At 38.9% G+C, this 58678-nt stretch overlaps 3 protein-coding genes and 1 pseudogene across 3 annotated transcripts; 1 reads left to right on the plus strand and 3 right to left on the minus strand.

The window, feature by feature from the left end:
• LOC129374265 (E3 ubiquitin-protein ligase NEDD4-like) overlaps positions 1-13739 on the plus strand; it is a 16718-nt pseudogene extending 2979 nt beyond the window's left edge.
• A 5299-nt stretch (positions 13740-19038) lies between these two features.
• alpk2 (alpha-kinase 2) lies at positions 19039-23732 on the minus strand. The gene is made up of 9 exons (XM_055052294.1): positions 23285-23732; positions 23173-23203; positions 21840-21967; positions 21702-21746; positions 21291-21589; positions 20302-20390; positions 19995-20212; positions 19866-19914; positions 19039-19789 (listed from the first exon to the last, which is right to left on the minus strand). Exons 1-9 carry the CDS (start codon positions 23730-23732, stop codon positions 19582-19584), a joined length of 1515 nt encoding a protein of 504 aa, XP_054908269.1. The 3' UTR covers positions 19039-19581.
• A 9594-nt stretch (positions 23733-33326) lies between these two features.
• oacyl (O-acyltransferase like) lies at positions 33327-37451 on the minus strand. Its single transcript, XM_055052288.1, is given in 21 exon segments — positions 33327-33397; positions 33400-33430; positions 33528-33586; positions 33589-33669; positions 33904-33993; positions 33996-34089; positions 34305-34377; positions 34379-34426; positions 34515-34572; positions 34575-34624; positions 34708-34787; positions 34863-35028; positions 35237-35338; positions 35415-35517; positions 35581-35793; positions 35858-35890; positions 35893-36032; positions 36136-36265; positions 36363-36441; positions 36524-36657; positions 37385-37451. Coding segments are annotated over 21 exon segments (1902 nt in total).
• A 4270-nt stretch (positions 37452-41721) lies between these two features.
• On the minus strand, positions 41722-51586 carry znf532 (zinc finger protein 532). The gene is given in 22 exon segments (XM_055052293.1): positions 41722-41973; positions 41976-42049; positions 42051-42203; positions 42205-42284; positions 42733-42868; positions 43191-43209; positions 43212-43302; positions 43389-43401; positions 43403-43634; positions 43637-43700; positions 43924-44020; positions 44022-44084; positions 45183-45359; positions 46419-46430; positions 46432-46598; positions 47181-47258; positions 47261-47520; positions 47523-47564; positions 47567-47835; positions 47837-47992; positions 47994-49483; positions 51488-51586. Coding segments are annotated over 21 exon segments (3831 nt in total). The 5' UTR covers positions 49454-49483; positions 51488-51586; the 3' UTR covers positions 41722-41785.
• Between the last annotated feature and the right edge of the window lie 7092 nt (positions 51587-58678).

Here is a 58678-nt window from a genome sequence, read left to right on the forward strand (position 1 = left end):
TTCCCCTATTGCGTTTTAGATAACAATTCTCTATTGTGTAAAGTGACATCAGTGTGTGTTATGGAATCAGAATGAAGGGAAAAATGTGCAACATGTTTCAGCTTTTTTTCTTTTCATGATTGGGTGCTTCTTTTGTTGACTTGTAACATAAAATCCCTAAAGGTTTCATTAAAGTTTGTGATTAAACGGAATCAAATGCCAAACATAATCAATGCATAGGATTTTTTTTTTCAGGAAAAGCAATACTTTTATTCTTTTAACACAACAGATTTGATCTTTGTTTGTGTTGATTCATCAGTTATTCCTTTTTCAAGTTTCTTACTTATTCAGGACAGGAATATCAAATGTGTTATGACAAATTAAAAAAAACTAACACATTTTGACTATTCAAAACATCACTCTCTATCAACTTTTTTTAACAATGAATTAATTAGCATTCCCTGCACATGCTTTTGGGTTTTTGGAGCCTCAGCTGATGAGCTGTTTTTGGTTTGCTCTGTCTCTCCACACTCGATCAGTCCCCCTCGGCAGCTTCCTACACCTTGACCACACCCGGCCTGCCCCCCGGATGGGAGGAGAGGAAGGACGCCAAGGGAAGAACTTATTACGTCAATCATAACAACCGCACCACTACTTGGACTAGGCCAATTGTGCAGGTACAGCAGGTCTGAGGGCTGGCTTTCGGGCCGGCTGTATGCATGGGACTGGATCGACTTGGTTCATGTTGTGGCGTTTGTCCCTTTGTCGTTCTCTGTACTTCTCTGTCGGCTGTCAAACACATGGGTGTAAACCTCAAGTCTCCTTTCCTGTCGTTCCTTTTGTCTGACTTCCTGTTTTGTTCCAATCTAATGTTTGTCTTCCTTCTCATGTCCAGCATTTTGCTGGACTGAAGTGCATCTCTGCATTGGTCGGTCCTAGCATGGATGTATAACTACTCTTTCCTCCCTTTCACCACCTCTGCTCTGTTTTTCTGTCTGAACACAGAGTGAAAACTATTACTAAGGGACTTTTGCTGCTCATGTCTTTCTTTTTAATGTCAACTTTTAATACAAACTTTTTCCACAAAAAAAAAAACAAAGAAAAAACCCACAAAAAAAACCCAAAAGTGATCACCTGTCCCATATATGTTCATCACTGCATTGACTCTTCTTTTTGTGAAACTCATTTGTTTGCTGTTTTTATTCTGACAGAAGATGAAGCATTGTCTCCATTTTCTCAGTGGAAGTTTTGCTGTGTGTCTTTTTTTAGCAAGTCATAACTCATTCTTTCCTCTTGGCAAATGACTCTTGCTTTTTGAGATTTTCAGGAACTAATTTCCTGAGTGTAAAGTTGGCACCCCAGACTATCCCAGTGCAGACAGGCGTGTTTAACAAGATGCTCATGATTCATTCGGTCAGCAACATCCCTTGCTTTAATCCCAACCCCACTTAACCTCAGAAGTGCTGTTTTCACCAACAGCTGACTGAAGACGGAGCCAGCACCTCAGCAGCAGCAGTAGCATCAGGGCCTGCCTCAGCCCTGGTACCCGCTTCCACCCCTTCCTCCTCCTCTTCCAATGCTTCCAACCACCACCTCCATGAGCCCCAAGTCCGACGACCTCGTAGCCTCAGCTCTCCCACTGTCACCCTTTCCACCCCTTTGGAGGTGAGAATTAGAAACCTCTACTAACTTCTATCCTTGTTGTTCCCTCTTATCCTCTGTTTTTTTTTATATTTCTCCACCACATATGGAGTCAAATATGTCAAATTTTAGAACCTCTGCTGTTTGTAGTTTGTACTACGTCCTTTGTTTGATTTGACAGGGCATAGTATTCTCCTGTAAGATGTTAACAGGTTGTTGCAGCCTTTTTGCTATTTTGCTGTCATCTCTCTGATTTAAAATCCTGACAATTGAGTCGTTTTGGTCTGTTCAGAAGAAAATCTGAGCCCAGTTATTGCAATATGAGTAGTGCTGTCATAAAGATAAATTGTCCCAGAAATTATTGTGAAAAATGATCAAGTTGTTTAAAGTCCATTTTTAAGTAATATAATGATATTGGCATAATAACACAACTTTGCCATTTCAAAGATTAATACACTGTAATTTTTTAAAGAACACAGCAGCAGCACTGGCAGACATTTTAAAAATAAAACTATATAAATAAATAACCAAAACAATAAAATAAAATAGTAATAAAAACCACACACAACCAAAGTCATAAATTAAATAGATGTTGATGTTTCTTTAAGCACAGTGGGCCTTTAAAAACATTTATAATCAGAATTGAAATTATCAAGCTCATTTTAATTTACCATTTAAAATTAAAATTACATGATGATTTATTGCAACAGGCAGAAATATTTATCTGCATGTATTGGCAAACATAGCTTATATTTCAGGATTAGAAAAGCTCACCTCTTGGCATAAACTCAGAAGTGACCATAGTTATATTATTGACATGACGGAAGTGGAGGGGCACATTCCTGAATGTGATAAAAGGACTATGTGATCACACCACGAGAAAGTGATAGATCCCAACCATGAAGTTAACTATAAGTTAACTACAATCCGTTTTAAGCTGGTAGCTAGAACTAAACCTCTACTAAATAGACCAAGCAATTCCTCACACATCTACACATTCTTGGTACTACGAATTAATACGTGAATTTATAAATGTAGAGATCTAGTTGTGGAAAAGTAACTCTGACATCTAGAAATAAGACGTAAGACATCTGTAATAAAATACCAAATGCATTCATTTTTCAGAATGGCTGTTCTGAAAAAAACTCTTTGATTTTTTGATTAGTATTCACTGACATTATGCTGAAAGAGGAATTATTTTGTTGGGGTTTTATAGAGATGTTCCCAATAAACATGTGTTTTTATAAATTATGTTGCTGCTGATTCTTCACAAACTTGAGACAGGGATTATTGTTCATTGTTTTATTTTTTGTTTTTGGACATTTGAAATGGTTGATTGACCTTTTAATGTTTTACATGGTAATAAAAACCGTGAATGTTTAAAGTTATTTTGTCCTGGTAACCATAAATTCACAACATGCTCCTATGAGCATATTTTTTTAACTAGTTAAGTTTGTTAATAATCAGTCGGCTCTGATGGTTAACGTATGAACCACCAGATTCTTCAAGTAAACTATTTAAATTTCACCTTCACATTTTGACCTTTTTTAAGCAAATTTGGCGAGATTACTTTTTATTTTTAGATATACTGTTTCTTATTAGTGCAGCTGAAGGAAAGAAATGTTCCTGTAAGGAAGTTACTTTGAATATTATAAACTCATTATGCTTTGAGACCAGAAATGTTCGAGGAAACATGCATCGCTAATTAACATCAGCACACCTTTTTGCCCTCCACCACTGATAACAGTTTCACTCATTGCTGAAAATCATCTGCTGCCAACCAGGGAGCAGACCTGGAAAAAGTTTAATTAAACGTGTGGCTAATAATAAACTAGAGGAAATTTAAGGACATACAACACACTCTGAGATTGGTGTAATTACAACTTAAAGTACAGGTGATTTAATTCTTTTAACTTTCTGTTCCTATTCTGCCAAAAAAGAGATCAGTGACTCTGACTGCAGACACACAAGTAATTACTAATATTCAATAGCTATAACATGGATAGATATAATCTTAAGTGGTTTAAGGTGCTATATGTCATGTTTTTAATGTGTTCTCTGCTTTTTTTGTTTTTGTCTTTTAAATGTTAAGTCCACCTCTGTATTTTCTATAGAAATAACATATGATGGACTTCTATAAGTTTGCAGCATTGGTGACAACTGGACTTCTTTATGTATGATAGGACTAAAAAACACTGATATATTTATATGATGGAAAAAGTTCTCATTCACTTTTCAGGGCGTAAATGTGGTTATTTGAAAGTGTGTTTGCTTTTTAAGCAAAAGACAGTCTCTGTTCAAAATGTCCTCTTTGCTGCCTTAACACATTCCTTTGTTGTTGTCGTGTCAAAGTATTAGTCATCTAAATCCATTGTCAGCTTTATGTCTCCGTTTCTGCTTTTATCAGTTGAGTGACTGATTTACGTAACTTCCCCCCCCCCGTTTTTTTCCTTTTCTTTTTCTTTCCCCCAGGGCGCCAACAATATCCAGGTGCGGAGGGCGGTGAAAGACCCTCTCCAATCCACAGTCTCCTCAGCTGTCTCCGTACAGCTCCCCAAAATCACAACACAAGACCCAGCAGAGCTTCTTGCCCCCGGGCTGGGAGATGAGGATAGCCCCTAATGGACGGCCTTTTTTCATCGACCACAACAGCAGGACCACCACCTGGGTGAGCCAACATGCTGCTGCTTTTGTATCTGGACATTTCTCTTCACATCTAAACTTTCAACAAAGATTAGCTTTGTTCACAGTGACATCTAGTGGTGTAAAAGGCAATTAAAATGTCTACTGCATGAGAATTAAGCTTTTCTTATTTATTTATTTCTGATTTTAGGTGTTTTGAATGTTTAATATTTTATTTGAAAAAAATTGATAGTGAGATATTAGTTTTATCAAAAATGTTTTGCTCTTCTCCTCAGGAGGACCCCAGGTTGAAATATCCCGTCCATATGAGGAATAAGAACTCAATGGAACCTGGTGAACTTGGTCCTCTTCCTGTAAGTCCTGCCACAGACTGATATGTTTTTGGTCTTTCTAAGTTACAGCATCCACTGCTTTCACTACCACCCTTGTTAAGTTGTGTAAAGTCTTGACTTAAAGTCTTTTTTTTTTAGAAGCATAATGCCAGACTGAACTTTTTATAGAAAAATCCAAATTTGAAACAGATTCTTTTTGTGTATGGAGATAAAACCAGTCCCATAGAAAGGCATAGTTTTCACAGACAAAATGTATACCATCCCCCATGCATTTACAGTTGTACAACTTCTTTTTGTCACTCAGTTATTTCCTAAAAGATTAGGGAAGAATTCAAACTCTTTAGGTTGTCCAGAGTCAACTCTCATACAGTCCTCTGTACAGCTTCTGCGCTATGTAAGAGATGCATACTAATGGTGCTTTGTGCCTCAACAAGGTTTCTAACAACATTGTAAGAGAATGAGTCCTGCAGAATAACAGAACCTACACTTCTCTTATACTGGACGAATATTAGTTTTTCACATATTCATCCTTTATTTTATGCCAAAGCTCAACATTAGTATCACTGACTGAAGCATATTTCCAGTGACATTCCCATTAGTCTTGCAAAAACCATGTTTCCGATTTTGATGGTTCTTCTGGCATTTCCTCTGAACAACTGCTTTGTTATGAAAGATAACTAATTCATTCAATCACACTCACAATGTGGCACTTGGATTAAGACTTTGAGTGGCTAATATTTCAACAAAATTGCTATCTGTATTTGGTTCATTTTTCATTTATTATGAAGACTTGGTGAAAGCAATTTCTATGAAAAGCTGTGGAAAAGTTAAGATGGGCCCTGGTTCTAATTTGTCACAGTTCCAGTTGTTTTAAAGGTTTTAGTAATGGCACGGACTGTAGAGGACAATGAAATAAATTCTTTTCATTGCGTCTCTTAGAGGTGCTGCTTACTTTGAAAATGGTGATTTTTTTTATAACAATAATAATTAGGAAAAATGTATTTCTCCAAATATAATACATTTAATTTCTTTTTGAGTGATATGAATGTATCTTAAGTACAATCTTAATGTACATCAGTACAAGTCTTTATAACTGTATAGGGTGTTGTATAAAACTTTTGTTACACTACATTTTTTTAAAAGTTGATTGAAAATCAATAACTTGGAATTTTCTAGAGATTTTTACTGTTTTATTTAGCCCATTGCCATGGTCTATGGATATCTACCTTGTCAGAAACTTTGCAGTGCATACATGTATTGAATTGCTCTTTGTAAAACCTTAAAACCAGCTTGCCACCGTTCATTTGGGTTGATGGGTAAAGATTACTTACGGCTACTGATGTTAAGAAATGAAGAGTTGATAAGTTTGTATATCTCACAGGCTTTTTATGGTGTGTGTGTGTGTGTGTGTGTTTTCTTTCTATTTCCTTATTTTCTTCTTTCCATTCTGATGGATCTAATGTTTCTTCTGCACCTGGCCATATGTGTTTGGCAGAACCTACCAGAGGAGGTTGGTTGATGCCTTCCTTCCCTCTGCCTGCCTCCTACCTGTCTGATCAATCGCCTGCAGACAGCCTTGCTGGATTTTTCTTTGTTTTTCCCTGGTTCTTTCTCTTCTTTTCTCTCTCATGGCTGGCATGGGTGGATTGTGCCTCTCCTATCCTTTCAGTATTTTTACCCCTACTTTGTCTTTTTCTGTCAGCGCCATCCCTGCACCACACACTCCACCTTTTTTTTTTTCTTTCTTTCTTTTTCTTCTTTTAAACAATAAGTTTAGAGCTCCAAATTTAATCACTATCCTGGGATTTGCTCCATGTTTGTAACCCTGTATTGGCATCGGGGGCACAATTACACACGTCTTTAAAGAGGAAAAAGGCAAGATCCTTGAGGGGAAATACAAACAGAGGAGGAGCTGATTAGAGAAGGAAGGAAAGTGAAAAAAGGCAAGAACTTTTGAGAGCAGAAATAAAAATGTGTTTTTAAGAAACAGGCTGGTGTGCTGCATGTGTTAACGGCTTTTGTTTGGCCCACTCTTGTAGCAGCAGCATTATTAGGAAAAAGAAAAACATGCATCCCGTAGCAATACGCTAATCACTGTGTTCCTTTCTCCTGTCATTGCTTTAAATCTACTCCAACTGTTTGACTGCCTGACCGCTGGTTGTCTTACGAGTGTGTCTGGGCCAGGACTCCGTACACCGAATGTTCACCGTGTCAGTGGTGCTACGCTGGCTTGTACCAGTTTTGATGAGTTACATTTATGTTGTGGTCAAACCCCTGCCCTGCCTTGCTGATGCGTCTGACTCAAATAGGGCAGGAAATCCTTTTATTTATCTTGTGTGTGTCTGATTGAGCTTGCCTCACCTGTAGTGCTGTGACCTCAATGTTATGACCTTTTTGACCGTCTGGCCAGCTCAATTTGAACAACAATCAAGAAGGAAAAATAAATGGATGGATTAAAAGGACTATTTGAGCTTGTGTAATGATGTCGTCTAATAATCGCGTCACTCATCTTCCACCTCTCGTTTCTTTTCCAGCCCGGATGGGAGGAAAGAGTTCACACAGACGGACGTACTTTCTACATCGACCACAGTAAGATTATTATTTCTATTTTGTATTCTTATTTTTTTATTCTTTTCCAAAATTGTTTTGTCTTTAGGTCATCAAATATACCCCAAGGTACATTTTGAACAAAATCTGAAAGAACTTATACTTAAATATCTAAAAAACACAATTCTCTTCCACTTTTGCCTCTGCAAAAATAAAGTCCATCTTTGTATAATTTCAGTTTAAATACAGTTGTTCTTTGAAGGTCTCAGGTATTTGTTAGAGAACATTATTAAGCAAACGGCATCATAAAAATCAAGGAGAAAGTTGATGCAGAAATGAGATAGAAACATCCATTGGCAGGAATCTGGTATGAGCGGCAAGAAGAAATCAGTCGTTGAGAAAAAGCCACAAACAGCAAATATTTGGGACATGAGAGCCAATTTGAGTTCCATTTCTAACTTCTTTCAGTTTTTCACTGAGAGAATTGCCTCACCGTGATCATAGTTGGGTCATGCTGAGTCGGTTCTCATAGCGAAACACTTCACTCTGTTATGAAAGGACCAGGGATTACGCTAAGTAACACAACATTTTTTGTCCTAAGTACGAAATGCTTTCTGAACACCTCTCCCTGAACACACCAAACCCCTGATGGGCGGTGGTGCATCATGTTGTGGGAATACCTTTTAACTAAGGAGGTATAAATACTCCTGCAAGACATGGGAGGAAGTCATGTGGGAGTTTTATTTGCTCTGTCTTAAGTCTGATCCAATATTTAAAAAAATATATATTTCTACCTATTTCACCCAGATACAAAGACCACTCAGTGGGAGGACCCCCGTTTACAGAGTCCGGCTATCACGGGACCTGTGAGTTACTTTGCGTCTTTCAAATCTTCTTGCTCATAGATCACAACAGTGTCCACTTATGATGGATTGCAGATTTGTCTGACACGTTATTTTCAGCCTCATCAGAGATGAATCGTTTTATCTGTAAGTCAGTTCTTAGACTTTTTTTGTTTTGGTTTTCTTTGCAGGCTGTTCCCTACTCCAGAGAGTTCAAGCAGAAATATGACTACTTCAGGAAGAAATTAAAGAAACCGGTAATAAGAGAGTCCTATCCTTGTGTCTTTGGTGTCTTGCAGAAGTTGAGTAGGATGGATATAAATTTAGTCCAAACCCAATAAACTTCTATTTGCTTAAGAAGCTCCTTTTATAGGAATAGACTGGCTTCCATTTCTAAGTTCTACCAAAGTTTTTAAAAGTTATGGTTCCTAATGACATAGGAACCATAACTGACGGCTATTTCAAAAAGCCGTCATTCTTTCTGTTGACAGCAGAGACATTGGCTCTTTTATGCTTTTCCAGGCGGATATTCCCAACCGCTTTGAGATGAAGCTGCACAGGAAACAACATCTTTGAGGAGTCCTACCGTCGAATCATGTCCCTGAAGAGACCAGATGTTCTAAAAGCCCGATTATGGATCGAGTTTGAATCGGAGAAAGGATTGGACTACGGCGGCGTGGCCAGAGAATGGTTCTTCCTCCTGTCTAAGGAGATGTTCAATCCCTACTACGGCCTGTTCGAGTACTCTGCCACGTAAGCCTCTTCTTGTTTGTGTTGACCAGTTCTATTACAGTGTAACAGTGTTGTGTAAAGCTGCAATAGCACCATATTGGGATTAAAAATAACCTCCTTTTCTTATGCGTTTGGGAGACGAGGTGTACTAATACACCCTGCTGTTCTTTCTTTCCCCCCCATGAGACCTGTGAAGGCTTCCTTAGACTATGATTAACCTTTCCTCGTATTCAAAAAGCCATCCTGAAGCAAATGTTTCCCACAAACAAGATCATAAAAGTGCCATATGTTCTGTTCCTTTTCTTGGCACTATCACCATGCAATGACGCAGCTCAGCCGTTTTGTTCGCAAATGCTGTTGAATAACAAAGAGGCTGTAAAAACCAAACTCTTCTTGGAAAACAAAAGTGTAATCAACATTGAGACTTTAAATTTAGTGTTTAGTTGCTTATCAAATCTTCTTTCATGCCTGAGTTTTAATATGAACTGAGAGCAAACAGAAATGAGTTTTCTGTGAGCAATTGTTAGATAAACCCAATGCTTTGTCTCTTCTCCAGCCAATGAGAAGTTGATATAAAAATGTAGTTATGTCATCCTGTTTGCTTTTATTGATGTGATTTTAAGAACTTGTCTAAATATGTACTTTTTCCCTCTTGTCTTTGTCCAGTGACAATTACACGCTCCAAATCAATCCTAACTCTGGCCTCTGCAATGAGGATCATCTTTCCTATTTCAAGTTCATCGGGCGTGTGGCAGGAATGGCTGTGTTTCATGGAAAACTCCTGGATGGTAGTTATTTGATAACCTCTTCATGATCTAATTTTCCTATTCAGTTGTTTTTACTACTGACACAGAAGCAAGTTAAAATTAGAAAATGGCTACACTATGTGCCAAATTGAAACCTTTCTAAAATGGTCACATTCAACAAAATAAAAATCACTGAAAAGTTTATAAGTTGCTGTAATTTAGTTCTCACATTTTATGAAACATATACAATCTGATGTCTTAAAGTCTTTTTTCTGTTAATTATAAGGACTTTCCACTTACACCTAATGAAATGAGGCATTTAAGGTTAGAATATTACATCAGAACATTTTTAAAAACACATTTTTGAAAAAGCAATATGGGCTCATTCAAAGGTAGACCTTTTTGTCTATACTGATTAACATACTTCTGGAAGAATCCTTCCACAAAAGTTTATGCTGTTATATCTGCTAAGGGGAGTGAGCTAACATGATGTCACACCCTTTAGGTCCGTTTCATGTTGCGGGTGATTGATTGCTTTACTGTGTTTCAAATGTGGCTACAGAACATTATGTGGTGACAAGCTTGTCTCATAAACTTATAAAAGGGCTTGCAAAAATGAAAAACCTTTGCTCTGAACATCATAAACTTTCATGAGTAGTGTTTCAGCTACTTTCTGAAAAATAATGTGCATGACCTATGGTGAAAATTATCTTTTGTCTTTGCAGGTTTTTTCATACGCCATTTTACAAGATGATGCTGGGAAACAAATATCACTTAAGGACATGGAGTCTGTGGTAAGACGTTTTCTAAAATCTGGATAATTAAGCAACTCTTCAATTCTGAGTAAAACTACTTAATTATGACACTGTAATTAAGTACAGAAATTAAGTGCTAAAGAAAAACTTCAATACTTTTTGTACACTTGAACACGGTAAAACCCAGATGATCAATATGTTTAAAAACTGACAGGGGCGTACTTTGTTCTTATCATTACTATAAATTTGGCACAACTGATTTATTGCATTCAAAGAAAATATCATTTGTTATTTGAGCTAATAAATGAAATTCAGTTAAAAGCCCAACACGTATGTCTGTTTCCCCACAGGACAGTGAATACTATAACTCCCTAAAGTGGATTCTGGAAAATGATCCCACAGAACTTGACCTACGGTTTTGTATTGATGAGGACAACTTCGGACAGGTGAGCTGATTGATACCTGATTCCATTTTTATGTATTATTGTTCTGAATGCCATCCTGGTAGATGGAGCCATCTAGAGCAATCAGGGTTATTTTAGCTTTCATCTAGTTTTGTGTTATTCCTCAGACATACCAGGTTGACCTGAAGCCCAGCGGTTCAGACATGGTGGTCACCAATGAGAACAAGAAAGAATACATTGAGTGAGTTCTTCTTGTTTTCTTTAAGTCTAGCTTTTAAAGCTAGTATCTCTATTGTTTCTTTTTTTTTTTTTTTTTTTTTTTTTTTTTTTTCTAACACGTTTTAATTATCTTCCCTCTGTCAGCTTGGTCATCCAGTGGAGGTTTGTCAACCGGGTCCAGAAGCAGATGAACGCTTTCCTGGAGGTATTTTTGTGTAGTGATTATTCAGTTCCACATGGAGGCAGTGTAGCTCTCTTTTTTTTTTTTGCATAGGACTTGGATATAAACTGTATTACTCATTTTGATTTGATTTTCTTACCTTTTTAAAATTAAAAGGTGTTTTGTTGTAACTGGTCTTGTTTAATTTTCAGGGATTCACTGAGCTCATTCCAATAGATTTGATCAAGATCTTTGACGAAAATGAACTAGAGGTACGGACATCTTAAAAACTTAACATTCGTGTTTTTTTATTTTGTTTTATTTTATGTTTGAGCAACACCCTGGTCATTGTCAGGAAGCTTTAGATGTAGTGTTTTATTGCCTTTAAATCTCTTTTCTCATTCTGTTCCTGTGAAGCTGCTCATGTGCGGCTTGGGCGACGTCGACGTTAACGACTGGAGACAACACACAGTTTACAAGAACGGCTACTGTCCCAACCATCCGGTGATCCAGTGGTTCTGGAAGGTTTGTTAGATTCACAGAGGTGGACAGAACATCCCATACTAAAAACAAAAAATATATATATTTCCATAAAAAAATAGTTACTCATTTAAAAAAAAAATTTATTTTAATAATTTTATTTGAAATTCTAGATTTATTGAAAGATACAAGAACACAAAGATATTGATGGAAACATTTTTTTAGTCATTTCCAGAAAACAAATCTGTTGATTCTGACTGGATTTAACTGAGCTATATCTTTATTGGAATATTTTTGGAGGTAGTTAGGCTACATTTACTATGCTTTGATTAGATTTTTAGCATTATACTCTGAGATGTGTGAGTTATACACTACCGGAATGCCACTGACCCAACAGCTATACTGAAAGCACAAAGGGCTTTTTATTTTCATATATCTTGCTAACATAACCAAGAGTTGCCGTGAAATATATATTTTCTTCAAATTTTGCTATTTTTTTGCATTTCTAATGCAAAAACAGAGAAGAGAATGAATTTCCCCTTAGAGAAATGGGTCCTTTGAGCTTTTATTTTACTTTCCTTTCAGGTGACTTGGAAAAAAAAAAGATTTTCTGTTTGGGAGTTTAGTCATTGCTTTCCTGCTCAATTCTGACCTATGACTCTTTTAGTCATAAAAAGTTACTGAACATAAATGCTGAAAAGTCCTGTTTTGCCAAAAGAGTTATGATCACTTAGACCATCAGAAAAAAAGACTAACTGGGATGATGGTCGCTAGTTTTTCGAACCCACAGTGAATTGGCTCTATCTATGTCATTTTACTCTATTCCTGTTCATATAAACATTTATCTGGCTTCCCTTGAACACTCTTTCACGCAGTCTCCCATTGTTTTTTGCAAAAAGTCAGTACTGAGGATGAGTATGAAAATGAATCTGGTTCCACTCGTGTTCCTCTGTGTTCGACCTGCCAGATCAAAGTCTGTTTGGTAGAGCAGGCTTGTTTGCTCTGATGAAACATCCTGAAGTATTACATACCCCAGATATAATCTTAACAAAGTCGCACACATCAAACACTCTTCTCTTTGAATTTGTTCTGTTGCTTTTTGGTTTTTGTAAGGACACTTTGACATCATTTAATATCCTAGGCCTTGTGCATCAAAAACACTCCCTAGTCTTGACTTGAACTTCTGACTTTCAGTCACAAATAACAATCCGGAAAATTGTGAATTTAGTGAGTAAATTTACATACATCAATAAAAAGTACGTGGTAAACAAAAAAATAAATAAATCTGTAAAATGTCTGTCATTCAGAGAGTTTTTGTCTCCTCTCTCATTAGGTTGTCCTGTTGATGGACGCTGAGAAGAGAATTCGACTCCTCCAGTTTGTTACGGGAACATCGCGAGTGCCGATGAATGGCTTTGCTGAACTTTATGGTAATGTGTTCTCATAAGATAATTTCGTTTTTCATTTATTTGTTTCATTCAAAGGCTGTTTTGAAACTCCAGTAGCCATTTTGGACGTCTGAAATGACTGTCAGACGTTCCATTTGTAGCCTAACAATCCGACTTCTGTCACTGCAAAAGACATAAGTCATTTACTTACCAGTGCAAAATTCAGAAAATTTATTTTTGAAAAATATGAAAGTTTTATAATGATAAATATTTGCCTAAAACTTTGTGGTCGAAAAAAATCTTAATGTCAAGTTTGGTTTACTTATTTTAATAAGGTTGTTCATTTTCTTTTGCTTTAGGCTCTAATGGCCCTCAGCTGTTTACAATTGAGCAGTGGGGAACACCAGATAAGCTACCAAGAGCTCATACTTGGTACGCCACCTCCGCAAATAACAAGTTGAAGAATTTTATTTTATTTATTTCTATTTTTACCGTAAATCTATCTCCCCCCCATTTCTTCTTCTCAGTTTTAACCGCTTGGATCTGCCCAGCTACGAATCCTTCGAGGACCTGCGAGAGAAGCTCCTCATGGCGGTGGAGAACGCTCAAGGCTTCGAGGGAGTTGACTAAAGCGCCCCCTTCTGACTCTATCCAGCAAACAACCAATAGCAAAGAAACGAAACCGAATCCCCAGGGATGTGAAGCCAGCTGCTTGTAGCAGTTTTTGTGCTAGCATGTTGTACTGTAACGCCTGACTGTGAGCCGCCTCCACTGCATTGTGGTTCAAAGACTGTACAGCAACTTGTCAAGCCAATATGCCTACGTGTTTCTATCTTTACAATGTAGGATGGGTCACTCCCTTTTTTTTTTTTTTTTTAGATACTGAGAGAGAAAAGGAAGCATTGCACTGCCTCAGTTCTGATATGTTTTATCTGCGAGCATGATCGGTGGGGGAAAAAAAAATCCAAAACGCAGCAGGATTCCCAGAGTCCAGCATTTCTTTCCTTCTTCCCCCATCCTGTGAATATCTTCAGTGCCGGAAAAGATGCATTTCAATAGCTCTACTATAGCTCTACTATTGTGTTTGAGCCCCTTTCGGTGGAGAGCTCTTTGCATGGCCTTAATCTGGCTCCCACATGCACTACTTCTCCTAAGAAGCTGCAAAGGCACTACGATCGTAGATCTTATTCAAATATTTAACCCAACACCAGGTTACCTTAGGAATGCTAGCCAGTCACATTTCAGGAAATCAGAGACACCCCTCCGTAGAGCCTTGTCTGGGACGTGATCAGATAGTGCTGCTGCAGCCTTTATAAACTAAACATTTCTTTTTTTAAAAGTCATTAATGAAGCTTGAATAAGAGTACATGACATAAGCCCCACTATGATTTCCCTTGTTTTTGTTTTTTAATATATATGCATAATTTTGTGATCACACAACATAATTTCTTTAATTAATCCTTTGTAAACTGACAGGAAAATATGGTATGTATTTGTACTAATGAACAATGTTCCTTGCTATTTCAGAAACCGTTTTTGACATGACGTTTGAAGTTCAGGTCTGGTTCGTTCCGGGGGCGAAAAGAGTCCATATCATTTGTTATGGTGATAGCAAATGTGTTTGAAAAAAAAACAAAAAAACAAAAACATTTTTACTGTAGTGCTTTAAAAGCAGCATGGAACTGTGCGTTGTGTTTGCTTTTGACTACGTAGTAACTTTGGAAATGTAACTCTCGAGGTCATGAAGGGAAATGTCAAACTGTGGCAAGTTTCTGTGATTAACTTAATGCTCCTCATGTCTGTTGCTATTCATGATGCTGTAAAATTGTTTTCTCTTTTTTTTCCTTTGTTTCTTTTGTTTTGTTGTTGTTTTTTTTTTTTTGACCAGGGGAAGGAGTGCATTTTAAGTAATTCATGATATATAAATATGTATGTATTACATTTAACAGAAGTATTACTGATCAACACTAAAATGAAGCCGCGTGTGAGTGAATGTTGGTGTGAAAAGCTGATTATCGCTGAATACAAAGCAGCACGTTTCTTACAAAGACAAATGTTTCTCGTTTCTTTTTTTTCTTTTCTCTTCCTTGTTTCTGTTTTTTCTAACACAATTGAACCTAAAGGGCACTTTATAGATCACTCTGAGGTCATGTCGCCTGAATTATGTTTTTTTTTCTTCATTTACTTGAATGTGGTTCTTTCCTTTTCAGAGCACTTCCTAGTGCAATATAAATACTCTGTAAATTTGGACTGCTGCTACGGTAGAAACAGAAGTGAACAAGACACTTCATTTTCTTAAGTTCATATCCTGTTTCGAGCTGTTTCTTGATATTTTTCTCTTGTACGTTTCTTACCCCAGTGATTTCAATTCTGACTTGTTTTTTTTTTTTTTAATCAGGATTTCTTTTTTTAATGGATGCTGAGAAATATAATTTTTGTTGATGATTCCACTACTTTCTGCAACCCTGTGGTTCATTTAACTTTAAATAAAATGACACTTTTATACAGTCTCATTTCATTAATTAATTGCAGTATCCTTTTTCTCGGACAAGAACTTTTAATTATTTCTGGATTTTTTTTTTTTATCACTCTTCATGCTTCTTTTTGTCTACTCCCAAACCAGGTTTAATGTGTTTGGGATCACTGTTCGGCTGCTAAAAAAAAAAAAAAAAAAATCTCTGCTCCAAAACCTTCAAGATCGCTGCTGCCTTCTGGGAATGGTTTAGTAACTGTTTAAACTTTAGTGGCCAGGCAAATAGAATTACTCCAAGAGTGCGTAAGACACTTCCAGAGCCTTTTGTCCCCGCCACCTGTGGACAGTGCTACCTGCAGGCCTTGCGGTCGCTCTTTGCAATCTGCATGCACGTGCACCTGGTTCGGTGTGGTGAAGGGACCTCAGTTCATTCACACAGGCAATCTGAGAGTTATCAGCTCCAAGGACGAGCAAATAAAAGCCACCGGCCTCTCTGGGGACATTTTATCAAGCACTCCTATACCCCAGCTGGTCACAAACAAATCAAGCGCCAACTTCTTCTTAGACCTGAATTATTTCAGCTTCTTAAAACAAAGCTAAAATACTTTTTGTGAAATGATAGCTTTCTTATAAATGGGCGAATGCTGTTTAATAGGCTGTGTCAAACACTGAAGCTCTTATTAGCTAATAATCTTAAAAATGATGTTTTTAATTTGCAACATAAGGTCAATTAAGCCATTTCTGAATAAGGATTTATGGCCAGACAATCATTATGTCTGGAAGTAAGTTTGGGAGAGTCAAACCTAAGATTACTGCCAACTGTGAAGCATGGTGGTGGCAGCATCATGGTTTGGGCCTGTTTAGTTACCAGAGGTCACATGTATTTCATAGAGTATCAAAGTTACTTACTTAGAAATGATAAAAGTTACTTTTATTGTCACAGGATTTTAAATCAGCTTAATGTTTAGTGAAAAGGCTGAATTGACAGTGCGGCTAAAATGTTTGTTGAAGTGGTTTGAGTTAGAAAAGGGTTTGTGAAACACTGACAGCTGGATATCTTATGGAGTTTCTATTTCTCCTCCTCCATTTTAGTCAGATTTATGGATTGCATCTAATAGTCGCCTGGTAAACAGATTCAGACCTTTGGATCTCTACAGCTCCGACACAGTTAGCTTGCAGCTCCGATTAACGCCGTCGTTGCTCAGCCAGGCAGTTTAGGTGGACCACAATGTTTTAATAGATTTAGAGTTTCTCCATTTTCAGATGATGGATTGAACAGTGCTTTGTTTTTTATATTGTAAACCTACTTTACCAAAACGTTCTCCCGTACCTGTCTGTTTTGCTCCTTGGCCTTCACCAGGCTTTTGCTCACCAATATTCTGTGAATCCAGAGGATCTGGATTCATAATGTCGCTAAATTACACGTCACAGCACCTGGTTCCAATATGTTTCATGTAAGGGGCCCAGAGAAAAGGGAGCTCAATACAAATTCACCCCATACCTTTCAGATTGCCATGAGGATAAAATATGATAAATTTTACAGCTGTTTATCTGTTTCCTTTCACTTTACAGTGCTGTTTTGTGTTTGTTGCTCACATGTACATTTACAATAAACTACCTTAAAGTTTGTGGTTGTGACATGACAAAATGTGAATTAAACTGCAAAGCGCTGTCAGTAAAGCTTCTTGGGTTTCACTTCCTGTTATCAGGATTTAAACACCGACACATTCTGGCTTTAACATTTTCCCCTCATCCAGCAAACATATGTCTAATCCGATGCTCTGCCTGTTCGCCGCTTCATGGCTGCATGTTTCACAATGCATTTTCTCTTCTGTAAGAATCTTTACCAACACATTGCTTGTGTCAGTTTGTTCATTTCAGCGCATGGTGGAAACAGAGGCCCTGACCAGCGTAGCTTTTTGGTCAGGGCAAAATTCCCGTCTCCCTCCTCCACCTTTCACCCCCTGCCTTTGGTCAGGGTCGATCAATACTTCCCCCGTAGCTTATCACTAATGTGCAACTGGCTGTTTGTCCAAACTCTGCTCTGTCTACATAAAGACTTGGATGGGACGGCTTAACCCAAATGCACGACGTAGTCACCCTTGTGAACTCAGCAGCACTACTGGGCTTAAATTTACAAAGATACAAGGAGCTCAGAGCAGAGGGCAGCTGGACGCCCAATGCAGCACATCAATGAATGTATCTATAGAAAGCATCGAAACAGAAGGTAGGTTCTTGCTTTAATAATGTGTTAAACTTACATATTTATTTGGATGTTAATTAAAAAAATTTAACAGGAGAATGTCACAAAAGATGAACGTTGGCAAATTTGTTTGGATGTTATACTGGGTAAATTTTCGTGCCTGTGTGACATCTTTCTGGACCAACTCTTATTTAAAGTTTATATTTTCGGAAACCTTTTCCTCTTTGATCAGTCACATTCTCACACAGCTGCAGTCATCCCCACAATCAGTAACAAGACACTCGGTTGGACTTGGACACTTTGGATAAGCCTGCTAAAAGTAGAAACGTGTTTCCTGTGTCACTCTGTGTTTTTTTTTTTTTTTGGTTTGTTTTTTTTTATCCCCGTTTCTTACAATTAGGACTGATGCCTTTCTGCTTCTTTCATTCACTCCACAAACTAAACTCCAGATTATCCTTTTGTTCTTCCAGGTCGCCCCTTCCTCCCCTCCAACAATCTCCATCTGCACACCTGCGGCAAAGTTTGTCCTCCAGAGCTGTGGAGTGTGACAATGGTGTTGTTTTCTCTATCAAACGCCATTATCACACTAAATAGCTACAGTGCGGAAAGGACCTCAGTGCACCCGCTTCAAGTCGGGGTTTTTGCAGTTGATTTATTTTCTCCCTATATGTTTTGCGCTCTTCAGCGTCTGTACTTTCCATTCTTAATGTCGTGGCAGAGGATGAACATGTGTGGCCGTGTGTCAGAGGTGGTGACAGCAGGGGACATGTTGCACCGCCGCAGCAAAAGCAGGGATGGAAAAAGACATAAAATCTGTTGAAAAACATGATGTTGAGACCTTTGAAGCGACCCTAGTTCATTCCTATTTCTTTATGTATTTATTTTTATGTCATTATTATTATTGTTACTATTATCATCATCATCCTCATCATCATCATCATCATCATTATTATTATTATTATTATTATATTATTATTATTATTATTATTATTATTATTATTATTATTTTGCATGTGAAACCACAGTTTGATGTTTTCTGTTCTTGATTAATTCCAAAATTTTTGACATGTAAGCAGTACTTATGTATGTATAAGTTTTACTTGCTATTCTATTTGGCATTTTGTGATTCTGGATAAAATAATAAAGTGGATGCTCCAAGCTGTTCCTGAGAAATAAGAAATTTGAAAAATGTAAACAGATTGCACATGTACACAACCAGGTTGGTTTTTCAGAGAAACAACTAATGGCACATATGTTACTGAAAACAGGAAAAAATTTTTAAAATAGTTTACTATGCACTATTATTTGCATTAGAAAAATATGTGTGCACTTTTTATGTCCATTATGAACTGTAAAGATACTCAACACATTATGGTGACTTTATATCATCATGTCATTATCATCTTTTGTATCCCAAGCACTAATCATCTCCTAAAGCCAAATTGGACATTTTAAATTACTGAAATAATTGAAACACACATAAATCTTACTAAATCTATATATCCCATGAACTTTAATATGTACACAGAGGAAAAGTCCCAAGCTTTTCATCCAAGTAAGAAATCAATTTCAGCTTTACCACCAGACAATCCAAAGAAATTCAAAGCAACCACACATACTGTCTATTGGCATACATTTTTTGTTTTTTTAAAATGATTAAATCAAAGTTTGAGATCATAATTAAAAAAATAGAATAAACTATTTGTGAAGAAAATTATCCAACCAAGCACTCTAAGACATGACAGTTTATAGCTGATTAAGTATTACCTAAATATATCACAAGTTTTCACAGACTTGAACAATAAAAACTCTAGGATACAGGTAGAAATTGTCACAGAAATAAATACAACGCTTTTTCTCAATTGTTCAGATCAGACACCAGGTTCTGGCTGCATGAGGGTCTCTTATTTCAGAGTAAAATGTCTCCTTAGTGCTGCAGCATTCTGCAACAACCAACAAATTGATTTATATGCCGGAAACTCTGAAGTACAAAGTCCAAGTAGGAACAAAGATCGTTTGCTCAATGTTCTCCTGATGCTATGACTTGTTCTTCACTGTTGGCCCAAATGTCTTCTTTTTAGGGGCGGCAGAAGATGGGGGTTTGGGTTTTGGAGCAGCCGAGACCTTTTTGGCCTTAGGCTGGAGAGATTTGAGTCCCAGGATCTCACAATACTTGTTGCATTGATGCAGAGCTTTAAACTGGTCAATAAAGGAGGTTGCACAATTTCCTTTGAATCCCTTATACCTGTAAAGACATATCTTGTTGAGTCACCGGCATAGACTATTTTTAATGCTTATTTTAAGGGAAGGGAAAAACTCACCCTTTCTTACAAGTTGCTATCCCCACATCAGTAAGCTTCATGCCCACTCCTGAGAAAAAATCACATGGATTTTAGCACTCACACATTATGATTTATTGCACAGTTTGTTGCAGTACTTGCTCCCCTGACCTTGCATGTCAGTAACCAGCAGATTGCCCTCTGTGTTATGGTAGACCCAGTGTTGGAAAGCGCAGCATTTCTGCCCTGCCTCCGAGTCCCGTCTCATCACGTTGATCTCTTTACCGTCCTTCACAGAATACTTGACAAAGTCTCCGATGAGCTCCTCTTCCAGTGTTGCGTAGGGGATATCATTGGATGGACGGTGGATAAGGTAGATGGGAATGATCCTGGTGGAGGAAATTCAGCAGGGCAATGCTAGTCTGTACAGATAATGGATGCCGTGGAGAAGCTGCAGACTGGTAAACATGTCACTCACTCTGGGACGTCTCCGAAGGCTTCGACAGACTGAGCTGCTGATGTGTAAGCCTTAATGTACTCCCTCGCTGTGTTCTGGACCTGACACTCCTGCAGAATAAGCAACACTTTCTATAACATCTCCACCCACAAAGGCAGTCAAAGGTTTACAGAAAATATTACCTTTTGCCAAAAATGACATAATAAAAGAGAAAAAAAGCCATAAATAAATAAAGCAAATATACAATATATGAGTATAAAAATAACTGTTGATAGCAGAAAATACAAGTCAAAATAACAAAGATCTAATTTAATCAAGTAAGTTATTAATATTACGAAAATAACATCTACAAAATAAAATTAAAATGTTTTCTTGCACAAGTTTTTTCAGAAAATTATCTTATATTTTATTTAGCTGCCGACCTTGCACACTTTAAAAAAAAAAAATTAAATACTTGTTTATTTCCATGTGTTGAAAATGTTGGTAATAATTTATTTTTTACATAACTAGATATGCATTTGCTAATTTTTAATTTTAAGATTTTTCTTCAATTTGCTGAAAATATTATTATTCAAGATATTACAATAAAATAAGCCAAATTTATTTTATTTGTCACACAGGGAGGAATGGCAACCTGAAAAAACTGTTTCAACTGTGACATGCAAAGTAGGAAGCATCGTGTTGTTTGAGGTTTTTGCTGCTGCAGAGGCTGATGCACTTTACAAAACAGATGATCATGAATAAAGAACTTGATGTAAAAATATTCAAGCAACATCTCAAGACATCATTCAGAAAGTTAAAAAAAAAAGGGTTTTCTAAATGGAAAATGACTTAAATCATTTACAGACTGGCTTAACAACAACAAAAATGAGAAAGGACAATATTTTTAATTTAGGAATATGAATCCTGTAATGTTTATAACTGCATAAAATTACCTGCTTCTCTTCCTGAAGTAATATCACAATGATGTATTTTACATTCACAATAAAACCATTTGTCTTTTTCTTTACCTCTACAGCCAAATGGAAATTCTTCTGAAGCAGGTCGTCGTTGTTATTGGTCCCGTAGCTGATAGCGTTGTGCACCTTGAGCACGCAGGAGAGTCCCGGTACCAGCAGGGGGATCTGACCCGCCTTCAGCTTCGTCCGGAAAGCCCGCCGATGCATGCCCTCGCCAAAGTGAACTTTTTCTGTGAGTATGCTGATGGGTTGGTTCTCTCCAAAGTACTGATCCGACAGGAAATCCTCTTTGAACAAGAGCCTCGAGCAGTGAGCATCCTCCTCTTCACTGCACAACTCTTCAGGCATAGCTGAGAGAAGAACATGCATACTTTGTACTGTCTTCCTTCTTCTCATTCTTTATTTATTGCAAAAAATCAAATTGAACTGAATTATTCAAAGTAGCCTTTAATAAGTACTCACATGAAATTATCTTTGGGGATGCAGGTATCACAATCTCACTTAAAACTAAAACACAGCGAGAATAGAAAAAAGATGATCTTAATGTGCTTATTTTTCTTGGATCGCGCATTTTACAATCGTTTTTTTTTTTTTTTTTACCTTCATATGTGAGCACGTAGTCTAGGCAGACAGAGCCATGGGAGCAGCTGAGCTGGCACTCGTACTTGCCCAGATCTTTGTGGGAAGCATTGGTGATGATCACTGACACTCTGCTCTCATCTCCTGCACTTCAGAGACACACGCAATTTAGTAATGAAAATGAAAAAAAGATTTCTAAACGTCACTGTGTTTGGATTTCATTGCCAGCTTAAAAACATCCTATTCAGATGTTTTTTTATTTCCTTCCAGCAGTCTTTCTACTATCCTATGAGCATGCTAATCCTTGCTTAGAGATCAGTTACTGTTTCTGAACCTGAGCCATTTGCACCACACTATCAAAGGGGTCAAAGAACATTTAAAGGAAATGTAACTCTATGCACTGGAATGGGGAGTGGCAAAGAAGCTGGAATAGATACAGTGCAGTGCATAAATATTTATTACCTTTTGAACTTATTTTTTTCATACATTTTGTCCCATTACAACCGCAAACGTTGACATGTTTTATTGGGACACTGAGTGACAGACCAGAACAAAATTGCACATAATCGTGTAATGGAGTGACACATGGCTCAGACATGAATCTGAACCAAAAGGTTGTGCTAATTGTATTCACTCTACTCTGAGGGCCCCAAATAAAGTCCAGAGTGCTGTCAGAAGTCACCTAACTGGTGAAGAGAGTCTGTCTGTCTGAGAGTAATTTAATATCAAATAAAAACACAGTTGTTCTATAAAAGGCCTCAGAGCATTATTGAAGAAACATCATCAAGAAAACCAAGAAACACAGCAGACAGAGAAGTCTGTCTAAAGATGTGCAAATTAAAAGCAGACTTAGGTTCTAAAACAACATTCCAAGTTTTGAACATCTTACAAAGCGAAGTCTAATAATCTCAAATGTAAAAGAATACGGTAGGAATGCAGCAGTGTAAAGATAATTGGCCATCTTAAAATGGCAGGCTTGGGAAGTAGTCATAGAAAACTATGGTAACTCTAGAGGAAAAACCATTTCCAGCTTGCAGAAAAGTCATTCATAAGACACAGGGTGCTATAGTGAAACATGGTGTTGGTAAAGTCATGCTATGGGAATGGTTTTCTTTAGAATGGACAGGGAAGCTGGTCTAAGTTTAGGTGAAGATGGATGAAGCTGTAGCCACAATTATGATTTATGTTATTGCACTGTCAACAATTTGAATGGTCCAGAGACCTGAATCCAAAGAGACGCTCTGACAAAACCTTAAAGGGGCTGAGACTGACTGATATATAGTATCTTAAATTGTGTTATGCGGCAGTGTCTGCATGGTTTGGTAATTTAGCCATGTAAAATGACAGTAAATACCTTCTGTTAATCTGAGCCAGGGTGCGCGTCTCTGCTCCAGGTCACAGTGTAGTCTGAGTGCACTCCAGCAAACTGACACCAAAGACACATACTCTGAGGGGTCTCCGCTCACCGACACTACCTGGATGGCCTCTACCACTTTCGGATCTGTACACATCACAACAAAATAAGGACGAATATAGAAGAGCCTGTCCCAGAATAAACAGCTCCTGTTGGCAGTGCTTGATGAGGGCCCTCACCTTCCTTGGAGGGATCTTCTGTTTGACCACTTCGCCGTGTGCTTTCTTCTGAACAGCTGTGGTTTTTGGCTGAGTCTCTTCCCCTTTTGCTTTTAACGGAGTATCAGTCTTTGATAGCTTGGACTCCAAAGCACTGAGAATTTTGCCAAACGTATCCCCTGACACGCGTCTTTTAATAACATCGTCATTCGTGATCTCTTGAAGATCAGAGAGATGGGGAGCTTCCAGGAGACACAATATCTTCTGGCTGCTGGTTTTTGCTTCGACAACAGACTGATTTTCATCCCACTGAACTTTTTCAGCTTTGATCCCCTCCAACATATCCACCTTTTCTTTTGCAGATTTTGGTTTTGCTCCATGCTCTACATCAACTGATGCCTCTGTTTCATGATTAGCCGATGCTTTGTGACCATGTTTCTTTTTCTTCTTGCCATGAGGCTGCCCGTGCCCTTCTCAGTTCCCACACTGGTCTCCTTTACAAGTTTAGCCTCCTTGGCTTCGAGCCCACCCTCAATGTTCTCAATAAACATGATTTTCCCCAGTTGCTAGGTGGCTTTCTTGCTGCTTCCAGGTCTGCTGCTGCGATGTACTCTCTGTTTTTTGGCAGCCTGTGCTCCATGATGATGACCAGATGATTTGTCCTTTTTGGAGTGCTTTTTGCTGTCTGAGGGATTCTTTGAAGTTTTGTGAGGCATTTTCAGCTGAGTTTGCTCAAATTCAGCAGCTGTGAAGACAGGTTCTGAGACCCAGGGGATGAATGGATCGTTTAAGTTTAAAGTGATGCATGCAACACAATCCTTCTCTGATATGAACAGATGATCTCCAGGAAAAACTGTGAACCTCGCTAGATCTGTGCTGAAATCCTTGATCTCTCAGCTGCAGAAAGGAAAGGCCACACGGTGTCTTCAATTTGTAGCTCCTGTCGTTCATCGGGAGAGAGTTTCTCATCATTTATTGTGTCTGCTTTTTATGAATCGGCTCTGGTGACCTTCCAGAAATTGTTTGTTGGTAATTCCACCCAGGGCCCGAGATGGTGTGCAGTCTCGCACATGACCGCAACAGATGCTGTCACTCAGGTAGGTTTTTGTGCAACTTTGGTCTCCTTCCGAGCTGCTGCTTGTCCAACAGTCGAGGGGCAGAGTTACCACTGGAGGGGAGCTAAGCACATAAATAAGCTCAGGACCACCTGACTCACCTGGCTTGCTCCAAACGGGGCTAGAAAAGTGTTAAACGAGACATTTGTGGGTGTGTCCACCTCTGGTTCATGAGCGGAGAAGATACTGAGCTCTGTTCGACGCTTGTCTCCTTTTATCTGCTCCTCAGTCACAGACCCCTTGAACAGATCATCTTCAAAAACTGATGATAAAATAGAAAAGAACAAGGACAAGACAATCATTCAGTTTAAAAAAAATCAACAAATCAATTTATTGTCCATACAGTGCCTTGCTAAATGATTAAAGTCTATTGAAATATTTTGTCATGTCACAAACTTCTTTATTGCTGTCTTGGTTTTATATAGGTCTTTTAGTAATAGGAATGGTATTGAAGAAAACATGCAGAAATGAAAAATCATTCATGCTCTTTACAAATAAAAAAATCTGAAAAGTGTGACAAGTATAAATATTCAGCCCTCTTCACTCCAGTGCGTCCAATTCCCTTCAGAAGTAACACAACTTTAATAATGTTAATCTGTGAATGGACTTAAATGTGTCAAGAGCTTAAAGGTTTGCACAGAAACTTTAGCAGCATCATGAAGGCCAAGGAACAGAGCAAACAGGTCAGGGATATGTTTTGGAGAGGTTTAAAGGGAGGTACAAACAACGAGTGGAAGTGTCAAGACATGGCTGTCCTCTTAAACTAACAGGCCACAGGAAGCAGATGATAACTCTGGAGGAGCTGCAGATATCTAAAGCTCAGTTGAGGGAATTGTTTTACAAAACGAGTTTTGGTAGTAGAGTTTACAGTCTTGTATGTTTTTTACGGCTCTGCAGCCATCCACGTATAGTCAGGCATTTTTGTAGCCTATCTGCAAAACAATGGCAGAAGACTAATGCTGATTATGACCCTCAATATACCAGTGAACTGAGGTCATGATAATAATTTGCAGTGGGATGTTTTTCTGTAGATCGATGCATAGTACAGAGTAAATCTGGAAAATCTGTTAGAGGCTGGAAAAAAAAAACTTTGTACGAAGGGAGAGGTTCATTTTTCAGCAGGACAACAACTAAATATACAGTCAAAGCTACAGTGGAATGGTTCAGTCAAAGACCTAAATCCTATTGAGGATTCCAGACAAGACTTGGCTCAAGACAGCTAGACACAAATTCACCTACACTTTTCAGACATTTGTTTGTAAAATATATATATAAAAAAACATATATAACATCAGTTTTGTAATTATGCAATGCTTTGTGTTGGTTTGCACATAAAATACCAGAAGGATACAATAAAGTTGTGGAAAAAATATTCCAAAGTTCAAGGGGTATCAGTACTTTGCATGCAGCAAAGTACTGATTATGAGCCATTCGCCTCATAATATTTCAAAAAAGTTCAGGTAAATAAAAACAAAACACAGCGACGGCTTCTTAAGTTGCCTGTTTCCAGAATGAGTTTCCTGGTAAACACTCACCTTTCTATAGAGCCACAAAGTGAAACTTTACAAAACCTCGTTTCTTCCAAGTGCCACCCGACACACAACTCATGCCCTCTGCTGTACTGCCATCACTCAGACTTGCTGTTTGCTCCGAGTGGATGAAAACCAGTCTTCTGCTCCCAAAGACCCCTGAGCCTCCTGATCTTGTGTTTTTAACTGAGACGTGGTTCGAATGAGTGCGTTTAAGGGTGTAGGAGACAGCTGGAACTGGGCAGAGTCGTGTTTCAGTTCTCAGCTGTGCTCTCCTCTCACCCCTCTACCCTGACACACCGCAGATGCAGGCTATTATCAATGAACTGTCAGCTATTATTAGATGCCATTTCTATCTGTCTGAGGTCTTCTTTTCAGGCTCCTCTGATCCTGCAGTGCTCCTCGACTGTCGGGTTTTCAGATGGAAGCCAAAAGGGTTAATCCAAATAATGCAGGATAAAAGTCCAAATCCCAGGTGGCTTCAGCCTCGTGTGTGGAGGGTGTATGCGTGACAGACTGGCTGAAGGTATGGCAGCAATCACAAGGACATGAGCAGGAATGTCTCTTAACATTCTTGCTTTGTTTCCAAAATGTGCAACTAGTTTATTCATTGGCCAACAATGTAAAGCCATTCGCTGTTTGCTGTGGTGTAAAGGTTGAATCTTTCCAGCATCTCCAACACATTTTCACACAGGTCATTAATGCTCTGAATGTATGTAAGTGTGATCAACAGATACAGATCAAGCCGTACAGTTTTTCTTACCAAACTGAGCATAAATCTGTCTCAAATAATGCCACAAATTAAAAATATATCTTACCTCCTGGAGCACCAGGTCTCTGTTGGTGTTCAAATCCACATCTTCTGTTATTTTCAGCTCGATTGGATGGTTATCTTCACTAGAAAATAAATCTTGTTCAAAGGTCTTGAATATCTGTCAAGCCAAGGGAGGTCCAAAACCCAGAGACACAGTTCCAGCATTGAGTGTGACTTCAGTCATTCCAGCATCTGAATCTGCTCCCACAGAGAATGATCCAGCCGGAATGTTTTGCAGAGCGGAGCGCGGGGAGGACTCTGCCTCTAGTTCTCCTCTACATGTACACAGAGGTGCAACATGCTGGGAGACTCCTCTGTCATGAAGTTCAGGTCTTGAAGCGTCAAGGCACAAAGAAAGGTAGCTTTGTTCAGAAGGGATGAGACTCTCTGGGATATCTGGGGTTTTTAGTGGCTGATCTTGCACACCCATAGTTTTGCTGCCTTTCCTCCGCCTCTGTAGCCCGTAAATCGTCTTGCAGCGTCTCTGGCTCGAAGTGAGTGCTCACCTCCTGCAGTGCTTGTGTCAAAGCATCAATCTCAGCCCCTATTTCTGCAAAGGCGGCCGTGATTTCTTCTGCCGGATCCTCAATAACCCCGGTCCAGTCTGAGAGCGCGCTGGCCCAGCTGTCCACTGATGACCACCTCTCCACTGGTGACCAGCCAACCCTCCTGTTGTCACCAGGACTGTAATCTGACTCTTGTAAGGAGTCACTTAAAGCTTGATGATCCACGTCCTTGTCTCCCGCATCCTCACCTGTCAGATACTGGCACGCGTCCATCCAGAGCTCGGCGGGGCTGACACTGTGCTGCCTTTGCAGGGTCAAAGCTGTGACCTCTGCTTTCACAAATCTCACATCACTTTCCGACATCCAGTCCACCTCCCAGGCATCCACAGCAGGTGCTCGTAACTCATCAGATTGGCTTGCCTCTGACACATTGGTCTCTGAGACTTGTTCCTCTGTAAAGCTACTTTGACACTGTGTCTTAATGCCTTCTAATAACACATCGGGACATGTGCATCACTGTCTTGGTCTGCCTTTCCGACACCCGACTGCAATGTTAACTGGTATTCAAGATGTGTGGTCTTATGACGATCTTTTGTGTTGGTAAGGATGAAATCCCGCGTGTCGCTTTCAAAAATATAAAGATCTGACAGAGGTGCTGGAACCTCAACAATGTCTAAATTCTGGGATTCAGGCAAACTAATTTTGTTCTTCAGGCAGTACACCAGAGATGTTTCTGGTTCTACATGCAGCTCTGTTGTACTGGATAGAGCTGGAATAGAGTCACTGCAAAGATCAGGCAAGGAGATACAGCTTCACTTTCTGGTTCCAACGGATCCGTACAATAAGGTGCAACGAAGGCAGACTTTTGTGAAGACTCTAAGCAAAGAGACATGCTGCAAGATGAATAGTTTAAACTATCACTGTCAGATCGTTTCTCATTGGTGGAAATGTTTATTGTGTCATTTTCATCTGGGATGGACAGCCCAGATAGCGTCTCTGGTTCATGCACCTGTACAATAGTTTGATTGTCTGTGAATGGTTCTGCAGACCACTCAGGGTCGTTTGGCAAAGTTGTGAGGGGTCCATCAGGACTTGAGGATATTCACGTTCACTGACCCAAGCAGTCAAACTGGAACTAGGACCAGGCTCTGTGTCCAGGGATGAATCACTGATGTATCTTTCTGTTGGGACTATTTCCTATTTTGATTCTGGGATTCAGTGCCTGAAAAGAAACAAATACAATCATCGTTGGAACTCGTTGCCCAACTGTGAATAAACCACCTGAAAATGCCTTACAAATACATTCCATCTCCCTTTATCCGCTACTCAAAGGGTTGTGTTAATCTAATCTAAAGGCAATGCATTTATTCACATTTTAACTAATATCTATAGACATTTGAAACATTTGAATAAAATGGAAAAAAAGTGCCTTTCACAATAAAATATTTAAATACAAGTGGTGGTGTGATGGGTGGTGGTTGGGCTTCTTCACAGCTGTCACAGGGTGAGAGGCTGTGTGAACCCTGTGCAGCACTAAACAAGCAGAGGAGGGTGTGGGGTCCGGGCAAGGGGCCACGGGTGCCCACCATCAGCAGCTTTAGAGATGATGGATTGTGATGATTGGTTTGAAATAAATGCCATGATTTATTTCTGTAGAGGAGTTAACCTACACAGAGTTGTTGGGAGATGAATGGAGATAAGATACAAAGCAAAGGTGAAGGAAAACTTATGAGAGGCTGCTATTGGTACTGTTCCAAATTATCAAACCATGCAGACAGAACAAGTTTTCTGTCTGCATGGCTGTTCATTTGTTAAAAGTCCAGTCAAAGTTCAGAACGTGGTTTTTTTTTTCACAGACTGCGCTTGATCCAACTACAAAGAAGATGGAGCAGTTTCAAGTCCCCTCAATCTATTATTATTATTATTATTTTTAATTATGCTATGCTTTGTGTTGGTGTCTCACCAAATTTAAAATGTAAAATGACTAATAAAACTTTTCAAATTTGTGAAAATCCTAAAAATGATCCTAAATAGGTCAAATATTCCTCCTTACTGTCATACATCGTGATGAACCCATTGGGATTTTTCATCTGACTTACTCTCTCCCTCTCTGGCATGCTGATGTCAGTGGTCCCACTGACTTGTTGCCAAACTAATTATGAAATGTCCCCGAGGCTTTTAACGCACCGAAAACTATTTCCCCTGTTTTCTTGGTGGTCAATGTAAAAATGAACAAGCACACAAAGAGTCTTTGAAGCTACAGGGGGTTTAAATGACTTGTCAATCTCATCATTTTGCTTTTAAATTACATTTTATGATGTGTGAAACTGTTTTTTTTTTTTTCGGAAAGTGGGTCACATGTGAAACATCGGTGGGGGCAGTGGTTTCAAAACTTTCACTCTGACATATAAGATGGAAGCTGGCGGCAGAGTTACTGGAAAAATACCAGCTCATCTTCACTCCTGGCCTGCATTTGTCACATTTCAGCCTCATAAAGGACACCTGACTGAGTGCTGCAGCTTCAGATGTTTATATTGTGAAACACACACCTCAACAGCTGAGTACACACTGCAGATAAAAGAGCATTTCAGACTAAAATTAGAAAACATTTGGCCATCCTAATATTTGCAAACTTGTCCAAAATGCAAGACGCATCTCAAAAAATTAATGTTATTCACCACTTGTCATACTGACTCATAAAAAGGGATGAAAAATCTTCATGCTTAAGAATTTATACTTGCATAACAACAAGAATTTCTGTTGGATTTTTTTATATATATTTCGTTTAGATTAGACTGTCTGGAATGGTTGATTTTTTTTTTACTTCAGGAAGAGCTTGATATATGCTGGCGAATTATAAAACTGTGAACTACTGAAAGCAGTTTAAAATTGTTCTTCTCTGTCTGATTCAGAACAGATCTCCCATTAAAGTGTGCGCTGGTTTCAGGATAAAAAAAAAAGTGAAAACCAAACAAGTTGATGCTATGAACTTCAAACAGTCTAAATTTGACAAATTACAAAACAGGAAAGACCGGTGGCATTATAATTCCAGTTTAATTGAGGAGATGAAAACTGATGCTCAATAAAATGTGAATCATGCAGCAGCAAGAGTGTTTGTTTCAGCCACAAAGCCACAATCAAACGATGAGCCACCCCATAGCTGAATCATAGCTGATAAAATTATTACAATTAAAACTCTTGTCTCAACTGCTGGGGGGATTTCCAGCCAAACAAATAGTACGTACCTTTTCATGGCCGTGCCGTAGAGGATATAGACCTATGATGTAGGACTTCAGCGAGCGCTCAGGCAGAGCCGGTGATCTTGGGGTGTGGGGTTATTTTTAGATGTTGTCCCCCGCAAGTACACAGTCAGTTATCTGATATTGTGAACATGTGCTGATCCTGATAAGTACACTTCCAGACAGCTTCAGGGATGGCCTACTTTGGCTGATGAATTTTCTGATCAATTATAAACAGAGCCAGATGCAGTAATGGCTGCAGAGAGAGAGAGAGAGATCACGATTAATGTTTATCGTTGCTCATGTAGAGCCTTGCATGTACATGAATAATTATTGAGCCTATAATTTGTCATGTTTCAACAATAAATTGTGATGTATTTTAAGCTATAAAATGTGAAGTAGAAATAAAGTGGTTATTCATTTTTAAGTTTTTTTTGCAAATAAAAGGAGGAATAGTGTGATGTGTACTTGCCTCTGTAAGTCAATACTTCTTTCATTGAAATTACAGCTACAAGTGTTTTTGCCTGTCATGCCCAGGTTTGCAGATGTAGACTGTAATTTTCTGCTGCCCCTTCTGATTAGATAAGACAGTGACCAGATACAACTAGAGATCTGTTCATGAGCCTTTAAAAAACTCTTCTGAAGGATCATTTGATCTTCATTAACAATCCCATTAAGATTGATGATTGTTCCTTCATTATTTAAGTCCTTCATTCTTATAATCAGAAGTAGTTCGTTTTCTGTCCTTATATTTATGTCAGTTCAGTTTATTGTTCATATTTCTACTCAGGAAATGCATGTTAATGAATGTGTCCGTTTGAATGACTCTGGATTTATACTTTGATTCAATTAGGAGCTCATTGTAATGTTACCCAAGCTTCAGGATAATAAATATTAAATCATTTATCCTTTATTAGAAAAGGTCAGACTATTAATAACGTCCTTTAATGAATGGTGAGCTATGCAAGGCTGATTAATTCATTACTTAAGCTGTTGTATAATTTAATATAGTACAGGATGAACCAGCCTTTCTGTTGTGAAACAATACTTTTATTGAAACGTCTTGTTTCTGAGCAGGAGGAGAAGAAGGGTGACACAAACTGCTAAAACTGTGTTGTGCTGTGTAACACTGTGTAACACTGATTTCCACACACCTGTTCTTGTTTTGCCCTGTAAATCTACCAGGCAACTATTGACATATTATTAGACTAAATTCACTTGTGAGGTAGTTGTGACTTTTTATTGACTCATAAGGGCGACGAATGTGACCTTTTTCCAAACAAAAATAGAACATTTGAATGGGAGCCTCGTATGATTTCACGCATCTTGAGCATGGACGTCGCGAGCTTCTGGAGTTGATGTGTCCTCGTGGTCTCATGTCGTCATTAAATGGAAAGGATCGTCTTACCACAGCAAGCTATATTTTCACACACACTGGCTTCATGCTGGCTTTTGAGCTGCTCTCCAACCCTCAGCCTGGAGTGAAGGAAACCACATTTTCTTTCGATGAAAATCAACTGAATGGAGAACCAATTGACAGAAGGTTTAACAGACAAAAGGCATTTGCTGAATTTTCTTTTGTCATCATTCTTGTTCCAATAACATGGGGCCTCTATAAACTCATCAGTATTTTATTTCAGGATGCTTGGTTCTTTATGATGGGAAAAAAAACAAACAAACTGATGATAAAAAAAATCCAAGCAGCAATAGCAGCCTCAGCTTTTCTTTGAGGTTGCTGACTGAGATTGTGTCAGCGCAATGCAATGCACAACAAAGCTCCTGCTCCACATACACTGTAACTGAGAAGGCTGTAAACGTGGCCATGTGTTTGATGTCACTGGCAACTAAAACTCTTTGTGATTCTCTCTTCAGCTGAGTCCTGGTCTGGTAAATGGTCGTGAACTACTTATAGAAGAAATGCAGTGAAGTCATTTGTATACTTGGACACTTGAGGGACGTAAAAGAAATGGCCGACATGAGAAGTGAGTCAGACAGAAAAAGCAACCAAGTTAGTTAGGTGGTAGCGAAAGTACGGTCATTGTGACGCATTTATTTTAAAATGAATTCTACAAAACTGCAACAGGAAATCCTGTGAGGTTTGGGGAGAAAAAAAGTGTAATCATTGCTGTTGGATAAACATTTTTGCGAGTTTATGAGCTTTTACAAATTTCCGTCAATCTTGATTTCCCAGAGTAAAAGCTCATGGAAAGACAAGGAGAAAACTCTGACAGACAACTATTATCATTATCTTGATATGCTAACAGCTCAAGTTGCAGGCAGTGGAGACGATATTTCACAGCAACATGTCCTGGATGACACCATTGGGTGTTGACAACTACAGCTAATCCACTTAATTTTTAACTCCTCTGGGATTTTTGGTTGGTGTTCAGGTATTATTTGAGCTTCTGAGATGCTAATCAGTTCCTCTCGGCCTTATTGCCGCGGTTACGCTTTACAGCAGCTGTCTCAAAGTAGAAAAAAAGGGACATTCAGTGAAGTTTTGTTTGGCTGCTGTGTAAATACAAGGATGAGCGCTTCTCTTAGACACACTTCAAAATGTGGAAAAACAAGGTAGATGCTTTGATCTCCATAAGAAATTAAGTAACAACAATAAAACATCTACTAATTACAACTTTTGCGTAATGATTTTACTATGGCGGCAATTTGCCAACTCCTGACAAGGGATACTAATATATGTATATGAGCGTCGCTGCGTGATATGAGGCAGATTCTCTAGATGCATTTGGGTTTCAGGAAGCGGTAGGGTTTCTCAACCAACACAGTGAGAGCGCATCCGACTGCCAGGTCAGGACCAGATGGCCGAGGAACAGGTACATCTGTAGAGGACAGACACCCATTAGCATGGAAATATGAGGAGAATAGAAAGACAAGAATGTTTATTTGTTAAAAAAATGATGACGATGAAATGCTCACAAAGTTGATGTCTGTGTAGTGGATCGGCGTCTCTTGCATGCCATTGTAGAGGACGATGAGACGGGATGTATCAGATAACAGGCAAAGCTAATGTTGGAAAGTGGAACCCAGAAAGCAAAGGACAAGAATGTCTGGATAAAACCTGGAGAAACAAATACACACAAAAACTGAGACGCCAGTTCTTCCCTTCCCTCTACACTGTGCACTTTAGACTGCAATGTCTGGAGTTCAAAGATAAACATAACCTAATACTTGTGGCGAAGGTTTTGGTAAAAGCAACCAAAGAACAAAGAAGAAGAATGAAACGCGCATGCTTTTTTTCAAAATGAAATTAAGTGTTCTGCCAAACTGAAGATGTAATTGGATTTATTCAAACCTCCACAGCCCTCCTCACAGGCTAGTATGATCCAACTCACTGTCAGGGCCCAGACTGGTCTGTGCAACCCCTGATATAGAGCATGAGCGCAGATGGATAAGGTGGGGTTTCTTTCAGGAAGTAGGCCAGTCCGATCAGCAAAACCATCAGAGAAAAACAGCAGAACCAACCAAGCGCTACTTGCCACTGAATAAAGAAATCAAGCACAAATATGCAAAGCTGGGTTTCAGTTTAAAGTTACATCAGCTGACGTGCAAAAACCCCCAAAAATAAGTCAAAATGAGTCAAATTTACTTCCACCAGTAAACAAGTAAACATGCAAAATACTTAAGCCGGTTCTACTTTATAAACGAAGTAAGAGTTCTGAAATTCTTCAAGAATGGAAAATCTAAATAACTCACCCTTCCCTTTAATAGTTGATCTTTCTTTCTTGTCAGGTATATTCCTGTTAGGATCCCTATGAGAAACGGTCCATCTTGTGTACGGTTTCACATAATAATGCAAAACATAGCTGTCTGATGTTCTGCAAAGATAAAACTCTTCAACGTAAACATGTGGACGCTAAAAGAATTTATATTATTTACTGAACCTCTTTAGGTTAGCAGGTTTACATTGTGGATGGCTGAAAGACTGGAAGGTGGAGGTGTGCGGTTATAGCAGCACTGGCCCAGTAGTGCTCACCAAAAGGCCTCCTACCACAATAGCAAACACACTTCTTTTACTGAAACAGAAGGAACAGAATGGAAAAGGTTATTACTCTAGTTTATATGGTGTTTGAGAAGATGTTAAAGGATGTGGACATACAGTCTATAAATATAGACCAGCAGGGGGGTTGTGGCGAAACACTGGAAGTCCAGAGACAGGTACCAAGTCCAGGGAATACACTGAGGAGACATTGGGAGAGAGGCAAAAATGAGCTGAAATTCCTCCTGAAGACATAAGAAGCTGATGAAACTTACAATCTCATGGACTGGTAGGAGATTGCTAACCAGCAGTAAGTTAGTCCACCAGTAAGCCTTGCAGTCCATCAACATTTCAACAAATGGGAACCAGTAGGGTCCCTGCCGCACCAAAGAGATGATGCTGATGGTGAGACACACTGTAAACAGATGTAAAGGCTGAACCCTGGAGTGGGAAGATGAAGAGAGAAATGTTACCTTTCAGTCCTCAGATTTACTGTACAAAAACATTATACTTCCTTTCACCCATTAAATTTGCTGACATTTTCTTACAACTCCAAATTTATCGGCAGAATAAATATTGAACAATGCCTACAGGGTATGAATTATTTTGTAAAGCACTGCACTACAGGCATCCAGTCATGATATCATGCCTTTTAATCCTCTTGAAGAGATAGTTTGCGACCAGACCGAGACTTAAATTGCCTTCTGCCTTGTCGATTGAGCTCAGCAAAGACCTGGCACTGAGTAAACCTCTGAAAAGTAAAGTTAGAAGTTAGAAATCACATTATGTACCACAATAAGGTTAGCAGTATTTCAATGAAGTCTCACCCCAGCAGTAAGAAGGTGTCAACAGCGAGAAAAACAGGCCCGCTTATGGTGAGCACATATACTGGGCTGCTTTCAACTGCTTTCCTCCATGTTTTGTAATTATCTACAATAGAGACACAACAATGTGAATCCAATATTTGGAAGATGTTACAACCTTTCTTCTTACCTAGGTTGTTAATAACTGGGAACTGTGCAGAATGGCCACATATAATCCACAGCAAACTGAGGACACGGATGCCGTTCAGAGAGGTGTAATTTTCACATCGGGAAGAGGAGGCGGTGCTGAGGACTTCCTTGCTTGTTGTCTGCAAGGAGAGTGCTTGAAAGCAGCTGGAAACGCAGCTTCGAGAAAGACACTGTCCAGCAGGTCCAATTCTGCCTGTAAAATTAAACATCTGAGTACTTGTCTATTAGGAGGAGGGCAAATAAAACATTCTCCTTACCATTTTCCTCTAATGTGGCCCCATTCATTCTTTGTCATTGGTTTTCAGGGTGCCATAAAAGTTTAAATGGGAAAACTCTATTGTGGGATTGACCATGCTGCTCTGCTCTAATCTTCTTAAGGCTGTGAACAGGGTGGCCACAAGAGGAATGGCTAACATTACGCAACACACACACCTGTGGAGGGAAAAATAACCAAGTTTAACTCAACCATCGGCATCGAAGAACCAGCATGCAGAGTGATGGGAGTAATATCAGGGGGACTAATACACTGACATGCAGGCAATGTGATGCATCAAGAGCAACTGCGTCAGCCATACAGTGAGTCATAATCAGCTCCCAAGAAGACTGATTGGTCAGGATTGGAGGTAATGGACTAAGGAGGGACTTCTGGTTAAGCTGAAGTCTGTCTATTGGAAAAATAGGCACCAAGTGAGGAAAATGTGAAAATAACCCTAAAGCAGAGAAAGACAAATATGCAGAGAATCTGTCTTATTAAACACTCACCACACTGCACCAGTTGCTTCACATCGTCTTCCCCACATGAGTCAGGAACACAAATACCCACAAAATACTGTGTTGCTCCCTGCAATAGCAGGGAAAAATATTTACAGTTTTTCTCTATAACTTTCCATCCATCCATCATAAAGGTTTTTATTGGGAATCACCTGCTTCAGGAACACCTGGCAGTACTGAGCAGAGAAGCTGGGGCCGATGGCCGAGCGACACTGCTGCGGCGAACCAGGCTGGTTCACGTTACCTTCTTTAACACTGCTGCCCATCTTTCCAAAGGAGTCATACACTTTTGAAAATAGGAGAAAAACATTGCCCCTTACGTTTTCCATAGGAATGACAATTCCTTTTTAATGAGACATTCATCTGCTTTGATATGGAAGTAGGTCAGCATTTAGCCCAAGAGGATGTCATTCTTATAAAATTAAAAAAAAACAACAAAAGAAATTCAAGAACATTACATTACATACATTAGATTGTGTGGTCCAGTCAGGCCTGTTTGCCAGATTAAAAGTGTATTTCTATGACAGCAACTTTAAAGAATATAATACATATTTTTCATTAAACCCACTTTTCTGTCTTAAAAGTAATGTTTTATAGCTTTGAGCAGAAAATCATAATTAACAGAAATAAAGGCAAAAAAGATTAATTTGATGTCTTCGGCAAACATTTTTCCTTAAGCTTTTCAGTCATGAATTTATTTACACTCACTGCCATTTAAATATTAGGAAGAGTGAAATATTTATTGCACTTGTCTTTTATCGTTATATTTTTTTAACCCTCTCCAGGCAGATGTTGCAGATTTGCAACAGCTCAGTGCTACTTAGCTAATCTTTGCAAGTAATTTGAGCCTAAGAGGGTTAAATGACCACAAACACAACATTGCATTTGTAAGAATTAAATCTAAATATGTGCCAGCTCATTTTCAAACAAACCTGGGGCTCTGTTGATAAAGAAAAAAATATATCCAGTCTGCCAAACTACAAGAAAAATATTCAAAAGGTGTGAGCACTTACTGAGAGCAGCATATTCCTCTGGCTTGTCCTGGTTTAATTCCCAAAGGAACGTGTTGATATCCTTCATACATCTTTGCAGTATACTGTAGTTGAGTGAGTTTCCAAGTGTAAAACTGTCGCTCACTAACAGAAGAAACACAAGCCAGCCAAGGGCCATTTCAGTGCCAACTCGACCTCTTCCGTCCATGAGGTGCTTAAATAACAGAAAGGGTCACCTCATCAAACAGAGAGGAGCATGAAATTGATCTTCTTGTGGAGAAATGGAAAACTGCTTTGGAAACTGGTGCAGGGGGGATTTTCTGCATCAGGTGTGAAGAGCATTTAGTTACTTGAAAAACAGAAGAATCAGAGCTGAACACGTCACTGCACAGCACGACAGTAATTAATGTGGAATCGCACGCATGGTCTGCTTCCTGAACAAGCATCAGGCAAATTTAATTCCATCAACCAAACCAAATTGGATTTCAGTAGAGCACATTTTGAATTTGCTGTTGAAGGTTCAGGTGTTTTGCTGTGTTGTACCTGAGAGCATCACTGACACAAAGCAAACTACATTATCCCTGATAGAACTTCAGAGACACTAGAAAGATGCCTGCATTTATTTCAAACAGTACCTTAATGACAATAAATATTCTACACCCATAATAAAATCTGTGCAAACTGCCCACTAGAGGGAGACATTGTCTCACCAAGCAACCGAAAGAGAGCAAGAGCTTTATCTGGAAACAGTGCAGCAGAGGCAAGAAGAAACGTTATAACACAGACTTTCATTAAAGCTAGACATTATTAACATTTACTGAATTTAGTTAATTACAAATTTACAAATACTGAAAGACAAATTATGTGTAGTGTTGCATGAAAAAAGTCAGTCAAGAATGAAATGCATACAAAAATATATTGACCAATGAAAATGTGAAAGCGACAGTGACGTAAAGGATTACTGGCAAAGAAAAAGAATCAATTTTATTCCACTTTAAATGTGTACAGTGGCATCAATACTTTTCAGTACCCTTTTGTAAAAATGTTTTAAAAAGTTTGCTTGTATGTATTTCTTTTTGTCTTAATATCACACTCCACAATTTAGAAAAATCTGACTAAGTCTGACCACATCTTGAGAGGGGAAATTATTGTGGCCAAAGGTTAGGTAAATGGCAAAACACACTGTAAACAGGTGCTATGACAAGCCATTAGCATCAATAAGACATTTTAACGCCTTGCTGTAAACTGTAAATCACAGAATTTTTTTGTGCCATAGTGTTGTAAACTTTAATGAACAAATGATAGTGCTCTGCATTAGATTTTAGGGCATTTTCACCCAATAAGTACATTGCAAGGGCAGACACAACCAGAAAGATCACTGACCTTTTGGAAAAGACTGAAAATTGTTGAAAGTACCTGCCATTCTGCTGCTGTTTTAATCATATCCAGTTTCACAGGAAAGTTTGGTATGGTATTTAATTCGCTATGTTATTTTCTTATAGTAAAACATCAGCAAACAATGCGCTTCCGTAGAAAAAAAAAGGACAGACATTACGTTATTTACAGATCGCGAAGAGGCATGTTGATCTCCTGAGGCCGCACTGCCACTCATGCAAAAACACAAACATTACAAGGTAAAATCAGCACTTGCATAAAAAAGAGATGTTTCTTTGGCAAAAGAAATTATATAAATAATAGCAAAGCTTGTTTTTAAGTGTGAAGTCCTAATAATGCAACAAAAAATAGCTTGCTTATTTTTAGACTTTCTACACATCTTCACTGCATCGTGGTGTGGAAGGCATTGTTGGTTTTAATGCAAATAATGACGAGTGAATTCCTAATATGTTTTTCACGGAACAGCTGATGTTTAATATGCGTGTAGGATTGGGTCAGTTCTGGCATTTTTCTCTGTTTATTGACGAAACAATAATTTGCACACCAGCATCAGAACTTTTTTAAAAAATGGCAGAAGCAGCAGTAAGACACATAATTATTACACAATTCACAGACTGCTTCTCATGCAGCTACAGTGCAAAATATTAAGATCCTTATCAAACTGTGGATGAAGTTATGTATGTCAAAAACTAAGAAAGACACTTCAAGATTTTATTTTATTCTTGTTAAAAGGGACTAGTTTTCATTTGAAGCCAATTTTCATGGTTGCTTTTGAACGGCCAGCATGTTAATTGAAGTAAATGGCAATTACAGTGTAATCAATTTGGTGAATCAGAGAGGCTCTCATGAAGTGGGGGCTATTTCATCATCTTATGTATGAAACATGGACTGGTCTAAACATGGTGCCTAGAGATTCAGTGGTGGTGTAACAGTCTGGGTCAGCTTTGTTGCTTCTAAACATAGCCGTCCTGCCACAAAGAAACACACCATCATTTCATTTGAAGAAAATTTTAACAAAATTGGCTTCAAATGAAAACTAGTCCCTTTTAACAAGAATAAAATAAAATTGACGTGTCTTCTTAGTTTTTGACATACATAACTTCAACTCTAAGTGGTTCATTAAGTTAGTTGTTCATTCGATAATAAAATGTGGTTGACAATATAAAACGTCTGTGATTAAAAAAACAAACACAAGAAAAACTGAAGAAACTTAGAGGTGAACATTTTTTTTCCACAGTGTTGTAACTGTCTCAGGCTAAAGTGACAAAACCTTGACAGAATTGTGAAATTATTTGGGAGTTTCTAAAGCTGGTCCTGTTTTGTATATGTAGCTTGATCAATTTGAAACTGTATTCCTCGTTTTTCAAACTTAGCAAGCCCTGACTGCTGACTCCTACTGATGACATTCGTTCAAAAAACACTTGACTGGTGATTTAGACGGCAGGTCAACCCACAGCTAGTCAACCCTGGCTGCTCCTCTTCTTAGCCATGAAGTGAGACAATGACAGTGCTTTGACTTGTGTAAAGGTTAGCCAGTTGTGCACTCTATTAGACCAGGCAGTGCCATTGATGCTTATCAGTTTGGGTCAATTTTACACATTGCACTGGTTGTGTTACAGTGAATTATAGCCAAACAGAAACCTGGAAGCTGTGGTATTTGACATTTACACTTAAGATGAACCAGGAACCAGGATGCCTGGAAGTTTTTTTTTTACTCTTGAGAATGGAAGATGTCTGAAACATCTTTTATGTCCAATGATCATTGTTGACCCGTTTAACTATTAACCTGGATTTAATTATGTAAGCTTATGATATTGTTTTGATAAGCCATTACAACCAGAGGCAGTTTAAAGACAGGCTCGACTTTGTGACCTGTTCCATGAAAGAGGCTGCTGACAAAAAAAAGAGCCTCACTGTTCCTTTTAAAAAGTAATTAAAACACTATTGAGATCATATTTTATTAACTAGTCATGTTCTATGAATATTTCAGCTTCACTGCCAAGGTTACATTCATTTTCAGCAAGATTCAAGGCAGAGCACATTCATCATAATTCCAACATCGACCTACAATCTAAAATATAGAAAAGTTATAATGGAAAAAAAATCTATCTAAGAACCAGATAAACATTGCTATGGATATGTCAGTCTTATTTCCACTGTGCTCTAAGACAAATTAACACTAACAATCTGGAAAGACTGAAAGTCTTAATATCTTATGTTTTAAGTATTTTGGAAAAAATATATTTATCTCAGAGAGCTGCCATGACAAGAACACATTTCACAATTGTTCTTGAATTTGGGTGAGGACTATTAGGCAAAAACATATTATTATGTGAGACACTCAGTAACTTTTATTTGACCTTTATTCATTTAAGTTTTGAAATCATTGTTCATTTTCTATTCATCAGACTTTTTTTTTTTACATTGGTTGGATGCAGTTAGTTTTTAATAGGCCAGAAATCTTCTGAAAGCTCAAAGTGCCTCTGGATTAAATTGTTTTGGCATCTAGCATTTTTAGGCAAATTATAGATGCACGGCTGCATTTTTCTTATCACGACAATAAGAAAAAAGTAGTTAATTTGTTGTAATTGCAGTTTCAGAGTATATTCTGAAATTTAGGTCCTCAACAAAGAAAATACCTGTACCTGTAGTTATATATTTTTTCTGCCAGACTTTCGTTGAATATCAGAGGCACAAAAAAACTCGACTGCTGATCAAGTGCAGTTTATAATAGTGGTTTTATACATTGTCTTGCCGTAGTGAAAAGAATACTTTGGAAATAATCAGGTCATCTTAGAAAATTTACTCAAAGTCTACTGAAAATTCTCTGTCTGTACAAAAACGTTCCTGATATTTTTGCTGAAAGACACAAATGGAGACTTTGATGTGTATTAAATTTCTTGCGTGTATATTCTACTGTTTACATTAAGTTGTACACTACAACATCATGTATTACAGGATAACCACATCTATAGGAGGTACCACAAGTTTAAGAAACTCATGGAATGGTTATAATTCATCTTTCTCTCACTTTTGAGCAGCGCTCAGGGTCTTTGACCTTATGAATGCCATCCCATGTGTCCTCATGTGAGTTTTCAAATGTCCTTCAGTCTCAAACGTATTCCCACACACCTTACATTTGGTATTCGGCGTCCCGTCATTGTTCTCATCTACAACATCCAGTTGGTTTTCCCGTTGACTCTCTTCATCTTCCGGTCTCTCCCATTATATCTACCGAGACTCTTGAGCTCCTTAAGCCGATGGACGATGAAGAGGTGTCGGGCCAGCGAGGGGGGAGGTGTAGCAGAGTCCGCACTCCTGACACTGGTGGGACGAGCCATCAGACTTGTGCTGGGGAATGTGCGTGTGGAAAGCAGCAATATCCTCAGTGGCGAAGCCACAGACGGCACATTTGTGATTTTTGGGGACGTTCACTTTTAGTCTTCAATGGTTGTGAGTCGGAACCCCTGGAGTTCAAGCCTGGAGACCCCTCATCTTCATCTGGATTTCTTTTGGGGCTTCGGTTCTGAAAAGAAAGCAAAAGATGAGCTCAGGAAATAGCTTTGCTATGAAGTGCAAAACTCATTGGCATCAATCTAACAAAGAGTTCAGTACTTTAGGAAGTGCAACAGAAGAGCAGTTTAGCCAACACTAGGTCCAACATTTCAGCTCAAAGGTCTGTGATGACAGAAAACGAATGATTCATAACAATCTATGATTGCACCAAATCAGAAAAATAATGGAAAAAATTAGAAAAACTCAACAAAATATTTATAAAACTAAAATATGAACCAAATAAGTTTTTTTTTCATTTATAAATATCAAACATAAAAATACTAAGGCAAAAACACTTAATATAAAAAAGCAACAAAGCACAAAAAACCTTTACGGAGCTGTTGAAAACAAAATAGCAAATAAATGCAAAGACAGACGTTTTGGCAAAACATTTAGTTGTTGAATTCATGCAGCTGTACCGTTTGGTTGTCCGGTGGGGTCTCAACATTTTCAGTCCTTCCTGCTGGGTTCACGGATTTACCTCCATGAATCATCTGAATGTGCTGGTCCAGCAGCACTCTTTTTGTGAAGGGCTGACTTAGAGCAGGGCAGTGTCTGAAAATTAAAATCAATAATAAGACAAATAGAGTTGCTGGACGGTGCACATTATGTAGTAATTTTCATTTCTTAAATTAAACTGTGTTAATCGGATGAATAATGGGAGAAACCATTGTGATCTTTTTCATATTTCAGCTGTTTTTGTTTAATGGATTAGTAGAAAAATATTAAATGTGCTCAAATTTTACTTTCATAGCTGAACTGAAAGGTTGTGTGTGGAAAATTTAGCTCAGTACTACTGAGGACGCATTTATGGATTTGTGTTAGAACAGAATTACAGCTATTAATTAATCACTCTAAGTGGGGTGGTGGGACTCACGGGCAGGTGTAGACCTTCGTAGTCCTTTATGTTTTAGACGGTTGTGTCGGCAAAGACTGTGGGAGGAGCTGAAAGACTTGTCACACTGTTGACATGGATGCTTCTTCAGTATCTGCAGTTTGAAAGTTATATTGGAAGTGTCACACACAAAGCAGAAGAAACTGTCTTTTTTTTATAACAAAACTGCAGAACATTCACCTTGCCATGTTCGCCTCATGTGTGTGACGAACAGCTCCCTGGACCTGAGGGGGGCGTTGCATTCTCCACATGTGTATCCTGAGCTGACAGGGCTCTTCAGGTCTGCTGCGCAGTTGCTATTGGTTGTCTTCAGCGGCGATGACGATGGCTTCTTTTCTCCCTTATCTTGACAAAAGACATTTTCTCCGTCTTTGTTGTTATTTTTGGGGATGTTGCTGTTGGTGCTGTTGGAGTTGGTGGGCTTGCGCTAAGTGGAAGGTTGATCCCCAGGTTTGGTGGACCCTCTATGGTCTTCAGGGTTCCATGGATGGCCTGAGGAGATCCACAACATCACCTTTTCACACGTTGATAATAATAATGTGCCATGAACCCCTTCATTAAATTAATATGACTGAAGTGATTGGCATTAGGTGTTAGAAGAGGAGGTTTAATTTAGCTTGGTTTGAAGTTATAAATAGAATAATTGTAAGGCTAAATCCTGATATTTTTTTTTTTTTAAATTATCAGGAAACTAAGAGAAAATAGAAAAACGTACCTTAATGTGGTCCAGCATCAACTGCTTCTGGGCATAGTGCACGGAACAGTCGGGACATTTAAAGATGGAAACTTTAAAATTGGAAATGTGCTGCTCAATGTGAGCTGAGCAAGGACTGGAGAGTGAACACTGTGTCACACATGGAGCATTTATATATCACCCTGGAAGACAGAAAATGTCATAATTATTAGGAAACTTCAAACATAGCAAAAAGTAACAGACTCGAAGCATCCTCTACAATCTGAGCTACAGTTGTATTTACAAAAGCCAAGGATTTGTTCAAGAAATAAGAAAATTTGTGTTTGCTAATTAAATCCAATAGTACCTTTCAAAATACTCTGTAATTGTGAGTAAAAATAAATTGATCTTTTGAAACAGTTGCATAATGTGAGAAGTTGCTCTTGTGCACAGCTATAACTGTGTGGTTTGGCTCAGCTGCAAAACAAGACAGGAATAAATTGCAACAAACATTCTGGGCCGAAGAGAAGATCATCAGGGCTGACATTTAGGACTTGTAACAGTCTAAGATCAGGAAAAGGGAAGCTAGCATCTCTACAAACCCCACACTTAGACTTTTACCTTCAGGTTGGCGCTGCAGGATGCTAATTGCAAAACCAACTTGTTAAAATGTCTCATCATTTTGATGAACAGTGTCCAGATATGTACTATGCAAATTTGCACTTTGACCTTATCTTACAAAATCTTACAAAACAGTATGTTTACATATGTTCTTGAACAATTTATTTTCCACCAAATTTTATGTTATCAGTTTTTAAATTTCTTTCCACTGACAGCTAAATGGGACCAAAGTCAAATTCCTTGTTAGTGTGCACAACTTTCACTGATAATGCGGTTTCTGAAGCTCAGTGAGATTATGCTACTGCAATAAAAGCTTAATGTATCTGAAGTTTTTGGCATTTCCCATCAGTAAGTAAACAGCTGTGGTCAGGTGTTAGGTGGTTAAAGGTTTCCACGTGGAAAAAAACACACACAATTTAAGCTGCCATAATGAAAAGCAGCAAAATCCTTCTGCTGAGAAGGAAGCCAAGGATGGTTATCTAGACAGAAAGGAATTGGACATGGGGTTTATGTCACATTAGCGCTAATTTGAGTGAAAAAAAGAGGTTGGGTATCTGCAAATGTGTAGGCTTAGTTTCCTATAGACAAAAAAAGTAAGAGGCAAATGATAATACAGCAGACAAAATTAAAGATTTTTTTTATTTTTATTCTAAACACATTGTAAACAAAAAGGAACCTACTTGGGCTCGCCTGCCTTGGCCCCTGGATGCTGTGTGTATGCATGCGAGTGAGTTCCTGGAGCAGACTTGAAAGCCATGGGGCAGAGTGGACATTTGTAGAAGACCTCAGAGTGCATGTTCTGGATGTGAGACTTGAGAGTTGTAACATCAACAAAGATCACGCTACAGTGAGCACAGCTGGAAAACAGCACAGAAAAAACACAAAAGCAAGTTGAACAAAGAATGAATAAAATAAAGTCAAGCCATACTTTTAGATAGAACTTGTTTAAAGTTTTTTTTCATATTTTTCCATTTCTCTTCCAAACAAAAGGTTAGGCAGCAAAACAATAATCTGAAGTATACAAGACATCCTCCCTTGATTTACTCTACAAGGCTAAATTGGTCTCATCAAAGTTCAAACCTAAGTCTGATTTTGAAAAATGGCAGTATACAGTTGAAAAATCCTACAGTGTCTGAATTAAAAAAATGTGCAAAAATATGTAAGGAAAATTTGTATAAATTTGCATTCCACAATTATAAAAAGGTCCGATAGTTATTGCAAATTCTTGATGACAGTTGTTGGTTCCCCCATTAAATTAAATAATTTGAATGTTACATCAGTTCTTAAATACAAAAATAGCAATGCCGACACTAGTTACCTGTCAAGCTCACACTACATTGTCTTCAGATGCATGTGTGATTGTACATTGTTGTAATTTGTGTATCTGTTTTGGTCCTATGATGGACTGCCAGCCTCTTAATGAAGTACTCTACTTCTTTGATATGCTCCAGCCCTTCTTTGATTGAGGTGGTATGTTAATGAGGGAGAGAATGTTTCTCTGCATTTGGTCTTTAGCGACAAAAAATGTCAAGAATTGATTGAAAACAGGTTTTTAACTGGTCTATTATTGCTTGAAAACAAAAAAAAAGTATTTTTTAATAGCTTGTATCTTGGATGACTCAACCACAAGGATTGTGACTGTCACCTTTTGTCCCTCTCATTTTGTCCTGAATGATGTGTCATGAAGCAATATTAGGTGTCAAGCTGAAGCCAAATTGCCAAGAAACCATGCTAAATAACTGCAATTAAAATGACAATTAAAATGGTCTTTGGACATTGAAGTAAGAAAAAGACCACTTAGAGTGAAATATTGGCTCTTTTCAACAATGAAATGTACGCAACCTCTAGAAATAATATCTCAGCAAAAGAAAAACTAGAATTATGGATCATTTTGGTTTGAATTGAGATATACTGACCGATAGCCGACTGCGAGTGTAGTGCAGGCAGTTCTTGGTGACGTGGGTCTGAAAGTGAACAGACCGACAACTGGCACCACACTCTGGACAAATATAAGGGGACTTGTGCTGATGGATTCGTTGGTGGGACAGAAAGCTGCATTGATTTGGAAGAAGCATCTGGCAAACTGTGCATGTTTTCTATGAAAGAAGGAAATAAATGTTGGTCAATTTTTATGAACAGGCTGGAACAATTATACAAAAATGCAGGAATATTACAGAGAGAAAGAGTGAGCAATATTAACACTACAGGCAAGGACAGACAAAAAAGACTTCCATTAACCCGTCCATCCATCCATCCATCCATCCATCCATCCCATCCATCCATCCATCCATCCATCCATCCATCCATCCATCCCATCATCCATCCATCCATCCATCCATCATCCATCCATCCATCCATCCATCCATCCATCCATCCATCCATCCATCCATCCATCCATCCATCCATCCAGAAAAATGACTATGCACACACTCACTCTGAAACCCATTTTGAAATATCAATTGAACTAACACCAGATTCTTAAACTGTGGAACGAAGTTGGAGTACCCTGCGAGAACCTAGACATGCACAGGGAGAGCAGGTAAACTCCATGTAGAGCCTACCTGTTCTCCCTGGGATTTAGACAAAGGACTTTCTTCAGACAAAGCAACCACACAAACAACTATATACCTATGTAGCCCTTGTGAAGCCTTAGCCTGTTTTAATAACATGGTACCTACCTGACTGTTGGGTTCTGGTGCTTGTTGATAGTGCATGGCCAGTGAACTGTCATCCTGGAATATTTCAGTGCACTCCAAAAACATTTCAAGTTGTGCCGACCAAGCTTTGATGCATCATCCTCCAAAGGCATGGCTGCCACAAGGGGAGCGCTGCATGGCGCTGATATCACTGTAGTCTGGTTACCACCAGCAATCTTAGCTTGTGTTTGACTTGCAGGTGCCTGTGCTTGAGATGTGGGGGTGTTGATAGTGATGCAAGGGGCCACTGGCAAATTTGATGAATTAATCATCTGATCTACAGGAATGGGTTTGAGGATTAGATGTGAACACTGCATGACCACCCTTGGTCCTTGTGACCTCTCGCATGAGATAACAGGCTACATTGTTGTAGAAAACCAAACTTTTGGCACAATGGTTGCAGGTGACCTCGATTCTCACACTTCGGCGTTCATAGTGGTGTTTCAGGCTCTTTTCGAGAGCAAACGAATCTCCACACTCCAGGCACTTGTAGCCCCGGGAGGGTAGTAAAATACAGGCTGAGGTTGGTGGAGAGAGGTTTGGGACATACACAGGAAGAGGGTTCAGGCTACTTAGGACTTTATTGAAAGCATCTACTACAGAGCCTTGAGAGCTTGTGAACATCTGAACCGAGAGACTTTTTGGAAGCTTGGCCAGTGACGCCAGTCTGTTTACTTTGTTGTGATCGTTGCTTCTGGGAAGGTTTTGAGGAGCATAAGACCTGCTGAAGATCACAAGCAACAGACACTGTCTGAGGAAGAAGACTGAGGTTACTAAGATGCACTGTCTTTGGCAAGTTTAGCATTGGCCAAACTGGAGGCAGGCACCAAGACCGTTTGTTGCTGGATAGCATTTGCGGCTTTCAGGATAGCACTGCTGGCACTTTGCACAGATGCGGCAGGGATAACTGTTGCTTTGACAGTAGTGTTGTTAGCCAGCTTGAGGTTAATAACTTGTGAACTGGCTGTTTTGACTGCGGATACTGGCAAGAAAGCTGTTGCCACAGGCTTAATAGTCATTTGTTTTGTGATTTCAATTGATGGGCACACAGTGGTTGCTACCACGGTTGATGGCAAAGAGGGCTTTGATGGTGATGTAAAAATTGTGCTGGTAGTTGTCATAAGACATGGACTATTGTCTTCATTCTTCAAGCTTTCAGTATCAAATTCCGGAAGGACTCTGCTGACAGTACGCTTGATCTGTCCAGAAGAGGTCTTAATTGTTTTAATTCTAACCTTTGGAATGACTGGAGTGGTGTCTATGTTAGAAGCAGGGGAACCTTTGTTGCTGCCCTCACTGATAACACCAGAGGGGCTTTCTGGTTCCCTGGTAAGAAGGTTCATTGTCAAATCAATGTCTGACTCTTGCTCCTGTAGTCTGTCTATTCCTCTGAGATTTTCCTTAGATGGTTTAGGCTCTTTCTGTGCTGGTATAGAGTCCAACACATCAAAGTCAGTTGTTTTCCCACTTAGTGATGCAATAGCTGCTATACAAGAATACAGTTTTGTGGGGGACTGGTCTTTGACTTGTGGGATACTTAGTACATCAACTAGGTCAGGTGACTTTCTACCATCCATGGAGGCTTGATTTTGAGGTTTGAAAAAATTGTCTTTCAGGGTTTTTTCTGGTATTGGTAATTGAGATGAAATGTAAGAACATCTTTTAGTCTGATTCTTGTTTTGACCTGATTTGTTGTTAAACTTTAAAATCTGGTCCTCTGCTTTAGCAATGGAAGTGAAGAAGAATTGGCTTTTCTGTACACCACTTGTGTCAACTACTTCAATTTTGTCCTCATCATCAAACTCTTCAGCACTAGATATTGGACTGAACTGAGTGAAAGTAGGAGATTGAGGATTGAATTTATATCCATCATCTCTGGGAACTTTCAATTCTTCCTTAGTGTGTTGAGCAGCTGGTGGTGCTGTTGATAAGGAGCCATTAGATAGTCCACTGCCAAAAGCACTTGCTTGGGAATGAGAGTTATAACACTTGTCTTTATCAAATTTGGTTCCAACATATTCACTTGTGTCTGTGCTGCGAATGTTTTTTACAATTACACTAACACCAGCATCATGTTCGCTGCAGGAGTTGTGAGACTCATCTGCACAGTCAGTCCCCCGATTACTCTGTTGCTTGAGTTGTCCATCTTGCTCATCTTGGTGACCAGATTCAATGGCAGCTTTAGGATCCACCATGTCAGGGATGTTAAAGGCTGCCAATAGGTCATCAAAGTCAGGCGTCTTCATATCTCCCATGTTCCTTCCCTGGATCTGATATTAGATCACCTGAAATACACAAATAAATTGAGAACAGTTTAATTAAGCTTGACTTGCCCACTCCAAGACAGATGCTTTGATCATTACTTTTTGGAATATGTTTTTGAACTAAAACTGTTCCCTCAGTATTTGTTATAGTTTGTATGTTAATTTAAATATGATCAAAAATAATTGTGTATATATGTCTTTTTTCTTTTTTTACATCTAATACAACATATTCCTGGTATTAACTCAAAGCATTTTTTTGCCAATTGGAGAACAAACATACTGGGAAATCTCGCAGCACTACTAAATGCTGCTCTAATGCTGGTGATCTAGCAAGAAACACAGTAGCTTACAGGGCTACTGTAAGCTTGAAGGAATCATGGAGATTCGCTGTCTTACTGTGCACAGCGAAACCAATTTCACTGCTAAAAACTGGCAATCTGAGGCAATTTGCATACTTAACTGCATGATCACATGGAGAAACCAGTTGCCATGTGATCAGCATGACAAGAAAGCATTTGAGCTGTTTTACCACACTGACAACAAACAAGTATGGGGGAGTCAAGGTTAGGCTTTCAATATTGAAACACTGCAGTTGTTGCCAAGCATGATGAAGGCAGCATCATGCTGTGGAGCTATTTCTTTCTGAGTGATATTGGTGCATTCAATTAAGTGGGTAAAGTGACAAAGGGTGATTACTATCACCAAACACCCCAACTTTACCACAAACCAACAGCTAACAGCTCGGAGGTTGAAACATGGAGATAACTTGTTCCAGCAGCACAGTTATGCTTATGCAATGCACAAAGCAAGATAGCATAAAGCTTCTGGGTGGCACCAATCCCTGCTCAATAGATAACCCTTACATTTGGGCCAGTGCTCAGAAACCAACCAGTCTAAGATACTACCACCGTTCTTAATAAGAACACTGAACAAATATTAAGCCAGAATAATGCCAAACACTTGTGTAAGGTTAAAAATACTTCCTGACATAAGGTCAAGAAACATGTAAACTAAAATTGGAAGGTGCATAGGCACAGTATAGTTAATGCAGGATGTATAATTTTGACCATGTTAATCAGACAAAGTACTATCTTTTGCATCAAGTTCTTGTTTTATAAATTCATTGTGATTTATCGTCATTCCACTTTATGTGCGATAGATCATTGAAAGATCCAAATTAGTCTGACATTCATGGACGTGAATTCTCTTTGTAAATAAGTAAACAAAACTGTATGGAAAGCATATTATGGAATTATAGATGCTGAATTTCTTGTGTTCTGAATGTCATATTTATTTATTTATTTATTGACATAATCCATGTTAATTTGTCTTCAGTTACACAGTCCCAACCCTTGGCACTGTCGTGTCGTGGAAAATTATGTTTGCTTATATTATGATTGTGTGGTTCATGTTTAAATTCTGCAAGCAAAAAGGAAAAAAAAGTGATTAAATCTTAATCATTTCTTGATTTTGATCTGTGCACATGAGGTAAATAACCATGGTGCTTGAGTCACATACATGGAGCTGATCTTCTATGTAATACAAAACCAGAGCATACTTGAACCAAACATATCTGCACTCATGGACCCGTGACAAATAAACAATCTTATTTTGCATGAATCCATATTTCATAACTTCATTTCGTAGAGAAGGAATCATGGAGGTAATATGATAGAAACAGTGAAGAGAATGAAAATGGTAATGAGGGGAGAGGGAAGGCAGTAAATCCTGTGAGAAGAAAAAAAATGGCTGCTGAGCTGTGTGAAGCTGCAGCAGGGAGAAGGAGAAAGGCCTGGTTGAAAAACAGCGAGTTTCAGCCATGACAGCCACAGCAGCCTGACGTAGGAAGCTTTGATGAAGAAAAATGACAAAAACACAACACAGGATTGCTTTCTATGCCTGCAGTTTAATGCACATGCACTTTTTTTTCTCCAGAAAGAATTAACATTTTATGACACAGCTGCTGTTTCAGTAAAGTATGTAAAATAATGGTGGAGACATGCAAGTTAATCAGCAAGTCCTCACCCTCTTGTCTTCGCTCAGTCCAGCCACTTAGCCAAACCTTCTTTCCTTGCTGCCTTCCATCCTGCAACAAACAGAGTCACAACACAGCTAACCCACAGGAGGCATCCACCCCACCCTGTCTGGGGGAAAAAAAAATATCTTCCCAACAGGCAAAGGCCCAGAATACAAGGTCAGGTTACATCCAGGCATCTGGTGAGTGCTGGTGGTCCTGATATGGATCGTCTTCGGTCATTCTCTGCACCACAAGCAACACTAAGACATATAAACAGACACATAGATCATGCTCCTGTGTTGGGTGTGTGTATGTGAATGTGTGAGGCAGGGCTCCCAGCAGCAGATTCACAGACTCATAGCCAGCCCCGTCCCCTGCCCTTGTCCCTTCCCAAATCTCCTTTCTCCCCTCGTGAACCGTGCAGCTCTGCACTCCAACACTCAGCAGGCAAAGAGCAGGCAGGGGAGCCCTGTTAGCCACCAGCGGCTGAGCTGTGAGGGGCTGCCATGAACGAGTCTGGGCTATCTCTATCCCCGTGCAGCATAGAGACGGCATTGTTCCCATCAGCCCTCTGTCTGCCTCAAACCGGTTCCAGCTGGTTCTGGTCACTCGACTAAAGCCCTGGGTTGCTGCAGCACGGCCTCAAAAATGCACAGGAAGAGGCTCTGCCCACCTCCCAGGAAGCACTGCGACGTTTTCTTTCTTATAGACACGTTTGTCATAAAGATCGTTTTAAGCTGGAAACATAACAAGGGAGATGACTCATTTTCAGAGCCATAAAAATACAAAGAAGAAGTCAGAGGGGGAAAAAAAAGAGCAGTCAATTTGCACCCCCAATTTTTTAACCTTGTATTTTCCAATTTGTCCCTTCTTACTTTCATACATACATGTTTTAAAGCGCTGGGTGAAAAATTGAGAAATTCAGCTGTTCAAATACATGGCCATGAAATTGCAATGTGAATATGACTTTGGGACAATTGCATGAGTTAAGAAATTATGATCTCTAATCAAACCAAAATAAGTGTGAGTGACCTTCTGACGAGGAATTTAAACCTACATGTTCTTACCTGGATCGATTTAAGAAAATCAGTTAAACTGGCCATCATTGTGGGTACAAGACATTCCTGTTGGAAGAACTTTTATTTTTCATTATCATTATTTGTTTTATCTTTATCTTATATCATCCATTTATTTACCTTTGTATTTACATTTTGTGCTTTAAGTGTTTCGAAAGTGTTAGCAGAGAATAGAAAGCTGTGAGAAGCGGCCTGCAGAGTAATAAAAAGGAGGGTACATTGAACGGGAAGTTCCAGAACTCATTATCCAGAGGAACTGCAAACAGATATTCTTATCTTATAAAATATGTTTTGAAGGTGTATAATTAAGTTCTGTGCATTGAGTGTGCAGCTGTGCTTTGCTCCCCTCCCCTTTAGGACTGAACACGCATCATGTAACCAGGACATTCCTAATTTTAATAAAAGGCTGAAGTGGGTCTATGACTAACCTACTGCTGGTGACTGAGTCATTCATGTACAGTAACTAAAGTGGGCTACAGGTAGCTTGTGGAACATTAATTTAAATCAGCTCTCAGTGTGGGCACACAATATCACAGTGTTGGGTAGTCGATGGATTGTTAGTTCGAAGCATCCAGCTAAGTTTCACACCCAACATTTTCAGGAACCAAACAACCAAAACTACAAATGTATGAAATGTCAAAAGGCTAAAAGATCAGTCCTGGCCAGAATTAATGCAGATGATTCGATTTAACAGGATTCAATGTGAGAATTTATTTTAATATCATGAAACAACTCTTTTGTTTGACTTGTCATGATGGCAGCTAAAGCTCAATCTGGTCTGTTTCCTACAGTAAGCTCTCTGTGCTTTAATATCAGCTACAAAATGCACCCAAATGCGCTAAATATCTGTCAGCAGCAATAGATTGATCAATGTGGTGTAAAGGCAAGCAGCATAAGACACAGGCAACAATCAAAAAGACATACTTTCATGCGTCTCCTTCACCAGATTCCCTCCTTCTGCCCCCCAACCAACTTGCAACCCCACAAAGACACAGATGAAGGTGAACATGCACTCCATGCATATATAGGTAAACGAAGCATACCCTTGTCAGATTTATTTTCCACTCTGAGAAGTACCAGGGAGAAAAAAAATCTTCCTGTAGAGGCCTCAGCACTTGCTTTTAACAGCCCACTGTTCCAGCCTCTTTTCCTTCCTCCTTCCCCACCTCCACTGCCCCTTCTTACTTCTGTTCTTCACTAGAGTAGTTTTCAGTCTCAGTGGAGGCCTCGTTTTGTCACACAAACGCCATCAAAAGCAGCACCAATGCCACCTCCGCAGCTGAGGCGTGAAGCAGTGGATGGCGAAAGGGGGCAGTGTTCAGCAGTCAAATGAGGCCTTTTGTCTCTGCATGTGCGGCAGGGTGAGGGGACTCTCCACTCTGCTCGGGAGCAGGAGCAGCAGCTGGTGCAGAGAGACACACGAGAAAGAGAGGGAGACAGAGACATGGGGGGAAGGTGCAGGACAGAGAAGAAGAACGGAAATAAGGCAGAATTGAGTTTTAATAACAGACTTCAATCTGTGCGCACTGTTTAAGGCCTTTCTCCTGAAACAATCCTACAGAAAGATTAGGTTTTTAAATGGATTAATTGCAATATTTTCTCTGCAATACATAAAATTAAAGAGCAAGTAAACTAACATCATGCATAAGTGTTGAGGCTACATTATGTATTGTACTATGCATTGAACAAATAGCATGAACCTGTCAAAATGCAACAAAATATACATCTATATTTTTGTTGTTCCAACCCAAATGAAAACAATAATTAAGAAATGTCTCCAAATAACAGTACGGGATTCAGAAATAGGTTCACATGAGGAGATATTTTGTAACCTACCTGGAAAACGGGGGTTGCCAGTTGGGTAATACTGGCTCTCTTTGGCCTCCTATGAGTCCTTGATTCATCTTGCAGATCTGCCAAAGACAGCCAACCATGCTGCAGAATAAACTAATTCCATCTTTGTGTGAAAAATCTTAAGAGGATGTATTCATCTCAGCACATTAATGCATTTCAAACACTGGAAATGGCAGCAGAAGATGAGCGTGTGTGTGTATATTGTAAAAGGCCCTCGCAGTGCCTACTACCTCCCTGCACTGTGACAGATTCAGTGCAACGAAGGAGGCTGAGGTTGCTCCCCACCCCTTACGAAGTCACATGACATCACACTGCCTCCACTCAAACAGGATATAAGAAGGACTGCTGGAAGCTACCCCATCTCGGCTTCTGTTTTCAGCCATTTTTGCCCAAGATGATGTCACACTTCTGCTAAAGCTCAGAACCTTACCTGTTGTGTTTCCTGTTCCATTTTAGCATTGACAGCCTTTCTTTAATGTTTAATCATATAGTTCAAAGGAAGAAACCCATTTGGGCTCTCACTGACCCGTGACTCACCTGCAAGCAGCTGTTTCACATCATCTAATTTGTGACACAACGTAAGTCAAGTGCTTTCCACAGATTGTAATAATAAGTTCAGAAACCAACCCCGACTATTCCTCACTCACTTTATTACATGGGCTCATCTGACTGGTGAATCAATAACTTGGAAGTCTTTCCTTCAGTTGAATAGAATTAAAAACAATTAGAAAATTGGTGCGCGTTCATGTTTGAGAAAAAAATCTGATGCATTAAATATTATAAACCTTAAACTATGAGGATGACACAGTTCAAACAAACCTCTAAAATCCCCAAAATATTGTTATTTATTCAGTTGGTTGAAGTTTGTGGACTTCTTACCATACCTTTTTTCTTACAGACATTCAATAAATCAGCAACTTAAAAAACAACTGTGGAACAAAATTAACTATCTATATTTAAGATTACATCTAGACATGTATAAAATAGTCTGAGTTGTATAGGTTGTTTTTCTACTCCTCTCTCCTAGCCAGCTGCATGGTGACACATAGTGTCATAAGAACAGTTTCTTCTTTGGGTAGGTAAAAGGGAGGACCAAAGCCAGCGGCCTGCAAGGGAAGAAATAACAAATAGTTAGTGCAAAGGTTTTTGTTCTTCGCACTGTTGCTGTCTCAGTCTCATCTCTGGAAAATCTGTGCATCTCAACACAACATGAGCGCAATAGCGTTCCACACAGCCCATTATTGCCTCTAAATCCTCTGACTGGAGAGTGACAGAAAAGTGATGGAGACCAAAGACCTCATAATGGCAAAACTATCCATTTAAACTGATGCTTTGCTTGCTGAGAGGAAGCCCTTAAATGATTCTTTTAGCTTTCAATAAAAGCTGTCATTATGAACGTCATGTGACTTTAAAATAATGCAATGACTAGCAAATAGAAAAGACATTAGCATAATTACCAAATGATTGAAAGCAATTTTATCCAAACTTGATTTTTTTATTATTATTTTTTTTGCATAAAATGCCTCAAAGTAGCATTAAAAATGTGTTAAAACCCAATAATGTGGTCTTGTAATACTAATTTCAGTGCAGATAATAGCAACATACAAAGCTTGTAAAGACAATCTTGAACAAGTAAATAAGGTAGTCTTTTTAATGTAAGATTTTAAAAATAAAAATTTGATTAACACAATGTGCAATATATTTAATTGTCCACTTCTTTTTATATGTGGATCATGGCTCATCATAAATGCACCCCACAGCGCCATCTGCTGTTTTCATGCTAAAGCACACAGTGAAACCGAAACAATGAGTTTAAACTTATGAGTATCATAATTATAATGAAATTGTGTCCAGAACAGAAATTTTTCAGACCCCTGCTGAGCAATATATATTATTTTTTTTAAAGTTCATGTTGATCAGAGTAAATGTATAATTGCTGCTTTGTGAAAGTAAAATGACGTAGCCTCTCAAGGTGATTTGATTTGCTCGACCGAGGCATCTGGAATTAAAAAAGTGGTTCTTAGTGTAGGTGATCAAGGACAGACAATCAGGCAGGAGCTGTTCGTGATCTTATGAGTTGATTAACAACCTTCTCAGTCTCTAGAGCTCCGACCGCAAAACTGCATGAATTCCTATTCTTGACTCATTTCTTTCGGTTAAATTCACAAAAAAATGGTGAAAGAAGTGGCAAAAATATGAAAATGGAAATCTGAAGCAGTGATTTCAAAAGAACTTCGCCTTTCAAGGTGATTTGATTTCCTTTTCCTCCTGTAGGGATCAATTGCAGATAGTTTACCCGGTGTCTTTTTTTCTGTTTTCTCGTTTGGTCTTGGTAAAACAACTGAACAAATATTTCAGATGGCACTGTGCCGTGCATCCTACCTGTTGCTGCCCTTTGAATGGAGGTGACTCATCCTGTTTTGTTAAGGTCAACTCTGGACAAGCATGCAAATCGAACCATGTACTCTTTTAGACCCCTGCAAGGATGTGTATAAGGTTGTGACCCAACAATAGCCAGAGGGAACCCTCAACCTTCCAAACAACAACAAAAAAAATGTATTTACCTCTGCAGACTCCTGGTCTGTCCTCATGCGTCTCTTTTTTATGCCCATCTGTAAGTCTGTACTGTCATAAATGGGATCAGTCAAGTATGAGAATTTGATATAGGCTTCATGTGTGGGTGCCTCGCTAAGTTTGAAAGCAGCTAAAATCGCATCGCTGAGCTTTCAAGAGAGGCGAATAATCATAAAAGACGTGACTCATCTTTTGGAATGCGCTGCATTCTTGTATTCCTGTAACAGAGTTGGTGTTATGAACAGCATGGATCACCATTGTTCCTCCTTATGCGCTTGGAAAAATGGTGAGGTTTGGAAACCTGCTCCAATTCACTCACCAAGTTTAATACTAGAAGCGAGCGAGGGAAAAAATATGAAGCAGGAAGTGAGTCCTGCCAGTTGGTCACAATGTCAAAGGAAACTAAATGTGAAGCAATGAAGGGTTGCTTAAAGGTTTTTAGATCTTCTTGATCCACATTGAGATGTTGTACACACAGAAATTTACTTCACATGTCTCCTGTCCATACACACAAGTGACTTGTTTTCAGACGTCAATGGGATGTTTGACATTTGAATTGTTATGAAATGGTTTAAAAAAAAAAAGAATCTTGGCTTTACTCTGTGGGAAGTTATTTTACAACACCTCAAACATCCTTAAGGGGGATCAGTCAAAGCTACCAAACAAAAACGTTTCTGGCTTCCTAAAATTCTGTAGACGAATTAGATGTATTCGAATAATTACTTACTGCCTTCATTTAAAGACTGGAAATTAAGAGGTTTACTTTCAGCCGAAAAAAAAAGAAAAAAAAAAAAGGCCTAAATTAATAAAATATGTCGTTGAGGTTTTACACAAGGTTAATATTAAGAGACCTTGTCTCCCTAAAATGCACCACTTTACAATGCACTGCACACTTTTGGGAAGCAGTGTATACATTTTGCAAAAAAAAATATATTACTCAGAAACAGAAATAGTTGGACACCTGCCTAAGTTCGCCAACGCTGGACAGCATGAGTGGAAGATTGCTCCTCAGCTTGACATGGAAGGAAAATTGATTGCTGCTATAACACTGCTATGGTTCAAACCTAGACAGAGTGGAAGCAATGATGAGAATGATAAACTGTCCTTTGTTTTTTTATTGAATCATAAGACTTAATAGAGCCGGTTACAGCTCAGAGCACAAAACAGCCACAGCCCTGCTATTTCCTGTTAATGCACCTTCACTCTAACTTTTCCTTCTTAATGTTCTCTCTGAGGATGACGAGATGAAGCGTTCAGACCTTCAGGTGTTTGCAGGCTGACAGTGGATTGGTACCACATATCTGAGCTAAAACCAGAACTGACTCTCAAGGAACAGAGCTGCAGCTCTCAAAATCTCAATTGCTCCGAACATATTGAAATTTAGCTTTTCATAACTGGAAGAGATGGTTGTTCACATCACCAATAATACAAATCCATTCCTTAACTATAACTGCTCATCTTGCACCAGCGGTCAGTGGGTGAGAAGGTACACACCTGGATACAGATGTGTACACTTAGGGACAATTTAGATCAACCTCGAGTCAAATCCTGAATTTGACCATTGTGCAGCAATAACAATGTTTTCAGCATTCATTTTGGTTAAATTTTTTGTTAAGAGAAAAAATTTTTCCATCAATATGTCATAAAGACTCCATCACAGTTACTAACTCAGCTTGATTTTCTTTCATGCTACTT

Source organism: Poeciliopsis prolifica, unplaced genomic scaffold (genome assembly GCF_027474105.1).
Source record: "Poeciliopsis prolifica strain line A6 unplaced genomic scaffold, Auburn_PproV2 SCAFFOLD035, whole genome shotgun sequence".
Lineage (NCBI taxonomy): Eukaryota > Metazoa > Chordata > Actinopteri > Cyprinodontiformes > Poeciliidae > Poeciliopsis > Poeciliopsis prolifica.

Excerpts from the sequence above, each read along its gene's own strand:
- alpk2 (XM_055052294.1), bottom strand. The coding sequence starts at position 23,732 with ATGTTGGAGGGGATCAAAGCTGAAAAAGTTCAGTGGGATGAAAATCAG. Across the intron at positions 21,968-23,172 it reads CTGGCTCAGATTAACAGAAG|TGCAGGAGATGAGAGCAGAG; the intron begins GTATTTACTGTC and ends GTGTCTCTGAAG. Across the intron at positions 20,213-20,301 it reads GCCTTCGGAGACGTCCCAGA|GATCATTCCCATCTACCTTA; the intron begins GTGAGTGACATG and ends TTCCTCCACCAG.